The sequence below is a fragment of the Balaenoptera acutorostrata genome, chromosome 19 (assembly GCF_949987535.1).
Source record: "Balaenoptera acutorostrata chromosome 19, mBalAcu1.1, whole genome shotgun sequence".
NCBI lineage: Eukaryota > Metazoa > Chordata > Mammalia > Artiodactyla > Balaenopteridae > Balaenoptera > Balaenoptera acutorostrata.
Genome location: NC_080082.1, coordinates 26,940,085 through 27,012,173, shown reverse-complemented (window position 1 = coordinate 27,012,173; position 72,089 = coordinate 26,940,085). Strand labels below are relative to the sequence as shown.

The following is a 72,089-nucleotide window of genomic DNA, read 5'->3' as shown; positions in this document are numbered from 1 at the left end:
TAAATATGTTTAATCAGCTGTTGTCACAGATAGAAATTAATGTGCAGGAGATTTATCAGGGAGCCCTCTTGGGATGGGGATTGGGCAGAAGGAGAAGTTTAGCCTTGAAACAGCCTCATGGAAGCTTCAGCTGTCCCATGGGAAGCTCCGAAGCTTGGACAGTCCTTCAGAGTGGTCTCAAATTGAGGTGAGGGGACCAGATCTTTATACATCTGTGTTGTTCAGTAATTGGGTGAAGGGGCTGTCTTCCACTACGGCAATCAGTCTGCAAGGGGGGGTTGATAGCTGAGGGCTGCCTGTCAACAGCATGTCCAGTGTTGGGAAATTTATCCTTCACTTCTGAAGGAGAATTTGAGTGGCAGTGTCCACCATGGGTGTCAATCAACAAACACACACTCAGCATACTAGCTCAAGAAATAACGAACGTTCTTGTGGAAGCTACAGTAATACCGCCTCAGGGAGCTCATGCTTATGTTTCTTCTGGAGATGAAATTATTGAGAAAATGGTCTCAACTTATAAAATTGGTTATCTTCTTCATACTCTCTGTAACTCCTAGTAGGGGATGTTCTTAACTAGACACTCAAATTCACAAGACCTGAGCATGTAACACCTGGCACGAGTTTAATCAGATGGATATTGGTCCAGAAACATAGACAGCATCCCACGTGGGCTGTGTTAGGCATTTCTTTCAGAGAGAATAACCCTCATAGCAATCCACATAGCAATCCAGTCTTTGACTGTTCCTCTTCTGCATCTCCCCTTCTCTGCCCCCACCATGAGAGTTTAGGTGTGAGAAAACAAGATTCACATTCAACAGGCACAATAGCTGCCCTGGCATAGAAGCCTCATGCCCCATAGGGACCAATATCTCCTTAATAGGCTTAGGTATAGCTTTCAGGTCCTCAGAAAGGATATGCCCACTTGTGAGTCTCTGTATTCAAGGAATCATAAAGCTATGCTTCCATCAGGTATTTTTGGTTTATTCATGCTTTTCCAGGCCAGATTTATCTATCATGGGCCATCTTTACCATAAATAATGTTGCCTGGTAATACAAATGAGAGTCCACGTGTATCAAGCTTTCAGGAGAAAGAGCAAGAAAGTTAACTAAGATAAGATTTGTCTTCAGAGAAGGAGAAAAAGGTTTGATCACCCTTCTTCACGAGATCCCTGTCTGAATGAAGGTCCTATCTCATTTTCATCACACCACAGCATATAGTCATAACACCAGTTAACATGCATGTCAGGGTAGATAATCCTTCTAGCAAGTTGTTCTATACCTAGTTCACCTCTTCTCTTCATGGCTCAGAATATGAGAGCGATTTTGTTAATCTTTCTGATTTGGGGGATAGTACGGTGCCTCAAACATAATAGATACTTGCTGTGATGTGAATGTCTGTGTTTCTCGCAGATTCACATGGTGATTTTCCTAATCCCTGATGTGATGGCGTTACCAGGTGGGGCCTTAGGTCATGAGGGTGGAGCCCTCTTGAATGGGATTAATGTTTTTATAAAAGAGACCCCACAGAGATCCGTCACCCCTTCCACCATGTGAGGGCAAAATGAGAAGGTGCCAGCTATGAACCATGAAGAAAGCCCTCACCTTGATCTTGGTGAGAACTGTGAGAAATAAACGTTTGTTGTTTATAAACTACCTAGTTTATAGTATCTTGTTATTACCCCCTCAAAGGACCAAGATAATACTCAAAAGAAAAATGCATTTAGTTGACAAAAAAGAAAAAAATAAATTGAGAAAAATCAGAAGAAATGCTCTCATATTTCCATCTACTAAACATAACAGTTTTAAATATTTTAGTATATTTCATTCTAGTCTTTCTATAGGCACAGGCTTAACAATTGGTGTACTAACCCTCTACGGTAAGTTTCTTACCTTTTTCATAGACAGACATTTTTAAAAATAAGGGGATTATTACATTACTAGGAAGTCGATTCTACCTCAACCCATCAACCTAAACATAAATACTCTGTTTGGAGAAGTTCGGGTGATGAGACATTCAACATTTATTTTATGTATACCACCTGCCAGACCATGTGTTAGGCACATGAAGAGGGAAAGAAAAATAAAGCTTAGTTTTGCCCTCAAAGCACTTACATGCCCTTCATGGGGAAGGAAGCTTCACATTCATATTTTATTTCCTGTGAGGTGACTGTCTAATGTTGGCTTAAGCTTGTTCTGTTTAGTTGAGATTATGCTCTTAAAGGACAAGAAATAGAAGTTAGGCCCGTTGAAGAAGTTTCACCAAGGAGCCAGTTTCTCAAAAATAAACAGATAAATAATCCCTGCAGATTAGCCACCCTCTGTAAAATAATTTTAACACAATATCCAGCTGATCATTTGGAAGGCAAGCAAGTCAGCTGGTGGGGAGTGAATGTTAGCGACTTGGTAGTCATGGAAACTTTTCTTCCAGACCAGGAAAAAGGCAGTCGTGGGGAAACATGCGATGTGGAAAAATAGCCTGTTTCTCCATCATCTATTCTCTCTGTTGATCACAAGTCAACATCCTACTGGGGCTGGGAGTGGAGAGAAAGGCAGGCATCCTAGGCATACAGAGGAGAGAAGCAGTCCCCTTTGTGCAGAGAAACCCAAGGGACATGGTTCAAACAAGAAGTGTGCGGATAAAAGTTGGAAAGCCAAGGTCATAAATTTATTTTACTTTTATTCTCTAATTGCTTTTACTGATTTTCTTTTAAAAAATGATTCCACGCAAGTTGTTAAAAGGCTTTTTATCCTCAGTCGTCCTCAGCTGCTGGGGGAGGACTGTTGACATGAAAGTTTGACTAGCATTTGCAGTGCTGACCAAGACACATCACAGTCTTACTCAGAAATGAAGTCTGGGTCGCCTGTTTAGCCCCATTATGAAAAGCCAGAGTTAAGCTGTGATGGGTAAGACTGTCAGTCTTTAAACAGTCTTTCAACTGTACATAGGTGTAAAAATTACTTTTAAAACTTGGTCTAACCTTGGTTATGATATTGTTTATAAATTTTTATGATTCTTGCCAGTATCTCTCCACCTTTGCCCAAGTTAATGTGAATTTACATAATCATAATAAATAAAATAATTTTTAAAAAGGTAGAGTTATATACCCCTAGCTACATGTCCAGCTTTAAAATGCATTATAGCTATTTGTTCACATTTACAACTCTTTTTTCTAAATTGTGAGCTCTTCAATGCTTTGGATGGTGCCTTGTTCATCTTTGTAAACTTAGTATTAGCACAATACTCAGTTCTTAAGTGTTTGATTCATGGAGCAACTTCTACGTACTAGTCTCTGGGATATGTTGGTAAACAATGCTTGTCTAATGAATAATTAGAGGATGGATTTAATAATTTAATAATTCTGGATTTTCTTGGTTTTCTGTGTTTTGAAGAGCTAAACAATTATTTCATAGGGACAAAATCCATCACACAATTATTTTCCTGCTGGCAGCTGCAGAAAATAATTAAGATAGAACCTCTGTAGGGATAACTTGATAAATCATCATAGGCTGGTAAAGTCTTACTTTTGTTTCCTATTACTATTTAGAAGTCTTTTCTTAATAGGTTAAATAAGATCTACTCATTACATACCAAGAGTCTGTAGGAGTTTTTTTCAGTATACATTTCTATTTGTATACAAAGGCTAATCTACTCATTACACAAAGAATTTATTTTTCTTGCTCACAGTTATGTGACAATAATTCGAAATATCTTCATTGTCAGAGTTTGTTTTCTCTGACCACAATATTTCCCAGTTTTTCCCATGTTCTTCCTTGTATACTGAACATGCTTATAGTCTCAGACCATCATTTTTGCCTTTACATCATTTATCTGCCTTTTCATATAACCTAAACAGTTTCATCTCAATACTTTCTCATCCCTTTGTCCATAATTCCTGCTCTGCCAAAACCTTAGGCCTTGTAGCCTAAGGATTTATTCAGCTCTCTTCCCAAGTTGAAAAAATTTCTTCATTAATTCTCTTAATACTTTAAAATAGATCCTATACTTAATACTTTAAAATAGATCCTATGTACCAGAAATTGTGCACTGGAGATAGAGTTTAACATTATTTGAGCACTTCTTTCAAGATGCTCAGAGTCAAATGCAGAGATCCTTAATCTAAGTTAAATGGACTTCCTAAAGGATATACAAGATATTGCCCCGCCCTTTTTTTACTGGGCACAAAGTCCCTACATTTTGTAGAGTTCTCTAATGAATGGTATAGACAAGGAAATATACAAATTTTAGTGTGATAAGTGCTATTTATGATCAGGATAAGAATAAGAAGCAGTAAAGGATGCTTTGGTAGGATCAGAGAAGGCACGTTCTTAGACTTTAGCTTATTGAATTCACCAGAATTCACCTGCAAACTAGTCTCAGCTGGGACCTCAGTGACTCTCCGCAATCCTTCTATTATATTTTCCTGCTGACCCTTGGTCACGGTCCTACATTCCTGCTATCCTCTCTAATCATTGTTTCTTTTCACTTCTTACTTTACTCATCTTCGTGAAAGAGTTATGGCCGAGTCCAGATATTTTGTTGAAAAATTAAAGGGACCTGCACTGCAGAATCTGAAATGTTCTTATAATAGTTAACTGCTTAGAACTAACATTGCCTGCAAGGCATATTAGGTAAGGATATCTAATTCTAAAGGTGAAAAAGCCTCCAAAGCAAACAAGTAAACTTCTGGGAAAAAGGAGGAAACATCATTTACAGAAAAATATTTGTATGCTTCAATTTCTACTTTATTGAATTTCTACTTTATTATCTCTAGGGAGTCTACAACCTGCTAAAAATGGCTGTGAGTTGGAAAGTGGAGTCTGGGAATCTGGAGGCTAACAACAGTAAAACCTTATTTACTCTTCACACTTTTTAAAAGGTGCCTCGATTATGAACCTTGTCTGAAGTCATGCAGATAACCAATTATAAACTAAGGTTGAAACCCAGGTCTGCATGGTGTGGCTTATGTTCTTCTGTCTACCTCAAGCTACCTTCTTTTTATTCCCCCCAGCTTTACTGAGATATAATTGACAATTAAAATTTGTATATATTTACAGTGTAAAATTTGAAAATTTGCTATATGCATACACTGTGAAAGAACCATCAAAATCAAGCTAATTAACATATCCATCCCCTCACATAGTTACCATCTTCTTTTTTGTGTGTGTGGTAAGGACACTGAAGATCTACCCTTTTAGTAAGCTTCAAGTATACATTACATGTCCAGAACTTACTCATCTTGTAACTGAAAGTTTGTACCCTTTGACCAACATTTCCCGATTTTTCCACCCAGAGTCCCTGGTAACCATTATTCCATTCTCTGCTGCTATGAGTTTGACTTTTTGAGATTCCACATATAAGTGAAATTATATAATATTGTCATTCTGAATCTAGTTTATTTCACTTAGCATAATGTCCTCCAGGTTGAGCCATGTTGTCACAAATGACAGATTTCCCTCTCTTTTAAGGTTGAATAATATTCCATTGTATGTATATACCACATTTTCTTTATCCATTCATCCATTAATAGACATTTAGGTTGTTGCCATTTCTTGGTTATTGTGAAAAATGCTGCAATGAACATGAGGGTGCAGTTATCTTTTTAATATCCTGATTTCAATACCTTTGGATAAATACCCAGAAGTAGAATTGCTAGACCTCATATTAGTTCTGTTTTTAATTTTTTGAGGAACTTCCATACTGTTTGCCATAATGGCTCTACTAATTTACATTTTCATCTGCCATGTACACGAGTTCCCTTGTCTACATATCCTTACCAGCACTTAACTTTTTTTTTTTTTAATAATAGCCATTCCAACAGGTGTGAGATGATACCTCATTGTGGTTTTGATTTCATTCCCCTGATGATTAGTGATGTTGAATACCTTTTCATTTGTGTGTTGGCCATTTGTATGTCTTCCTTGGAAAAATGTCTGTTCAGTTCCTATGACCATTTTTTTTTTTTAATTTTATTTATTTATTTATTTATTTATTTATTTATTTTTATTTTTGGCTGTGTTGGGTCTTCGCTTCTGTGCGTGGGCTTTCTCTAGTTGCGGCAAGCAGGGGCCACTCTTCATCGCGGTGCACGGGCCTCTCACCGTCGGCGGCCTCTCTTGTTGCGGAGCACAGGCTCCAGACGCGCAGGCTCAGTAGTTGTGGCTGACGGGCCCAGTTGCTCCGCGGCATGTGGGATCTTCCCAGACCAGGGCTCGAACCCGTGTCCCCCGCATTAGCAGGCAGATTCTCAACCACTGCGCCACCCGGGAAGCCCCCTATGACCATTTTTAAATTGGATTGTTTATTCTTTTGCTATTGAGTGGCATGAATGGATAAAGATGTGGTATGTGTGTATGTGTGTGTGTATATATGTGTGTGTGTGTATATATATACCCATATATATATAATAATACCCATATATAGATGTTATTCAGCCATGAGAAATATATATATATATACCCATATATATATATACCCATACCCATATATATATGTATTTATGGGTATCATTCAACCATGAGAAAGAAGGACATCCTGCCATTAGCAATAACATGGATGGAACTTGAGAACTTAGTGCTAAGTGAAATAAGTCAGACAGGGCAAGGAAAATACTGAATGATATAACTTATATGTGGGATCTAAAAAAGCTGGACTTGTAGAAACAGAGATTAGAATGGTGGTTATTTAAACAATTATTTTGAATCCTTTACAGCAATTCATAGATCTCCATGTCTTTGGGTCGGATACTGGAAAACTATTATGTTCCTTTGATATCATCATGTTTCCTTGATTTTTTATGTTCCTTGTAGGTTTGTGTTGATGTCTGTATATCTGAAGGCACAATGACCTCTTCTTAACTTAATGGACTGGCTTTGGTGGGGAAAGCCCTTCACCTGTGGGTGGGTACAAGGATACCAGCTAGGTGGAGTGTTGCAGCTCTGTCTCTGGGGAAGTGTAGTGGTGGCTCTGGCCCTGGCAGGCGGTGGGGGGAGAATGCAGCAGGGTAGACTCCAGGTAGCTCTCAGCTGATGTCAGCATCAGCAAAGACTGGGTTCCTCAGTGGCAAGGCTGCAAGCGACCACCGAAGTGGTCAGGGCTGCTTGGATCCTCAGTGGTGAAGGCTGCTGGGATCTCTTGCCCTCTTTTTCTTCCATAGGAGGAAGAGTTATGCTGGGCTAGGGAATGGGGTGACATAGGTAAAATGCTTTCTATACTTTTTCCTATGCCATCCTCAGTTTTTGTCTTCCACTTGTTGCAGCTTCTTCATAGCACCCTGGAGCTCTCCCAGAGCTATTTTCATTGGTACATAGTTGTTTCATAATTGTTTTTGTGGGGGGACAAACATTAAGACCTTCTAGTCTGCCATCTTGCTGACATTACTCCTTATAAGCTGCCTTCTAAGACAACAGAGAAGCTATCCTTCCCCTAAATCAGAGCCAAAATCCAAGGCTTATTTGCAGGCTGTTAGTTTGGGAATGTGATTCTAGGGAGCAAGTGTGAAGGATTGGGGTGGTGGATCAGGGAAAGAAGGACCATTAATAGAAGGATGTGAAACCAGCTTGGCCAAGGATACAGGATGGCTGGTTCTTTGGGACCTTTTGAAAATCTTAATGAGTGTCTCAAAAATCAGAACTGTCTGAGGTAGCAGGGAGTGGAAAGATGCGTTTCAGGTATCTCCTGCATAAGTGTCAAGCACAGAATCAGAGTTTTCTGAGTACAGGTCTTTTACTTCCTTGGTTAGATTTATTCCTAGATATTTTATTCTTTTTGGTGCAATTGTATATGGGATTGTTTTCTTAATTTCTCTTTCTGATAGTTCATTATTAGCGTCTAGAAACACAACAGATTTCTGTATGTTAATTTTGTGTTCTGAAACTTTACTGAATTCATTTTTAGTTCTAATAGTTTTTTTTTTTTTTTGGTGGTATCTTTAGGATTTTCTATGTATACTATCATGTCATCTGCAACAATGGCAGTTTTTCTTCTTCCTTTCCAATTTGGATTACCTTTATCTATTTTTCTTGTCTGATTGCTATGACTAGGACTTCCAATACTATGTTGAATAAAAGTGGTAAGAGTGGGCATTGTTCATGTTTACTCCCCTCTACCCCATTTAATGTTTTTGACCATATTTTACAACTTTTCGTTTTGTGTATCCCTTAGCTACTTGTTGTGGATATAGATGATTTTACTACTTTTGTCTTTTAACCTTTCTGCTAGCTTTATAAGTGGTTGATCTACTACCTATACCATATATTTGTCTTTACCAATGAGATTTTTTGTTTCATAATTTTCATATTTCTATTTGTGGTCTTTTACACTTAGAGAAATCCCTTTAACATTTTTTGTAAAGCCAGTTTAATGGTACTGAACTCTCTTAGCTTTTGCTTGTCTTTAAAACTGTTTATCTCTCCTTCAAATCTGAATGATAGCCTTGCCCAGTAGAGTATTCTTGGTTGTAGGTTTTTTCATCACTTTGAATATATCACGCCACTCCCTCTGGTTTGCAAAGTTTCTGCTGAAAAGTCAGCTGATGGTCTTATGGGGGTTCCCTTATACATAACCAGTTGCTTTTCCCTTGCTGCTTTTAAGATTCTCTTTTTATCTTTAATTTTTTGCCATTTTAATTACAGTGTGTCTTGGTGTGGATCTCTTTGGGTTCATCTTGTTTGGGACTCTCTGTGCTTCATGGCCCTGGATGTCTGTTTCCTTTCCCAGGTTAGGGGAGTTTTCAACTTTTATCTCTTCAAGTAAGTTCTCTGCTATTTTCTCTCTCATCTCCTTCTGGGATGCCTATAATGTCAATTTTAGTATGCTTGATGTTGTTTCAGACGTCTCTTAAGCTATCATTATTAAGAAAATTTTTTTCTGTTCAGCTTGGATGATTTCCACAACTCTGTCTTTCAGTTCACTGATCATCTAATCTACTGTTCTCTGTATCATCTAATTTACTGTTAATTCCTTCTCGTGTATTTTTTATTTCAGTTATTGTATTCTTCAGCTCTGTTTGGTTCTTCTTTATAGCCTCTTACTCTTTGTTAAACTTCTCACTGTGTTCATCCATTCTTCTCCCGAGTTTGTTGAGCTTCTTTATAATCATTACTTTGAACTCTTTTAAAATCTTTTTTTTAATTAAAAAAATTTTAATTGAACTTTAGTTGCTTTACAATATTATATATGTTACAGGTGTACAACATAGTGATTCACAATTTTTAAAGATTATACTCTATTTATAGTTATTATAAAATATTGGCTATATTCCCCATGCTGTACAGTATATCCTCATAGCTTATTTTATACCTAATAGTTTGTACCTCTTAATCCCATATCCTTGTATTGCCCCTCCCTGCTTCCCTCTCCCCACTGGTGACCATTGTTCTCTATATCTGTGAGTCTGCTTCTTTTTTGTTATATTCACTAGTTTTTTAAAAATATTTTTTAGATTCCACATATAAGTGATATCATGCAGTATTTGTCTTTCTCTGTCTGACTTATTTCACTTAGCATAATGCTCTCTGAGTCCATCCATGTTGCTGCAAATGGCATAATTTCATTCTTTTTTATGGCCAAGTAGTATTCCATTTTGTGTGTGTGTGTGTGTGTGTGTGTGTGTGTGTGTACCACATTTTTTAAAAAATAAATTTATTTGTTTTATTTTTATTTATTTTTGGTTGCTTTGGGTCTTTGTTGCTGCACATGGGCTTTCTCTAGTTGCGGCAGGCTGGAGCTACTCTTTGTTGTGGTGTGTGGGCTTCTCATTGCAGTGGCTTCTCTTGTTGCAGAGCATGGCTCTAGGCACGTGTGCTTCAGTAGTTGTGATGCACAGACTTAGTTGCTCCGCGGCATGTGGGATCTTCGTGGACCAGGGCTAGAACCTGTGTCCCCTGCATTGGCAGGTGGATTCCCAACTACTGTGCCACCAGGGAAGCCCTATACCACATCTTCTTTATCCACTCATCTGTTGATGGATACTTAGGTTGCTTCCATACCTTGGCAATTGTAAATAATGAACATTGGGGTGCATGTAACTATTCAAATTAGCGGTTTTGTATTTTTCAGATATATACCCAGGAATGGAATTGCTGGGTCATATGGTAGTTCTGTTTTTAGTTTTTTGAGAAACCTCCATACTGTTTTCCACAGTGGCTGCACCAACAGTGTAAGAGGGTTCCCTTTTCTCCACATCCTTGCCAACATTTGTTATTTGAGTTCTTTTTGATGATAGCCATTCTGACAGATGTGAGGTGATATCTCATTGTGGTTTTGATTTGCATTTCCCTGATGATTAGTGATGTTCATATACCTTGAACTCTTTATTGGATAGATTGCTTATCTCCACTTCACTTAGTTTTTCTGCGGTCTTCTTCCTTTGGTTGGAACATGTTTGGAACATATTTCTCTGTTGCCTCATTTTGCCTTATTCTCTGATTTTATTTCTAGGTATTAGGTAGGTCAGTCCTGTTTCATGACCTTGGAGAAGTGGCCTTTGTAGGAGGTGTCCTATGGGGCCCAGCAGCACACTTCCCTCTGATCACTAGAGCTATATGGTCTCGGGGTACCCCCTGTGTGGGCTGTGTGAACCCTTCTGTTGTGGTGGGGCTGACTACTGTGGGTGTGTTGGTAGGTGGGACTGGCCTCTGGCCTGGTTGGCTGCCAGGCCCTGCCTCATGCAGCATCTGCTGGCTGGTTGCTGGCAAGGTCGAGTCCCAGGGGGTCCCAGGGGGTCCTGATGCTGGTGTTGGCCTGCTGGTGGGTGATTCTGGGTCCTAGGGCAGCTGGCTATGGGTCCCAGGGGGTTCTGATGCTGGTGTTGGCCTGCTGGTGGGTGGGGCTATGTCCCCACATGGTTGGCTGCTTGGCCTGGTGGGTTCCAGAACTAGTGCCAACTGGCTCGTGGGCAGGTAAGCCCCTGGAGCTAATAGGCTAGGGAGAGGACTCCAAAATTGCATGTGCCAGCACTTGTGTCCTCGTGGTAGATCAAGCTCCCCATAATGGCTGCCGCCAGTGTCTCTGTCATTAGGGGAAGTCCCAGTTGCCTCCTGCCTCTCTGGGAGGCTCTCCAAGATCTGCAAGTGAGTCTGTCTCAGGCTACATTCAAATTACTGTCTGTGCGGGATCTTGGAACATGTGAGATTTTGCACGCACCTTTTAAGAGCAGAGTCTATGTTTCCTGCAGCCCTCTGGCTCTCCCATATGCAAGCCCCACTGGCCTTCAAAGCCAACATTCTGGGGGCTTATCTTCCCAGTGCAGGACCCCTGGGCTCAGGAGCCTTATATGGGGCCCAGAACTCTCGCTTCTTGGGGAGAACCCCTGTAGTTGTGATTATACTCTTGTTTGTGGGATGCCTACCGGGGGTGTGGGTCTCGACTATACTGTGTCGCCACCCCTCCTACCTGTCTCATTGTGGTTCCTTCTTTATATCTTTAGTTGCGAAAAATCTTTTCTGCTAGTCTTCAGGTCAGTCTCATCTATAGTAATCTGTAAATAGTTGTAATTCTGGTGTGCCCATGGGAGGAGGTGAGCTCAGGGTCTTCCTGCTCCATCTTGGCCACACCTCTGTCTAGAAGTTCTTAGAGTCTGTGCAGGCACAGGGCTATATCCTCTAAGAAGCCCTGCAATTCAGAAAGCAGTGATACTCTGTGGTCTTTGTGACAGCTGCTTCTTTGGAGGTTCATTACTAAATCTTTGTCACTGGGATCTTTTCTTTGCCCCTGTGCATGTCCCGTGCTTTTCCCGTCTTATGGAACCTAACTGGCAAATGAAATCTTATGCAGAACCATAATATGTTGAACACCAAATAAAGTCCCCCTGCTTGAATTAGATAGTTTCTTAGAGAACTGAATGCTAGAAAATGGAGAAGAAAGGGTATGCGGACCCTCATCTGATCTCTTTTGGATGCCCCTGAGGTATTTAAAAAATCCACTAAGAATCAAATGAGCAGTTAGAAAATGATTGCCTTGGGGCATGAATTAAGGGTTCTGAACATTGGAGCTTTTACCACATTTAAAGCCAATTTCAAAATGTGAGCTGCATGAAGGCAATGACATTGTTGTATTCAATTGTGTATTTCTAGAACTTCTAAGCATGCTTGGCACATACTAGGTCTCAGTGTTTGTTGAATAAGTGAGTGACTGCTATGTTCAAGGTGCTGTGCTACTATTTGTTTTTCAGTAAGTTGGGAAAAGCTAGTTTTGGTTCAATACTGATTTTTTTAGTCCTTTGTCACTATCACCATTTGTGAGATGGATGGCCATGATTAGAACATAAGTCTGTTGGCCTCAAAATACAGCAGTACTAACTGACTTTGAAGAGTCAAATCCATGACATCAGTCTACTGAGAAATATCCTCTCATTGAGAGTTGGTCAAACATAGAGGTCAAAATGGCCTGGGGAGGAATGGGATCCATGAAACATGGAGTCTGGAAAAGAACAGACGTGCAGGAGGACAAATTCGTGAGATTTTATAGAGAAAAATTAAATGTATTTAGCATAGACATAATGCTGGGATTGTTTTGACTCCTGTATAAAGAAAAATAAATAAGTAAAACCCTATGGTAAGGGACTAGCAGTTCTAGAAAGTATATCTATTAGAAATCCTTGATTGGTCCTATGACACTGAAAGTATTCCTGTAGCCATCCAAAACAAATATTTTTCTTGCTTAAATGTTAAACTTTCACATTTACATTCACATTTAATATTTCCATATAGAAAATATGTTCTCTGTTGATCATGTTAGCAACAATAGAATTAGATATATTGACAATATTTGAATTACTACCAAACTTCTGGCTACAGAGAATGATTTATTCAATGAGGGTGGCAAATGGCAATTCCTGGCGGCAATCCTAGCAATGGTGGATTTACCGTAAATACCTTTGAATTTGCTTTTTATATCTGAAGAGGAAGATTACCTTTGTGTATTACAAAGGTGTAAAGATCAACTTGTCATTGGAAATCCTTGCCACTGAACAACTTATATTGTACTATATATTTTGGAAAAATTGTTTCTACAGTGGTATGTTTTAACAACAGAATTGTTCATGTAGGATCTATCAATAGTGTATCACAATCCTGATAAAGTCTTGTGTGGAATCAAACATTCTCTCATTTTACATTATACCTATGTTGTTTTTAAATTATAATTTATTTTTCAATAATGAAGTAATACTTGCTCGTTGTAAAGAAGTAAGGGAAAAGAATAATCCTAAACACCTAGGGACAATCACTGCTTTCATATTTCTAAATTTTAATTTGTCTTGAGTATACAAGTTAAACATGTTTAGAGAAGAAATTTAGAAAATTCAGACATGCAAATATGAGAAAATGAAATCACTCACAATTTCACCACTAAGAAATGACACTTTCAACATGTTGGCCAAAGTACTTATCTAGATTATATATTTGTATACCAGATATTTAAGATATGCATTTTATTTTGAACAAATGAAACCACACTATTGGATGACAATTTTTTATTGTGATTTATTACTTCATTTTCATATTTCTAGGCTAATAAAATTCTTTTATAATACCACTCTTACTGAATCTATAGAATTCTATCACACTACAATTTATTTTAACAATCTCTTATTATTGGCATTTTATATACAAACCTCTGAAATATTTCTTCACTAAAACTTTACACCTACTCTTCGTTATAATTTTTGGATAAATTCCTACAAGTAAAATTTTCATGCGGGAAAGTGGAATAATTTTCATTCTCACTGAGAGTGTATGAATTGTTATGTATACTGTATATCATCATGCTTGGGGATTATGTATAATTATATAAATATTTATTAATGTCCTGGACAAAAAGGGGAATCTCATTGTGTCAATGTCATTTGGTTGGAAGGAACAGATTTCACTTATGTTGCTTCATGTAATGAGGATTTTGTGAGGAAGCTTGTGTTAATTGGGCCTCATAGGAGCATAGAAAAGCCAAGCACCAAGGAGTCTGATGCTGAATGTGACAGAGGAAGGTTTTTCAAGATGAAGTACAACTCTAGCTATCAGATCTGGTCACCTTCTGCCCTTGGTAAGAGATTTTTTAAAAATATTTTAACTTTTTATTTTATCTAAATTTTTAAAAAACTCAGCTTTTATATATAGTAATGACATAGATAGTAGAAAAGACTAAGAGAGAGGAACTCAAACAGCTTAACAGCAGAAAAACAAATAACTCAATTGAAAAATGGGCTAAGGACCTGGATAGATATATATTAAAAAGAAGACATACAAATGGCAAATAGGTATATGAAAAGATGCTCACCATCACTAATCATCAGGGAAATTCAAATCAAAACCACAATAAGATATCACCTCACACTTGTTAGATACCTATTATTAAAAAGACAGAAGATAATGAGTGTTGGTGAGATGTGGAGAAAAGGAAACCCTTGTATACTGTTGGTGAGAATGTAAATTGATACAGCTATTATGAAAAATAGTATAGAGGTTCTTCAGAAAATTAAAAATAAAACTACCATATGATCCAGCAATTCCACTTCTGGGTTTTTATCCAAAGAAATAAAATCATTATCTTGAAGAGATATCTACACCCTCATGTTTACTGAAGCATTATTTGTAGCATTTGAGACATGGAAACAACCTGTGTACTTCAATAGAAGTGTGAATAAAAAAAATTACACACACACATACATAAATATACACATACACACTGGAATATTATTAAGCCACAAACAAGAATGAAATCCTGCCGTTTGTGAGAACATGGGTGAACCTGGAGGACATTATGCTAAGTGAAATAAGCCAGATACAGAAAGAAAAATAGTATATGATCTCACTTACATGTAGAATCTAAAATCAAACTCTTAGAAGCAGAGAGTAGAATGGTGGATACCAGGGGCTGAGCGTGGGGGAAATGGGTAGACATTGGTCAAAGGATATATAAGTTATAAGATGAATAAGTTCTGGATATCTAATGTACAGCATTGTGACTATAGTTAATAATGCTGTATTGTATACTTTAAATTTGCCAAGAGAGTTGATCTTAAGTAAGAGAATTTTTACTAAACTTCAGCACTCTTCCGTTTTGGTTTCTTACATAATATTTCTTATTGCTTTCTGCTCTTATTATCAACTTTATATACTCTCTATTTCTCATATTTAAACTTCCAGATAAATAATATCATTGGGTCAGAGCATCATGAATGTTCCTCTTGGGTCATGCTTTTGCTCCACACTGCTTCATAGGTCAACTGGATTTCCAAGCCCAATGGGCTATGACCTGAGAAGCAGGGCAGAGACACAGAGAATGGTGAACTGTGTAAGAACCCCATCCACAGAGGGGTATATTTCTGGCAGAAACTCGGAGCAAAATAGGCTTCCCTCCTCCTTTTTATTTTAAATTACATTTTACTGTATATAAACAGCAGTGAATAAATGTTATATAACCACTGGTCATTTATATTTCTTGTTTTGTAAATTTAGTGTTAATATATTGTATTCTAAGATTAAAATAAATGGAAATACAAACATTATTATTTAACAGGAAAATGTTTAGTTAATGAAGTTTTTATTTCCTGTTTGTTTGAATCAAGTACCTTTGAAGTTGGGAGAGTATTTTGGAAATCCTTAAATCACTTAAAATAATTTAGACCTGCTATTAATTTTACATCACGAGTGAGTAGTTAATGCACAGTTAGCAAGTTCATCACTGCTTTTTAATTAAACATGAGTTGATTGTGAAGAGAGAATTATTGAGCATTTGAGAGATATATCTAATGGCTCTATAATTAGATGAAAATTACATAAGCAAGGAATGCCCAATTTAATTCTTGCTATACATTAGCTGTATAAAAAAATATGCCAATACTTCATTCACGTTTATCAAAATAGCCTACAGCAAGATAATTAGGGATCACTTTTGCAAATGGTGGTGCTTAATAGACATATTAATTGATATCAATCTTCCTTCAAATAGCCCATTAAGTGGAAAACTATTACATAGAAAATAGTTTATCAATAAAAATCAAAAATGCGTTTCTTTTTTTTGCAAAGTTAATTGACTGCACTCATATATTTCATTTATTAAAGTTAAATAATACTTTGCTTTGTTGATCATTAAATAGCCGTAACTGTCAATGAATCTCAAATATTGATGGTAGTTGACAATCACTTTATAAAAATAATAATGATATACCGCATAATCAGAAACAATAAAATGTAAAATTATTATATTGAAATAAGAAAACAATGAGACTGGGACTTCGCTGGTGGCACAGTGGTTAAGAATTCGCCTGCCAATGCAGGGGACACAGGTTCGAGCCCTGGTCTGGGAAGATCCCACATGCCTCAGAGCAACTAAGCCCGTGCGCCACAACTACTGAGCCTGTGCTCTAGAGCCCGCAAGCCACAACTACTGAGCCCGTGTGCCACAACTACTGAAGCCTGTGCACCTAGAGCCCGTGCTCTGCAACAAGAGAAGCCACCGCAATGAGGAGACTGCGCACCACAATGAAGAGTAGCCCCCGCTCGCCACAACTAGAGAAAGCCCGCGCACAGCAAAGAAGACTCAATGCAGCCAAAAATAAATAAATAAATAAATAAATAAATTAATTAATTAATTAAAAAAATATATATAAAACTGCATCTCTAACTCCTGATCAATGGAGCAGTTCTCAGAGCTTCTGAGAATCTGTTTTCTGCATTATAGTCCTCAGTTTGGCTCAAATAAAAAATTCTCTTTAAAAAAAAAGAAAAGAATATGACTAAGTTTTATTTATTTGTGCTTAAGATTAGGTAAACTTCTAATAATAATTTTCAAAATAATCTCTTTTTGAGGAGATTGCAGTAAATTGGTGGAATATCATACCAGAACTTTTGTCTTATGAAAGTGCTGGGTGATTGAGGTCTGTCCTTAAAAAAGTGAACATTTCCAGTCAATCCACATTATATATCAGATACCAATTTGTGATAAAATTCACAAAGCTGAAAAATTAAGTAAATAATAATAGCAAATACTACAATAATAAATAAAATTTCAAGGTTTGGGAAAAATATAACTAACTTATAATTAGTCTTTGGATCTACTTGATTACTGTAAAATTTCAATCAAATAAAATCAAAACAAAAGCCGGGGAAAAGATTGCAATCTCAGAAGGAGGTCTTAGAATAAATGGATTCAATTAACATTACATAATTTTGTTTTTCTAATTGAAAGTCAAATCTATTAATTAATCATAAAATTAATTTGAGTTACATAAGCATTAATAAAATAGAAAATAAAATCAGCACCTATAATAACAGTAAATATATTGCCATTAGATTTTGGTTTTAGTTTAGTTATGTACTTGATGCGTGTGTGTGTGTGTGTGTTGTGCTGCATGGTGATGGTGATATAAACTATATTTCTATTGTAGGTCATAGCCTGTATTAGTAAGTATTCTTCAGAGAAACAGAACCAATAAGATCTATCTATCTATCTATCTATCTATCTATCATCTATCTATCTATCTATAGGTATAGATATATCTATTAATATATAAATCGGCTCATGTGGTTCTGGAGACTGAGCAGTTCTATGATCTGCAAGCTTGAGAACAAGAAAAGCTGGTGTAATTCAGTCTGAGTTCAAGGGCCTGATCACTGGTTTGGAGTTCAGGGCTGATGGTATAAGTTCTGATCTGAGTCTGAAAGCCCAAGAAGTACAGGACTGTAGATGCCTAAGCCAGCAGCCAGATGTCTTAGCTCAAGTAGAGAGAGAGAGAGAGAGAGAGAGAGAGCAATTTCACCTTTCCTCCACCCTTTTGTTCTATTTAGCTATTCAACAGATTGGATTATTTCCATTGGTAAGGTTCATCTTTCTTTACTCAGTTCACCAATTCAAATGCTAGTGTCTTCCAGAAACACCCTCACAGGCACACCCAGAAATAATGTTTTGTTAGCTATCTGGGCATCCATTAGCCTACTCAAGTTGACACATAAAATTAATCATCACATAGCCAAAGTTTGAAAAATACATAAATATATTATCTCTTGTATAATGATTAAAATTTTTATAGTTTGTGGTTATTCTTATAATATGTTGTGATATACAGGTGTGGATATAAATTTGAATCAAACCATCCAGGTTTGAAATATGGCTTCATTTAAAAGCTGGATGTTAAAGAGCAATTCTCCTGAACTCTTTGTTTCCCCATTTATAACATACATGTAGTAATAGTATTGAACTGACTGGGTTGTATGTGTGTGTTTGTGTGTATGTGTGTGTGTGTTGGTGGCATCAAGACTTATTATAAAGCTATAATAATCAAGACAGTGAGTTATTGGCATAAAGATAGACAAATAGAACATTGGAACAGAATAGAGAGTCTGAAAACAGACCTGTACACGTACAGGTATACATGATCATAAAACAATAATTGAAAATGACTAGATTTTATGGTATGTGTGTGCTTTCTGAGCCTAGAAATGTAGGCAGGGGTCTTGCATATCTTTTTGGAAAGTTTGAGTGTATTATCCTGAATGTAATATATAGTCATTGAAGAATAAAAAGGGAGAGTGACAGGATAAGATTGACTTTAGAAACATCAGAAAGAAGTGATATGGAAGATGGATTATAGAAGGGTAATGTTTGATTCTGGCAGTATAATTAGGAGGCAGTGAGATTGAGGAAAGAAGAGGGGGTAGATTTGAGATGTATTTAAGAGGATAGAACCAGTGGTCGTGTCTGGCTGATGTAATGGGTGAAGGATAATGGAATAAGAGGTATGAAGGACAGTTCATAGATTTCTGTCTTGGGATTCTGAGCACAGACCCATGCCATTCACTGGGATAGGGAACGGGAGAAGGAGTTAAGTTTTGTAGGGTACTTGATGATTCAATTTTGAATTTGTTGAGTTTGGGGTTATTTGAGGACTGCTAAAGGGAGTTGCCCAGTACTCAGAAGGATATTTGGGACCAGAGGTGAGTGGAGAGGACTGGTATTATGCTAAGAATTTGGAAGTGTTCAGCATTTGTGTGGAAATTGAAGCCATAGACTTGAAGCTTCACAGAAAGAGTCTATATAATAAAAAGAGAAAAGCATGGAAAAGGTCAAAGGTAAATCTAGAAAGTAACAGTATTTAAGGGATAAAGGGAGGAAGAGAAGTCAGAGTGAATCAGAATTTATTTTTTGTAGGTGCCTAGGGGCATAAAACTGTCGACGAAAAAGATCAATATTATTAGAGCCAAATTTGAGGATTGTAACCTGGGGAAAAGCATCTCAGAAAGCTCTGAGAACTGTTCCGTTGGTTAGAAATCAAGGCACAGTTATATGCTTTTTTTTTTTGAGACAGAGGGCTGTACATCAAATAACTTATTATTGACAGTTTACATAATCCAGATCTAAGCGTCATCGTGGTGGGTCGTGTGACCCCTCACAAGATGAAGAAGGAATGTTATCTTTTAAAGAGTCATCTTGTTGATGCTAGGCAGAGGTTGCTCTTTATGGTTGAGCAGGTATTCCTGCTGATGGAGGAGGTCTGGTCGGTGCATAATGTGGATACACAGTACACAGTGGGAAGAGAGGAGAGGCCAAAGGGCAGAGAATTTTTATGCTTAAATTTTTCGTGTCTTGCCATAAACATGAATTTTATTTCACAAAACTAATTTGGATTGTGTGTGTGTGTGTCTCAGTGACAGTAAGGGCACCGCATAGGGAACTTGTCTTGAAGCTGTGTTTCCATCAAAGCACATTGTTTTTACTCAGAGTGTATGTTAATGGGGGAGGGCTGTTGAAGATTAATGTTGTCACTTTTTCTTGACCACACTAAGACAGACTCATTAAGGAGACTAAGCAGGTAGAGTCAGAGATAAGAAGAGAGTGGACATTGGCATCAAATGTTGGAGAGCAGGAAAGTAAGATAAGGACTGTAGTTTGTCAGATTGCCAGCAGGAAACAGATTGCACTCTCAACTTGGGTAGTTTAGGAGAGCTTAATAAGAGATCGTTTACCAAGGTGTGGGAAAGATGCAGGGAAACTCCAAGCGACAGTGCCTTTCAGCAGGGCTGGTAAAGGGTGATGCCATGACTGCTTCTCAGCCTAACGGGGCAGGAGGAGGGAGCAACTCTCGGAACCTGGCATGAGAGAGCTTTGTGGGAGACTGCCGCTGAAGGAGCTCTAAGTTGTGATGGAGGGGCTTTGCAGGGAGGTGCTGGAGGGTAGTTACCCTGACCCTCTCTTGACTCCTCCCCGTGCTGCTCTTGCCTGTGCTCTCCATCGGCCAACCCCAATCAGAAGCAAGGCAGTCAATGAACATAGTCCATATAGGTCAGCCTCTGGGGTAGAGCAGGTTGGAGGAGAGATGGGAGTGGATCTAAAAGGGGCAAACGAAATACACACAGCACAGACTGAGAAATATCTATTGGAATTCATCACAAGAGGTTTTGACCCCTTATTGGGGTCAGGGCAGTATTGGGGCAGAAGGTAGATTGTGGAGAGTAGATCAAGGATGGAACAGAAGTGAAGAGGAGGGACTACTGTTAAGGGAGAGCGTTTAGGGAATGACTGGAAATAAATTTTGGGTAATGGGTGGCAGATGTGAGTTAAGATGGCAGACCCTTATTCATATATAAAGTCACAGACTCAAAACAGTACCTTGCAAGATCTCCCTGTAATTTTCCAAAACTGTGAGAACAATAAAGGCCAGATCAATAAAAGAGACATATCTTAGGACCAATCTGTAAGGAGATGTATGTATGTCCTCCTTACTGCATGTTCATTGAAACTTGTATATGCACGTGAGCTCTGTAACACGCTGTCTCCCCCACTGGAGATTCTGCTTTAAATGTCATTACAGATCTTCCTTGACTTACAGTGGGGTTATGTCCCGATAAACCCATCATTTAGCCAAAAATGCATTTAATACACCTAACCTACCAAACATCATAGCTTAGCCTAACCTACCTTAAACGTGCTCAGAACACTTACATTAGCCCGAAATTGGGCAAAATTGTCTAACACAAATCCTATCTTACAATAAAGTGTTGGTTAGCTTATATAATTTATTGAATACTGTTCTGCAAGTGAAAAACAGAATGGTTGTCTGGGTACATGATGGTTGTGTTATTTGTTGTTTACCCTCGTGATCACATGGCTGACAAAGTAGGGAGCTGCGGCTCGCTGCCACTGCCCAGCATCAGGAGAGTATTGTACTGCATATTGCTAGCCCGGGAAAAGGTCAAAATTCAAAATTCCAAGTATGGTTTCTACTGTATGTGTATTGCTTTCTCACCATTGTAAAGTTGCAAAATTTTAAGTGTAACCATCATCTGATAACCTCGGTGCCTAGTGAAGTGTTTGAAACATAGCAGATGCTCAGTGAAAATTATTGAATACAAAAATGTTCAAATGTCCAAAACCCTAAAAACATCCCAAAGGCATAATCTGATGCATGAACACAATCAGTTACATTTAGAATAGCTAAAAAAGCTATTTGGCTCTTCAGTATAGCCCCCTCCCTCTTCAGCATATGCTATACATCTCACTTTCATCACTCCTTTTGTTCCTCCCATAAGTAGTTTTCCTTAAAAGAGTTTTAACTCCTCCTGTCCAGAGAAAGTTTGATTCTTATTTGACAAGTCATATCAGCTTTGTACAAATGCTGGAACATCTCTCATGTGAATTTAAGTGTATTGCTAAACTCTTTCTCTCCATGAAGCTTCTTTGGAAGGCTTTTGTAGAAAGTAGTTTTTCTCCCATCTTAACTGGTTCCATTTTCAACCTGATATTACAGTGTCTGGTTTCTAAGACTGACTGAGAAATATTTCCTGTCTAATTGGCTGAAGGGGGTAGAAAGTTGCTTTAAGTACTCTATGACTATTTTAGATATGGTTCTCTTGTTTAAGAGGTATTTTGACATATTTAAAAATTCTTAGTAATATTTTTGGAAAGAGAAGTATAGAAAGAATCTTGCTTCTTCTAACCCTTTAATTTTTTGACAATTTCCATTTCTCTGTTCTAAGCTACACAATTTGAAACCAAATTCTACTTTTTATTTTGTTCACAAACCATAATATCACAAAGTATGATGAAAGCAAACTAGCCTGAACGACAAAATATTAAAACATAATGAAACTTGGAAATTCTAAGTTCTAGAACAAAAGATGAAATTAAAATCTCTATTATGAAAAGGAATCTGGCAAATTTCAGTCTGGCCCCTGGGGCCTTTATACGACAGGCAGAAGCGTAATATATAAAAGATAGTAAATCAAGTTGAACTTGGTGTTTCTCAGATTTTAGTGGTTTGTTTTTAACCCTTAAGACTAAACTCTCCAAGTGGCTGTTTAAATTACCATAGTAGGATTAATAGGCATAGTTGTGCAGGAAAAGCAGAATTTTCTGCTTCTGAAATGTGCATATTTCACAGGTTATGTACTTTCACATGCCAAGATACATTAACATTTTACTTGTTTAGGAATAGCTCCATTTTTAAGCTTCCAAAATAGATCAGCTGAAATGATACACATTTTGCACATAAATATTGGAAGGGTTGAGAGAGTCAACATGATTCTTGCCTTGTGGAGACTAGACACAGTGGATTTCCATGTTGTACATAGTCCTGAGTCTTTGTGGTTCCAAAACACACCCACTTTATACGATGTGTTATAAATACATTGCTCCTCAAAATAATCACTTAACATTTGATTGTTATTAAAATACTGAAAAATATCTACTTGACTGTTTGGATTATTTCATTTTGAACATATTATTTTTTTGGTGTATATAATGCTACTTAAGTAATTGTGTGTTTTTTCCCCAATTGTTTGAGTGCTGCAAATTCAATCTTCTGTAATTAAAAATAAATCTTTGAAATGAACACAGCTGTTATTTTCCCATATACTTTATTGAAAGTGATAAAAATGGATAAAATATAACCATGAATTGTGCCTCACTCCTATGAAATATCAAGCTCCCATTTCCTTAAGCTTGGGGAGGGTTTTTTTGTGTTTTTTTTGAAATAATATGATACTGAAAGAAGGGAAATAAAATTCTTAGAAAGATTTAAAAAGATTATTAATAGATGGGATTTGAATAAGACTGATCAAATGCTGGAATGGATGCTTTCTTTTCTTTCTTTTTCTTTTCTTTCTTTCTTTTTTTTTTTTTTGATTGCCTACATTGTCTGAAAACTGTTCAGCAGAACAAAGGGTTTTATGGATGAAAGACTAGTATGAAGAAACATGAATGTCAACTCAGGCTCTGAAAGACAGTCTGCTAATGAAATATTCTAAAAGTCATTTTCAAGGTGGTTGAAAGTTCTCACTGATGTGCACCAATGCTTTTGATAAAAAAATTATATATATCAAATAATTACACAAATGTTGGCTCTGGGGATAGAGAAAAAAGGTTAGCTTATATGCACCCAAATATTAATGAAAGATTTGTGTATCATACTTTCTTTCCATGAGTAAAAAATAATGAGACACCTGATAACATTACTTTGGTAGTAAATTTTTTACTTTTTACATATGAATAATGCCTTTTTCTGCTATCTAGGTAACGTTAACTAACTGTGATCTATGATTTACTACCTTAATGGTTAGCTCTTTATGTGCAAAGTGTAGATCATCTTTAAAAATTGAACTTTCCCAAAACATCCTTGAGTGAACTTTCCTGATAAATGCAAGAAGTAGTGACTTTTCCCCAAAGATCCACTGATCCACTATATTAATATACATACCTGCCAATGACACCTACTTATCCTCTATTCTATGGTATGCATTCTTTCTTTATATATATATATATCCTAAGTAGCTTTATATATATATATATATATATATATATATATATATATATATATATATATAAAATCTCAGTAATATTTTTAAAGTGTATATATGTGTATATATATATACCCCATATATTTATATATGTAAGTATACCTGTCATATATATATATTTATATATATATATATATGACATATACATTTGTGTGGGTTTATAATTTGATGGTGGTCCAGTGGTAAAGAATCTGCCTTGCAATGCAGGGGACGTGGGGTTGATCCCTGGTTAGGGAACTAAGATCCCACATGCTGCAGGACAGCTGAGCCCCGTGCCACAACTGCTGAGCTCATGCACGTCAACTAGAGCCCACGTGCCATAAACTACAGAGCCCACGCACCCTGGAACCTGCGCGCCACGACTAGAGAAGAGAAAACCCGCACGCCACAACTAGAGAGAAGCCGGTGCACCACGATGAAAATCCCACATGCCTCAACAAAGATCCCACGTGCCGCAACTAAGACCTGACTCAGCCAAAAATAAGTAAAATAAATAAATGTAATTTGATGGAACTTTGTATTCAGATGTTCTTGGAATCTGTCTGTATCAGTTTTCTATGACTTTGATTTTAATCATGCAAGGATGATGAGGACTCTCTTAAAGGAATGTCTATCATGGTGCCCCATACAGAGAGACCCTTACTTACGGTTACAGTGGTTCTATGACATGATCAAATTAATGGAGACATGGTTCATAGGTTTTTTTAAACACTCCATATCCGATTGACCGTGGGGCATCTACCTTCTGCCCCTGTCACAATCCGATGACTGGCTAAATCACAGTGGTCTAATAACAAAGTTAAGCTTTGTATGCCTGGGTCTGGGTTGGGCTTGATTACAAAAGGCAGCTAATCTGGGGGATGGACTCTATCTCCATTCCATTTTATACTTTCATGAATGAAATTTTAATTATATGCATTGATACAAACATAAACAAGAATTTTGCATGACATTTAATACGTTTGGGGACCAAACTGGTCCCAGTCTCTCAAACCCATCTGCCTTTGTATATTTGTTATTGCCAGTTTATAATGCACTTTTCCCTTACACTTTATTTTCAACTTGAAACTCCTTCTCAGCAGTCTAGATCAAAATGTCTATTTAGGTCTTCTGCCCATTTTTGGATTGGGTTGTTTGTTTTTTTGATATTGAGCTGCATGAGCTGCTTGTATATTTTGAAGATTAATCCTCTGTTGGTTGCTTCATTTGCAAATATTTTCTCCCATTCTGAGGGTTGTCTTTTCGTCTTGTTTATGGTTTCCTTTGCTGTGCAAAAGCTTTTAAGTTTCATTAGGTTTCATTAGGTTTCATTTGTTTATTTTTGTTTTTATTTCCATTTTTCTAGGAGGTGGGTGAAAAAGGATCTTGCTGTGATTTATGTCATAGAATGTTCTGCCTATGTTTTCCTCTAAGAGGTTTATAGTGTCTGACCTTACATTTAGGTCTTTAATCCATTTTGAGTTTATTTGTGTGTATGGTGTTAGGGAGTGTTCTAATTTCATTCTTTTCATTCATTCCACATATATATGGAATCTAAAAAAAAAATGGTTCTGAAGAACCTAGGGGCAGGACAGGAATAAAGACCCAGATGTAGAGAATGGACTTGAGGACACGGGGAGGGGGAAGGGGAGGGGGAAGGGTAAGCTGAGACGACGTGAGAGAGTGGCACTGACATATATACACTACCAAATGTAAAATAGATAGCTAGTGGGAAGCAGCCACATAGCACAGGGAGATCAGCTCAGTGCTTTGTGATCACCTAGAGGGGTGGGATAGGGAGGGTGGGAGGGAGATGCAAGAGGGAGGAGATATGGGGATATATGTATATGTATAGCTGATTCACTTTGTTATACAGCAAGAACTAACACACCATTGTAAAGCAATTATACTCCAATAAAGATGTTAAAAAAAAAAACCCACAATGCTGTATTCTCTTTGAAATGTCAACTGACATTGTTACAGTATTTTTTTACATATGTATATGAGACAATTTCATATCACATTGTAATTTTCAAGTATTTTTATACGTATTATAGTAGTCAGAGAGGTTCTAGAGCTTAGGGGCTAGTGCTTACTCAATAAAAAAAAAAATCCCCAAGATCAAAAGTAGGCACTCAGTGAATATTAGTTTTAAAAAATTGTTCAAAGGTAAATAAGAGTATGTAACTAGAATCTTTACAATTTATAAGAAAGGCTAAAAGAAAATGGAGACCAAGATGTGGTAACATTCAGAGATAGTTGAAAAAATGGAGTCACCTTGTAGAGAAATTGTGGTCCTTGTGCACTGTTTGTGGGAATATAAAATGGTGCAGCTGCCATGGAAAACAGTATAACAGTTCCCCCCAAATTAAGAATGTAATTACTATATGATTCAGCAATCCCACTTCCCACTGTTCCCATACCTAACAGTACTGAAAGCAGGGTCTCAAAGAGGTGTTTGCACAACTGTGTTCATAGCAGCGTTATACATAATTGCCAAAAAGTTGGCACAATACAGGTGTCCATCGATGGATGAATGGATAAACAAAATATGGTGTGTACATACAATGGAGTATTATTCAGCCTTAAAAAGGAGGGGAATTCTAATGCTTGCTACAACACGGATGAACCTTGAGGACATTCTGCTAAGTGAAATAAGACAGATGCAAAAAGGCAAGTGCTGTGTGATTCCATTTATATGAAGTACCTAGAGTAAAAAAATTCATAGAGAAAGGAGGTTAGTTGCCAGTGACTCAGGGGAAGGGGAAATGAGTTGTTTAATGGGTGTAGCATTTCAGTTTTGCAAGATGAAAAGAATTTTTGAGATTGGTTGTACCAAAATGTGAGTGTACTTAACACTACTGAACTGTATTAACCTCCAAATGGTTAAGACGGTAAATTTTATCTTATGTATATTTCACCGCATTTTAAAATAACTGATAAAGAGAAGTCATCCTCATTATATATATCACAATTATGTCAGACTAATTCATCACAAAGGTATTTTAATATCTATAACTTTGATTATAAATGTGGGGGCAGCGAGTTTATTTTTTATTTTTATTTTATTTTTAATTTTTTTAAACATCTTTATTGGAGTATAATTGCTTTACAGTGGTGTGTTAGTTTCTGCTTTATAACAGAGTGAATCAGCTATACATATACATATATCCCCATATCTCCTTCCTCTTGCATCTCCCTCCCACCCTCCCTATCCCACCCCTCTAGGTGGACACAAAGCACCGAGCTGATCTCCCTGTGCTATGCGGCTGCTTCCCACTAGCTATCTATTTTACATTTGGTAGTGTATATATGTCCATGCCACTCTCATGGTGGCCTCGTAGAATGAGTTTGGGAGTGTTCCTCCCTCTGCTATATTTTGGAAGAGTTTGATAAGGATAGGTGTTAGCTCTTCTCTAAATGTTTGATAGAATATTTTTAATTTTTTAAGTAAGTTGATATACCATGTTGTGCTAATTTCTGCTGTACAGTGAAGTGACTCAGTTATACACATATATACATTCTTTTTTTATATTCTTTTCCATTATCCTTTATCCCAGGAGATTAGATATAGTTTCCTGTGCTATACAGTAGGACCTTGTTGTTTATCCATTCTGAATGTAATAGTTTGCATCTACTAACCCCGAACTCCCAGTCCATCCCTCTCCCTCTCCCCCTCCCCCTTGGCAACCACAAATCTGTTCTCTACGCCTGTGACTCTGTTTCTGTTTTGTAGATAGGTTCATTTTTGCCATATTTTACATTCCGCATATAAGTGATATCACATGTTATTTGTCTTTCTGACTTGCTTCACTTAGCATGATAGTTTCTAGTTGCATCCATGTTGCTGCAAATGGCATTATTTCCTTATTTTTTTATGGCTGAGTCTTATTCCATTGTATATATATATACACCACATCTTCTTTATCCCCATTCATCTGTCGATGGACACGTAGGTTGTTTCCATGTTTTGGCTATTGGGAATAGTGCTGCTATAAACATAGGGTTGCATGTATCTTTTTGAATTAGAGTTTTGTCCGGGTATATGCCCAGGAGTGGGATTGCTGGATCATATGGTAGTTCTACTTTTAGTTTTCTGAGGAACCTCCATACTGTTTTCTGTAGTAGCTACACCAACATACATTCCCACCAACAGTGTAGGAGGGTTCTTGGGGCAGCTAGTTTAAATAGAGATTATCTGGTTGTTGCAGAGATATCCACATGCAAAAGAAAATTTACTGTTTTATAATTTTAATACCAATCCATTAAGATGTATTTATTGCATATTCACAGTATTTCATAGCCTTTAATCATTGGGAGAAAGGATAAAAATGAATATCAAAAAGGTGACTACCTGACTGTATTCTAAGGGTTTTTATATAGCGAAGTCATAGCTCATAACACATTAAGGGAATTGACACAGCTGCTTTGTAAAGTCAGACATTCTGGAATTGTTCTAGAATAAAACTTAGCTGAAAATTAACTCAAGAACTTCAGAGCACTGACACCAGTAAGAAAGGAGAATGAGCTTTCCAGCAACATACTTGGTCAGTTGCATCTACTATAATTGTTCTTAAATGCTCACCTAGCAGTTGCCTTAGCAATATATTTCTCCAGGGGGAAAATGGCCAAACAGGAAAACCTGTGTCTCCTCAGCTATTTCTCAGCAGTGATGTTAAGTCTTTTAAATCAGATCTGTCGAGTTTCACGTTCCTACCTCTGAAGCTGTTGGGGATGTCCTAGAGAAAGGCAAGTTGAAAGGCAGCTATCAAAAGTGGGTTCAGGGGGGTCGCCACACATGTGCAGCCTGAGCCGGAGTGATTGGATGGTGCTGCCATGGCAGGAGCAGCGCAGAGTGGGGCGGCCGCTGGAGATGCCTGACCTGTTCTGTTCTGAGGCCAGCAGTGCGATGGAGCGGGGCCAGTGACCATTTACACCTGAGGTGGACTGCGGAACAGCACGTACCAGAGGTAGAAGTCCAAGTCAAACATAGAAGGATAGCCTCACTGAGCAACCAGGAGTGTCACCTGTACCCGAGGCGATCTCAGCAGCAGCAGCCAGTCCCTGTGGTGGATTTCCATGCGGAACTGAGACAGGCATTCTTAGCTGAGATACCAAGAGGTGGTTAAAGCAGTATTGGAACACCCAGGTAGCTGATTTCAAGAGAAAACAAACAAAATAAAAACAGGCTCTACTGTTTGAAGTTTCTGCCCCAGCTTGCATTGTTTGGTGGAGAACCTTCGACATACCTTAATCTGTAGCCTTCCCTTAGGTCTTAAGGATCCCGAAACTTTCCTGTGGACGTTGGATTTGGTGGAGCAGCAATCATGACTGTGGGAAAGAGCAGCAAGATGCTGCAGCACATTGACTATAGGATGAGATGTGTCCTGCACGATGATTGGATCTTCACTGGCACCTTTAAGGCTTTTGACAAGCATATGAACTTGATGCTCTGTGATTGTGATGAGTTCAGGAAGATCAAGCCAAAGAATTCGAAGCAGCCAGAGAGTGAAGAAAAGCAGGCTTTGGATCTGGTGTTGCTGTGCCAGGAGAACTTGGTTTCCATGACTGTGGAGGGACCACCCCCCAAAGATACTGGCATTGCTCGGATATCACTTGCTGAAGCTGGAGGAGGCCCTGCGGTTGGCAGAGCAGCTGGCAGAGGTGTTCCAATTCCCCAGGCTCCTGCTAGATTAGCAGGCCCTGCCCGAGAGGTTGGGGGTGGCATCCCAACAGGTAATGACCCTACAGGGAAGAGGCATTGTAGCAGCTGCTACAGGTGCTGCTACTGCCAGCACTGCAGCCCCAACTCAGTATCCACCAGGACAGGGGTCTGCCCCCACTCCTGCACCTGGTATGGGACCACCCATGGGCCCACCAATTAGGCTTCCCCTACTTGAGGGACTCCAATAGGCATGCCCGCTCCAGGAATGAGACCGCCTCCACCAGGAATAAGAGGTCCACCTCCACCATGAATGTGGCCACCAAGACCCTAGGATACTATTGATCCTTCCTAGTCACTTTTTTCCTGCAGTGCATCTTGTGGAATGTGTGTAGTGTTTGTGAGCTTTTGTCCCCTCTGCTGCATTAATATTAGCTGATAAATGCATAGAGCAATAAAGAAAAGTGGGTTCAAAAGGAGGTAGGTGAGCTTCATCCAGAAATTTCAGAGATTGATTGGGGATTGAGACAACTATCAAGAGGAAAGGTGTGGACCCAAATAGAGAACCAATATTGGCAAAATTAAGGGGAAGTAGGTCAGAGGAGACAAATAGTACTAGATAACAACTCATAAGTAACATTTATGAACCATAGACTACATCCCAGGCACTCTTCTAATCACTTTACTTGTATTAACTCAATGAATCCTTTCAACAACTTTATGTGATGGATACTTACATTATTCCCCAATGTCTTACCTCGTATCATCCCAAAAGGAGACCTGGGGACAAGGATTTGGATTCAATCCCAGGGCAATGATATCAGGTACTCTGTCTTCTATGAGAGAGTGGAGAAGTCAGTCAAGGAAGGGAGGAAAACCAAATAAGTTCTGTTAATTAGTGGTGTCTGCCGTGGGCAACCAGGGCTCCAAATGCCACTGGAAATGCTGCATAGAATATGCCTCAGCATTGTTCCACTGAAGGACAGGGAAGCGTTAGATTTTATCCGCCAGCTCCTACCCTTCGTTAGTTGAGGATTGCTTCTGAGGCATTAATTCCTAGGCACTGTCATGTTATCATATTCCAAAACATCATCAGGAAGAGAAGCAGTCCTTGGTACATAAGGAGCTGCAGATGGTGTCAGAGCAATGACAGCATCTGCTTCACTAAGTTTGCATATGAGGAACATGGGACACAAAATTAACATCATTCAGTTTGGATTTTTTTCTAGAAATAATGACCATTGACTGAAGCTAGGTTTCTATATTCTGCCTGTGTTTACATGGGTAACTCAGTACAGCTAAAGCTGATGAAACAGACAAGAATAGAAAGACATCTTACACGTGAAATCCATAGCTAACAGTGAGACACAGTTCACTGGTTCATTCATTTATTCAATCATTTGTACTTTCATCCAAAAATTTATTAAGTGCCAGTGTTGAGTTTAGTAGTGTTTTATGCACTGGGGATGGGGTGGCGAGAGGGATATAAGGAGAACAATTATGACAAGATTTCTGTTGTCATGCAGCTGACATGTTACTGGAGAGACAAAATAAATAATTTCAAATGATAATGAATACGTTGAATAAAATAGACATCTACGTGACTAATTACAATGCTGATAGTTACTCAGAGCACCAGCAACTTGGCCATAATTGCCAAAGAAAAAGGGAACATCCACTTCTTACCAGAATTAAACTCCTAAATATGATACTGAGGACCGTGTAGTTAGCAAGTGGATGGCGGTACAGCAAAGGAGAGGTGGATAAAGAAATTGGAAACACATTGCCAGCAGAGCTTGGTGCATACCTGCCCTGATTAGAATGATGAATTATGATGTTTCGAAACGAAAATGGTTGTGTATATTATCCTATATTTAACTTTGCATAAAAGATTAAAAGCATATCATCACATATTCTGTATCATTTTAGTAGGCTGAGTGTGTGCTCAAATATGTGATAACTCTAGACTCTAGATCAGGGATTAAGAACTTCTTCGGGGCATGCTTTTTTTTTTTTTTTTTTTTTTGCCACTGCTCGACTTGCGGGATCTTAGTTCCCCGACCGGCCCTCGGTAGTGAAAGTGTGGAGTCCTAACCACTGGACCAGCAGGGAATTCCCAGGGCATGCTTCTTTCTATGGAATGTAGTTCGAGTTACATGCTGTAGGTCACCCTTGGAGACTAGTCTGTCGTGGGATATCTGTAATCAAAGTCTGCTCATGCATTCTCTCATTCCTTTAGTTTTATCTTTATTCTCACATTTACTGAGTGCCCGTATCGGGCAGGTGCGGTTTGGGGCACTGAATTGAGCAGGAGAGACGTGGTAACTGGAGCTCACATTCTAGTGGGGGAACCTGACAACAAGTAAACAAGAAACTGATCAACAAAAATGTTAACAACCCTTTCGATTCGGCGCCAACAGGGTCCTGCAGCCCAGTGTCGTTGGAGCCAAATAGAATGATATACTGAGTTCGGTTCAGAAGCAAAGGAAAGTTTTATTCTTTGATCAAAAAAGGGAGAGGTGCGAGCTCGCACTCTCCCCGGCAGGCCGTGGGCAGGACTGCTAGAGTTCTCCTAGCGGGGAGCGGGGCCGAGTTCTCGCGGGTCTGGCGCAGGCGTGTTGCTCACGCTCCAGGTCACGGTGTCACGCACAGCGTCTCCGCACACGGGCCCGCCGCCACCATCTTGAATCGCAGTGTTGTGCGTCGCGCGTCTGCACGGGGCCGTGGAGCCGAGGTGTCGGGCGCAGCTGTGTTGCACTAGGAACTCTGGTCCAAAGGGCTGGGTACAGGGCCTCTGCGTGTGGCAGCCTATGGGCAGGTGCAACTAGAATAAGCACAAAAGAAAAAAAAAAAGGTTAGACATTATTACGCAGCTTCTATTTTTATTTCCTGGGAATTGTTAATGGGCTTTACCGGTGGCAAATCCCTCCTCTGTCTTTTGTTCTGCTCTTCATTCTCAAGGGGCGCGGAAGGGTGCAGGTTCATTTTCTGTAAGTATTGCCTACTGATTTCGGGCGTCGTCATAACCGGGGGTAGAGGAGCAGAACTCCCTAGCTACCTTTAGCTATGTATGTCACCAGGCTTTGGCCCTAACTGTTCGTATCCCTGAGTGAGTCAATTTAACCTTTTGGAGACAGAGGATGTTACCGAATTAGACGTGAGGCCCCCCTCTTGAGGTCCTAGGTGAACCGAAGACCCCCTGGCTCGGTCAGGGTGTTCTTTCCCCCTCAGGTTCGTGCTGCCAATAATGAAACTGAGTTTGGCGCAAGCAAGACCGGCTTTTATTCAATGGCCAGGGAATGGAGAAGGGTAACTCATGCTCTAAAGGCACCTTCTTCCTGAAAGGAGGAAAGTGGGGGACTTTTAAGGGGTGAGAGGCAAGTGCGTCATCAGAAACTGGGGAAAAGGACGGCGATTTCCAGGAACAGCCAGGGCATGCGCAGTCCCTCAGGCCCTCTTGCACACGCAAAGCCCTCTTGCACATGCACAAACTGTGTCTAGCAGAGTACAAATGCCCCTTTGGGTGGAGATCTTAGTGTGGTAATGAAGTAAAGGTAACTTTCAGACACCTCCAGATTTCATCTGCGCAGGTGCGTTCCTGTGGTCAATTCAGAGCCGGTTTGGGGCGGTTGACCACTGTATATCTCTCAAAACATATACCTCTCAAAGTACAGCTGCAAAACATCTCTGCCGAACACCAGGTACTTTTGAAACAAACACAGAAATGAATCTGGGCAAGTGGTGTTCAGCTCTCAGGAGTTGGTATGGAAACAGAGATAAATGAGGGGAAGAAAAGCGGTGACCTTTAGTTCACTTTGCCTGCTATCTTGGATCTAGCCAGTTTGGTCTGGTTTTGTTGTGCGCCTTTAGTGGCATCCTGTTGGTAGAACACAGCTAGCTTCTATGGTTAAAAGCAGTTTCTGCACCCAGGGGCTGGGCCGCATGGCATGGGTGACAAGGACACCAGTCACTTCAAGGTACATGGCCGACATATTAGCAAGAGCAGCATGTCTCAACTATCTGACTGATTATACTTTTCATGCCAGGAGTTACCATAACCACAACTAACCAATTATATAGGGCTTCCCTCCCATAGTAAGTTTCTTGATGAGCCTCCCTGATGGCTTGACAAGCTGCAGTTGGGGAAAGAAGTATGGCTCATGTTCATTAACTAGCCACCCATGGCCTCCTAGATCTCTAATGAAGCCCCGTTTTTGCACTTTGTCTATTTCTTCCTTTATGCAGATTGGGGAATAATTGGATGGATCTGGCCTTCGAGGTATGAGGGGTAGTTGCCAAGTTCCTCTTCTCTGGCCACCCTTTTGGCAATCGCATCTGCCTTGTTGTTTCCCTCTGCATCCCCCTTTTGGCGACCCCTACGATGAGTCACTACCACCTTTTTTGGAAGCTGTACTACTATTTTTTTAATTTTTAATTTTGCATAACAAGTTTATTTTTAAAAGGCATATAGACAATAAACAAAGTAAACATCCCATCAAGATCTTAACTTCTGCCAAGTATTATCTGCCCTAGAATTGCTCCAATAAGTCCCAGTCTCTAGACATCTTAAATTCAATAATCGTCATCTTCATCAGAGTCCATTTCTTTTTTTCTGTTGAATTTAACTGTTGTTTTCTTTTCTGTTTGTTGGCTTACCTTTTCGAGGATTTCTGTTAAACCTTGTTCTGATACCTTCCCATTTAGTTGTCCATACCGTGCCATCTGTATAAGGTAATTCTCTACTGCTTTAGTTTTCTCAGGCTTTACAAGTGCTAAGTTACTTAATCGGGCCCGGGCTGACTGATCCAGAGCTTGGGCTAAGATACTGTTTCTCATTTCTGCTTCCCTTTGCTTTGCTTCCTGTTGTGCTGCATCGCCAGGGTCCCCGTGCTTCGCCTGCAGCTCGGCCAGCCTGTGCTTCCTCAGCGCCTCAAGCTCCTCCTCCGCCATGGTGTGGCCGTCTGGAGCGAGCAGCCGCGGCCACGCTCCGGTCCACTCAGAGAGACCTCTGGGAAGCTGTACTACTTCGAAGAGCTTCAGTATGCTTAAGCCATGTTCCAGCTGTTTATTCTCCGCAGTAAGCATACCTCTTTCCTTCCAAATAGCCCCACGTGCATGGAGGATGGCATATGCGTACTGGGAATCTGTGTAAACATTTAAGATCCTTCCAGTCCTGAGCGCTAAGGCTCGTGTGAGAGTTATCAGCTCTGCCTTTTGAACAGAAGTCCCTGGAGGGTAGGCTTCTTGCTTCTGTGACTTGGGTCTAGGAGGTTACAGTGTATCCTGCCAGACTTTTCCCCCTCTCATAAAACTGCTCCTGTCTGTGAACCATTCCTTTTTGGCATTTGGAAGAGGCTCACTTCCTAGCTTGGGGCAACTGGAATAGATGGCGTCTGTGGTTTCTATACAGTCATGCTCCAGGGACCCCATTTCTGTGGGTATCAGGGTGGCAGGATTTAGTGCGTGACAGGTTATTATGATAGCCACTGGATTGTCTAAAAGCATAGTCTGAACTTGAATTGACCTTCCAGGGGATAGCCGTTCTGTTCCCTTAGAACTTACTAAAACCTGAATCTGGTGTGGAGTCCATATAGTGAGTGGCTGACCAAACATTAACTTTTCAGCCTCTTTTATCAGGGCTGCAGTAGCTTCCTCAGCCCGAAGGCAAGGAGGCCATCCCTTTGTGGCTTGACCTAATTGTTTAGAGAAATAAGCAACCGCCCGAGTAAGGGTCCCAGGTTTTGACCTAATACCCCAAGGAGATCCTCCTTCTCTCATGAATGTAAAGGTCAAAGGGTTTAACTAAATCTGGGGGGGGGGCTAGGGCAGGGGCCTGAAGTAATTGCTTTTTCAATTCTTGAAAGGCCCCTTCGCATTCTGAATTCCATTCAAAACGATCATCATCCTTTCCTTTGAACTTTTCATATAGAGTCCTAGCTAATGCACCATAATTAGGGATCCAGATGTGGCAAAACCTCGCCATTCCCGGGAAACCCTTAAATTGTCTTCTAGTTTTAGGAGGAGGTGAGGCTGCAAATGGCTTCTTTCCTTTCCTGGGGTAGGCTTCTCTGACCTTCTGTGAGAACGAAGCCTGAGTGGGTCACCCTAGTTTGTGCTATTTGAGCCTTTTTCTTGGACACCTCATATCCTTTATTGGCTAGGTGGTTCAGGATGGTTCAGAGCCTTCCTTAATCAGGCTGGCGATCAGAATGTTGTCTACATAGTGGAGGAAGGTTCCCTCCTCCAGATGTCGATCTTTCAGGTCTTTAGCTAAAGTTTCTCCAAAGATGGTAGGGAAATTTTTGAACCTTTGGGGCAGGACTGTCCAGCAGTATTGTTTTTTTTATGTGTTTGGGTCCTGCCACTGAAAAGCAAAACTTTCTTGTGAGTCTGGGGCTAATGGAATACAGAAGAAGTCATCTTTTAAATCGAATACAGAATACCAGGACTTGGGGAAAATAGAGTGGCCAGCAGGGTGTAGGGGTTAGGGAGGACTGGAGGTATATCCTTGGGGGCTTCATTGACTGCCCTGAGGTCCTGCACCATCTGGCATTCCCCATTGGGTTTCTTTACAGGGAGAATGGGTGGTATTACAGGCTCATTAGCATGGTCTAATTAGGTCCTGGTCAATTAGGCCCTGTATAACAGGGGCAATGCCCAGATGGCCTCCTGATGGAGAGGGTACTGTTTTCTGTTGGGCCGTGTGTGTCCTGGTTTTTGATGAACTATCATGGGACTGGCTCCTACAGCTTGTCCCACCCATCCCTAGGCTCATACCTTGGGATTTACTCCATGGAGGTCGACTTGCTCTATGGGGAGGTTTGTCCTCAGCTGTTAACATTATCATCTTGTGCCCCCTGTCTAGGGGATGCCAATCTCTAGTTTGTCTCCCATTAGGTGGATAGTAGCCCCCAATTTATGTAAGATATTTCTTTCTAGCAGGGTTATAGGACATTCAGGGACATATAGGAAGGGATAGGTGAGTGTGTATTCATCCAATTTACATTCTAATGGCTCTATGAATGCCTTTTCTTGGGCCTTCCCTGATACCCCCATAATTTTACAACTCTTATGACTGAGTTTGCCTGATCTGGTGTTCGGAACTGAGTAAGTGGCACCAGTGTTGATTAAGAATTCAACAGGCTTTTCCCCTGTGTCCACTGTCAGCTGGGACTCCTCGGGGGGCTCAGTTGAAGTGCCAGCTTAGGAGGCCCCCGGACCCCATCATTCTTCATTGGCTTAGACCATCTGCCTTTGAGGGTGGTGGCTGGGATCTGCCATTTCCTTCCCCCTTCCGGGGCAGCGAGGGCATTCCTTCCAGTGTCCCTCTTGTTTACAGATGGCACACTGATTGGGTCCTTGTTTCCTCGGTTTGCTGTCCCTCGGTGGGGGTTCGGAGTCACTCACTGGAGTTAAGAGTCTCCGTGGGCAGTTAGTCCAAATTCCCGTGCCGCCCGGTTGACATTGGAGGGCAACGGCCAGTGGGTGGGCTTGCCTCCGTGCCGTTTTATCCTCTGACTTTTTCTCCTCTGTATCACTGTTATTAAACACCCAGTAGGCAACCTTGACCAGGTGAGAGGTAGGAATATCTGGTTCTATTTCTAGTTTCTGAAGTTTAAGCCTAAGGTCAGGGACACTTTGGGAAATGAAATATGACCTCAGGATTGCATTCCCTTCCAATGACTCAGAGTCAGTGGTCATATAGATGCAGAGACATTCCCTGAGGCGCTCTAGGAATGCTGAAGGGTTTTCCATTGGCTCCTGATTGATTTCCCTTATTCCAATTTGTTTCTTTGCTGCTGCCTGGATTCCCTTTAGGATCATATTTTTACAACCGGTCAGCCTCTGTCTTCCATCCGCTTCTCCATGGTCTCAGTGGTCCCAGTTGGGTTCATTATCTGGGACCACTTGCTTCCCTGGTCTGAAAATAGCATGACCTGCATGATTTCTGTTCTCTATGTCTGCTTCCTCTCAGGCTTTTGAAATGACTGTGGCCTTTTCTTCCCCCATTAAGAGTACATTGAGGAGGCTCTGGATGTCAGCCTAGGTGGCGTCATGGGTTTGAAACGTTCCCCTAATCAGATTCCGGAACCCCTCTGGATCTTCTTTCAACCCCTTACTATGACCTTTCCAGCTACACAGATCCAAAGTGGTAAATGGGATGTGAACCTGGATGGGGTGAGAGCCGTCCTTCACCAGCAAGCACCTGCCTCAAAGGGAGTACTTTTCCTGGTGGGGTGTTGGACCCTGGCTGGTAATTAGTCCCTCATTGTGTAGTTGCTGGGCTGGGTTCTGGAGGGAGGGGGCTGGCATGGAGGGGACCCTTCAGGCCTGTGGCCCCAATTGGGACATATGAAGGAAGAGGGCAGGGAGGGAGCAGTAGGAGGAGGGTTAGGGAAGAGATCAAGGAGGTCCTCAGGGGAGGGTCAAAGACTTATCAGGGGCGGAGAGCCCACATGCCCTTTGAAGGCCTTTGTTCTGATATAAGGCCATACAAAAAAAACTGGACATAGGGAGTTTCACCCCATTTCTTTTGTCTCTGGCATAGCAGGTCCAATTGTAAAATAGTGTAATTTAGAGACCCATGGACGGGACAGCTTTCCCCATCTCCCAGCTGGTATTGGGGCAGGCTGTATTATATAGGAAGCTTAAATGTTTTTGAGTCAGGAGGTCATACCTGAAAAACTGCCAGTTCTGCAGGAGGCACCCTACTGGGCTATCCTTCGGTGTGGTAGGTATTTGGTTCCCCGTACCTTAGATGTTCTGACTTGAATTTGTTTCCAACTACTGAGAGGGCAGTTAGAGTGATTTGTTGGCACAGAATTGTCACAAGATTTGACCCAAATAAGATTTCTAGTTTGGGAAATTTGGAACCAGCACCAAACTGTTAATGGATTCTTAAAAAGGCCCAAATAGGGGGCATCCAAATGGCATGGACTCTGATATAACTGGGGGTCCCCCTTGAATTTGTAATGGCCCATGCTTGAGATAGTCCTTCCTCAGTCAGGATATCCCACAGGAGGTTAGACAGGACAACCTCTGGGCCAGAGGAGCTTAGCCACATTAGTTCCTGACCAACTTGGTCCCTTAGGGGGTGGCATAGCTCTCTGAGGTGGGGGTCTTCTCTTTCCTCCTTTTGGCTGAAAAGGAGGAGTTTGCAGACTTCCCACTGGGTGAGAGTTAAAGGCCTGAGGGATCCCTGTAGGTTATTCACCAGATTGTTGGGGCAGCTGGGATTCTGTGCTGAGACCGGGAGGAGAGCCTGTGGAACCTTGGTTGATAAAGAATCACTCAAGTTTCGCCTTGCCAGCCGAGGGAGAAGAGGTCGAGTGGTGGGTGTTTCTTGTTCTTGCCAGCAGCTCAAGAGCTTCCCAATAATGGGGTTCCTGGTCTTGCGAGTGGCTCGCAGTGCTCCCTAGTCCGCTTCAGAGAAACTAACACTGACTGGAAGAGAGATCAAGTCACCGGTTGCGTACCTACCTTGGGACCCTTTCTCACTGGGGCGTCTGCAGTGCCTTTTCCTGAACTCAGATTGCGCGACCTTGTTCCGTTTTGTCAGGCGGTCCTCAATACCTGGACATCTTCCTGGTCTCGCCTCTTGGTCACTTACCTTTACCAAACTGAAAGTGACTAGGGAGGATGATAGTGTCGACCCCTGAGCTTGGCAAGGACGGCAAAAAGTCCAGGTGTGGCCGCTACTGCCTTGTACTGGGGTTAAGGGGACAGCACTACTGGTGAGGCCACAGGCAAGACTGCCTGGGCTTCCTCTCATCCCCACCGTCCCCGGGCATCTGGTACCTCAGGAAGGCCAGCCAGAGGCAGCAGGCAGACATACGTGAATTTCAGTCTCTGATCACCAACGATGCCCCAGTGTGATCCCCTCAAGGGGGCGCCGTCCAGATTACTCTAGGGGCTACCCTATGTGTACACCACAACTGGGTATCAGGCTGCTGGGCAGAGTTGCTCTGAATTCGGCCTTAGGCTTCCTGCTGTTCTATCCCATCAGAGTGAACTCAAAGACCAGAGTCAGTCATCCTCACACGAACCTCCCAAAGCCTCAGCTGTCCTCCCACTGGAGCTAGGGTGAGCCCAGAGCCTAGTGGATAGGTGCAGGGGAAAAGGCCACAGTGCCTCCCACCTGGGTCACCTAAATTTGTTACTGACCCTTTCTCCTGCCTGGTGTTATTGGAGCCAATACTAAGACTAAGTTTGGTTCAGAAGCAAAGGAAAGCTTTATTTTTTGATCAAAGAAGGGAGAGGTGCAAGCTTGTGCTTTTGAGTACACACTCTTCTGGGCAGGCCATTGGTGGCAGGGCTGCTTTACAGGGTTCTCTTCAGCGGGGAGGGGGTGGAGTTCTTATGGGTGGGGTGCAGCTGTGCTGCTCGTGGCTCCAGATTGCAGTGCATCTCTGCATATGACCCACTGTTGCCATGTTGAATTGAGGTGTCGTCACAGCACTTCTGCTGAGCTGAGGTGATGGGCATAGCCGTTTTGCACAGGGAGCTCTGGTCTGAAGTGCCGGCTGCTAGGCCTCTACATGGGGCACCCTATGAGCACAAAGGAAAAAAAATGGTTTGACTTTATTTTATTACCCAGCTTCTATTTTTATCTCCCGGGAATTGTTAATGGGCTTTGCCGGTGACAGAATCATCACACTAGTTGTAAGAATTATGGAGGAAATGAAGTAGGTTATGTGAAGGATAAATAACCAAGTACTGGGGAGGGGTGACATTTGATGTAAGGTGGTCAGTGTCTCTGAGAAGGGGGCGTTGATGGTGGGGCCTTAAGGACCAGGGACCAGTCACATTGAAAAGCCAGGAGTGGATTGCTCAGAGCATGAACACAGAAGATAACCATTCCAAGGTCCTGAGACTGGAAAGGGCTTGGCTTATCTTAGTTTTAATAAGTCAGTGAGTGAAGGGTGAGGAGTGTCAGAGAAAATGGAAGAGGTTGGCAGGAGTTAGACCAGGCCCTCCTTCTGTTCACTTGGCCAGTTTAGTGTTTATGTGAGACAGTAAATTTAACTTTGGTCTTTTACCCGCCAACCGGATGCAAAACAGACAACAACAGCAAAACCGTCTCTCTCTAAAACTAGGGGGAGAAGTATCACATTCCTGGAACTGTGTGCTCTGGTGTCTCCTCCCATCCACATGAACCATGTCAATATATCATCTCTAGCTCCTAATTCAATGCCTGGCCTATATTAGCATTCAACAATATGTACACAAATGATTTGTAATTGCTGGGAGGTATTTTATGTTTCCTGTTCTATCAGGCATGCTTAGAACTGTGGGATGAGCACATAGGATTAAAATGATTTTAAGATAAGAGACTTTTAAGACACTACACAGTTGATCCTTCAACAGCCTGAGTTTGAACTGCGTGGGTCCACTTATCCATGGATTTTTTTCAATAGTAAATACTACAGTACTAAACAATCCCTGGCTGGTTGAATTTGCAGATGCAGAACCTGAGATACAGAGGTACCACGTATACTGATGGCCAGCTATAAATTATAAGGGATTTTTGACTGTGTGAAGAGGGTTGGTGCCCCAAGCCTCTGTTGTTCAAGGGTCAAATGTGCAGTCTTTAAGGGACCAGTGAGCCACTAGAAATCACAGAGAGCCTCCTGGGGCGGACGGTTGTTGATACATTTTGACAACTTATTGATTATTTAAAATTAATTAATTATTATTCTTTGGCTATTAGCTAGTCCTTATCTCACTTATAATATCACAGAAGTTTTTTTTTTATTGGCGTATAGTTGATTTACAGTGTTGTGTTAGTTTCAGGTATACAGCAAAGTGAATCAGTTATACATGTACATGTATCCACTCTTTTTTAGTTTCTTTTCCCATATAGGCCGTTACAGAGGAGGATGTTTTTGTTGATTCGTTCATCTAAGGTACCTATAGAGCATCTCCCTCATGGTAGGCATTTATGCTGGATGCTGAGGTGACAAAGGCAAACGCTACATGGTCACCATTCTCACCACTTAAGGAGTGAATTGAATATAAAAAAGGAAATGTTGGGCTTCCCTGGTGGCACAGTGGTTGGGAGTCTGCCTGCCAATGCAGGGGACATGGGTTCGAGCCCTGGTCTGGGAAGATCCCACATGCCGCGGAGCACCTAGGCCCGTGAGCCACAACTACTGAGCCTGCGCGTCTGGAGCCTGTGCTCCCAAAAAGAGAGGCCGCGATAGTGAGAGGCCCGCGCACCGCGATGAAGAGTGGCCCCCGCTCGCCGCAACTAGAGAAAGCCCTTGCAGAGGAACGAAGACCCAACACAGCCAAAAATAAAATAAATTTATTAAAAAAAAAAAAAAAGTAAAAATAAAAAAGGAAATGTTACACAACATCAGTCATGCAGTTACAGAATCTCTAGAATGTGCAGTGCTGTCATATACAGTGGTGCAGTGAGGGTCTAGTCTGGTAGGGAACATATGCAAAATAGCTGTCATGCAAATCATGGCATGCTGACATTTATCACCAACAACTGTTAAATAATGTCAAATGATAGGCTTGGTTGTATGTATAAATGACAGAAACATACATAGATTCTTGGGAGTGTACTAATTTTTAGAGATTCTTAATACTTCACTGAGTAATGAGATATAACATAGACGGTTTTTAAAAGAACTATTTCAATAAAATAATTTCCTTTCATAAGATATTGAGAAAATTCTGATTAAAAAATTAACATATTTTTGACCTTACAAATATACTCCTAGGAATATTTTCTGAAGATATGTGTAAAGATTCAGACACAAAAGTTTTCTGGGTTTTTTTTATGCTTTTCTCCTTTCTATTATTTCAACATGCCAAGCATACTCCCTTTTCTACCTCTTGTTTTACTGAATCTGGAAGGGTTGTCACCCAGGTTTCCACTGGGCCAATGCCATACCCTCATTCAGATCCCTGTTCGAAGGTCTTCCTATCATAGAGACCATCTACTACTTCTTGTCACTCTTTGTCTTCTTAACCTGCTTTATTATGATTATTATAGTTTTATTGTAGGACTTAATCACCAGCTGTTATATTTATTTGTGTGCATTGTTTTTCTTGTCTGTCTTTATCCCTCAGTCCCAGAAATGAAAGCTCTGTGAGAACAGAGGCTTTGTATTCCCAATCTGGGACAAGGTAGATACGAGCAATGAACACATATTCCATAAATAATCCTTTAACAAATAAATAACATAAACAAAACAAGCTAAATGTCCATCAGTAGGTTATTCACCTGTGCATTAGGTAGCCATATAATGAAACTCTATGCAGCCTTTAAAATGGCATTTTTAGAAATAAATATATGTATATATATTTTTTAATGTGGTAAAATGTTCATAATAGAGTGTAAGAAAAGGTATAGTTTGCAAACCAGGCTTTTCACTGTCCAGTATGATTCTCTCTCTTCCTCTCTCTCTCTCTCTCTCTCTCTCTGCATATACATAACATCTTTGTGTGTTTTTATGTGCCTATGAAAAAAGAAACAAAATGTTAATGTTAATTATTTCTGAGTGGAGAGAAATCAGTTTAATTTGTTCTTCTTTGAATTTTCTATGCATTTTTAAACTTTGTTCTTTCTGTTTCTATTTTTTAACAAGTTTTTGGGTGTGTGTGTGTGTGTGTACAAAAAATCTAAAGTAATAAAGGCATTTTTAATCCTCAAATAGATTAAGCACTTGTGTTGAGCATTGCAGATTTTGGGGGTTTTGCTAGTTTGTCTCTCCGGAGTGACCCATATTGACTAAATTTCAAAGTTGTCATTGGATTGTTACCTGTTGCCTCTGATATCTTTATATAGGCAGCCAGTGACATAATGCTTAATTCAAGAATTTGGTAGAGTTTCTATGTGCAAAGGTATACAGTAATATTACTGTAATATATGATATTTTAGCATCCTAAATGCACACTTTTAAAATTGACCCCTAGTATATGTTTTTAAACAAACGATAGTTTAATGTAAATAGCAAACTTTGTCTTCTGTTTTTAATGTGGCTTTTGACTTTTGGTTGCTTACTTTCCTCTTTTCTCTGGCAAATTTAATGTTACTACTGTTACAAAAAGAACCTATTTATCTCTTCAGTCTTTTGATAAGCCTGAGATCTTTAGATACAGTATTTACAAGAAAGTTATGGTGCTACTGCTATGAGAGTCTAAAAGGGTAATTTTATGATAATAATGCTCCACATAAATGACAATCCTTAGGCAGTCTCTTAGTATTTCCCCCAATATGGATCAGCCCATGAATTTCTGAGAAAGATTAAAAATACATTTTAAACTTCTTTAAACTTTTTAAATCTTAAATGCTTAACTCTTTTAAATGTGTGACACCATCCATCACAATTTTATATTTAGACATATAATAATGTATAATCTCAGCTCTCTGTCCACTTGTAAAAATGGGAATAGACTTGGAGAAATAAGCAATTTCCCAACAGAAAATTGGAAATTCTGCCAACCAGTTCCAGGTGACCTGCCATCAATCAGTGTTAAATTCTCTGGGGTTATTGTTGAAGGGTATTGCTATTAGTGAAGGGCTTCACTGGTGACTAATAGTATATAACAAATACATTGAGGAAATAGAAACCCCCCGAATGTGTAATTGTCTGGCAACTTTCAGCGGAGACCTTTACTAGCAATTGAGAAAGTGAGATTTTTATAACCTCCTTGTAGTTCTCTTATTAAAATATCTGTTTTTAGAGAAATAGGTGAAACGATTATGCCATGCAATTAAATTTAATTAACTGACAAAATATTTCTTTATGACTAAACTGTTTAATGTAGGCATTTGGAATGTGTGGTATCATTTAGATTATGTGCGAATGTGACAATTATTCTGACTCTTAAGTTAAATAAGAAGTCTCAGTTTGCAATAAAATCTCCTTGTTTGGTATTATTAAGCAGTTATGATTAATGTCTGAAATGTAATGTTCCATGGTTATAATTTCCTTGTTTGCTTGAATGAGTACATTAGGAATTCATTAAAAATACAAACCTTTTAGATACCTGCAAACTACAAATTCAGTGAGGACTTTCTGGAGGTTAGGAAACATTTTTGAATAAGAAACCATGACTGGCGTGAACCAACAGCTGGCAGATAATTATGATGGATTTCTAGTCCTGTAGTGCAGGGATAGACAAATGAATTTGTTCATTGATGTCAAAAATCAAATCCATTCTGATGTAAAAATCTAATTGCAAGACATACCTTCCATTCCTCCAACTCTTAACTATAAAGGCTGAAGCAGGTAAGGCCTCAAACTTACAAAAGTGGCTAATACTGATGGATAAGCCATAGATATGTGAAGGCAGCTAAGAATCTGATGTTCTCAAAAAGCATTTTGTCTTAAAGTAGTGAAAATAGTAAAATCAATTGATTACTTGATCAATCAATCCAGCGTTCCTGGAGTACCTGCCTCACCAAATGGTTGTGAAAAGTAGATGAAATGAAGTATGGAAAAAAACCCAATCTTGTGTTTGTTCTGTCTGGAAAGTGTCATTTAAGATGTTGACCCAGAGTTAGTTGTGTAGTGGTCAGTCAATTGACCTTTGTCTGCTTAGGATAAAGGCATGCAGTGAAGAACCTCTCCATCCTCTGGGGAGATTGTTGCCAATCAAAGAAGGCTGAGCTCTGGTGTCACATCCTCTTTTTATAAGGACACAGATCCCATCCTGAGGGCCCCATCCTTATGACTTCATCTAAATCTAATTCTCTCTCAAAGGCCCTACCTTTTAAAATCATCATAATGGGAGTTAGGTCTTCAACCTATGAACAGTCAGTCTATAACAAGGGGTATGAGGGCATATCCTTAAAGCCTATAAATCATGACAGGTATACAAAGAGGAGCCAAGATGTCTCTTACTACCGTTTTATAGCTTGAGAGAGTTACATGGCAATAAAAAGAAGTATCAGTACAAAAATTGATGCGAATGGGACCTGTTATCACAGACAGCCGCTACACTGAAGAGAAAGGACAAGGAATCAGATTTGCCTTATAGCCTTAACTCATCATTTGTTCTTGGACACATGTATCCAGTGCTCTACAGCTCAGTTTCCTTATCTGAAAAACGGAAATCATAAAAGTAAATTGTGTAATATATATAAAAGTGGTGTCAACCAATGGGCAAATGGAAGGAATTATTGTCTGTATTAGTTTCCTATTGCTTCCTCAACAAATTACTACAAACTTATTAGCTTAAAACAATACAAATTTATTATCTTATATTCTGGAGGTCAGAAGTCCAAAATGAGTCTTCAAGGCTAAAGTTAAGATGTAGGAAGGGCTATGTTTCTTTTGGAGGCTCTAGGAGAGAATCCATTCGTTGCCCTTTGTAACTTAGAGAGGCTGCCCGTATTCCCTGGCTTCTAACCCCACATCACTCCAACCTCTGCCTCTTCTCACATTGCCTTCTCTTAACACTCCTGTCTCCCCACTCCCTTTTTTTTATTATGTAAAAAACACACAACATAAAATTTACCATCTTAACTATTTTTAAGTGTACAGTAGTGTTAACTATATGTACATTTGTTTTGCAACAGAACTCTAGAACTTTTTCCTCTTGGAACACTGAAACTCTATACCCATTGAATAACAACACCTCTTTTCCCCCTCCCTCCTGCCTCAGTCTTATAATGATCCTGATGCTGAAAGTTTGGCCTCTGTGCACTGGTGCTGACTCAAATCTTGGAGACATTGGGTGAAGTAGAAAAGAATAGCTTTATTGTTTTGCCAGGCAAACGGGGACACAGTGGGCTCCAGCCCCCAAAAACTATGTGTCCCAACCCAGGAGGATTTGATGAGGGGTTTTATAGCAACGGTTCAAGGGTGGGGTTGCTGATAAAATTAGGGTGTGTGCAAGGCCTCCAGTCCTCTAATCTGGTCTCGGGTAATCTTCTTGATGAGTTTCTCTGGTTCCTTTAATGTAGCCTCAGGTGATCTTTCTCTGGTATGAAGAATGTTGCTCTCTTAAAGAATTTAAAGACAGTTGTTATGTGTATCCCTTGAGGTGGACTATTGTTTCCTGGCTGCCCATCCCTTGTCTTTGCATCCCTTCCCTTCCTGGATTAGCAACTGTTTGAATCTGTCCTTTGGAACTCAGGGAAGGTCATGGATGCTGGAGTCAAGTAACGGGGAACAGAAAGGCTTCCGTGCCCAGGAGCCCCACAGGGCCCTGCTTGGTTTAAGTCCTTGTGATTATATTGGGCCCACCTAGATAATCTAGGATGATATTCTCACCTCAAGATCCTTAATTATGTCTACAAAGTTCTTTTACATTCACAGGTTTCAGAGATTAGGATGTGGACATCTTTGAGGAGCCATTATTCTCTCTACCACATTATCTGATGAGCTAGTTCAGGTAGTTAATATAAAGAACTTAGAAAATGAATCGGAAATACTGTAATCAGAAAAGCTCAGCAGAGTGAGATGTCAACTAATTTTGTATAACTTTATTTTCTTTTCTACAATTAACCTGCATTCTGGGAAAATGCAATTAGGTACATTAATGGATGATAGAGTCATGTGGATTAATTAAGAATATGATTTAGGGTTTCTTTTGAAAGAAACCCATTTGAAACAGATGGCTTGTCTTGTTTTTTTAAAAGTTCTCTAAAAGTAGTGCCTGAAGACGAACTACTGAATGTATGTTCTGTAGGCTAGGACACATCATGTTGATGTGAGATGCAGGTATAAACCAAGAAATAACAAGGCTAGTCTTCTTTCCAATGCTAGTTATAACTTTATTTTCCCCCTCTTTTTAATATTAACAAGCCATATGCTCAGATTTATGACTAAGAGACCAGCCTTATACAAGTCTGCAGGAGAGAGGGCTTCTGTGAATTTGTTTGTAAAGATTAGGGAAATGAGGTCCATCTTGATTCCTTGAATTTTAAAGCTAGAAGGGGCAACTTTGCAATTTGAGGTGCTTCTAGTTTTGTTTTCCTGAATGCCTGAGGGACAAGACAGCCTACCAGATACACAATATAATCTGAGAATCTAAGAGAAATATTGCAGGATCCCCCTCAATGAGAACAGAGACTCTGAAGCAGTTGCCTCTTTCAGGGTATAGTCATAACCACACGGAGTACATGTTCCTTGAGGGCATAGACCTCTTGGCTGAACATGATACTCCTGAGTTTATCAGGAGGCACAGTTTCATGAGTTATATTTAAGAAGAGAGGATGAGTGATCTACACTGAGACTTCAGAATGTCCCTCAAAGGGAACCCAGCATGAAAAGGAGAAAGAAAACCAGAGAATGGGGCTTCCCAGTATTTTGGTTCTGCTTCATTTTTGGACTGAGTGGAGAGGAGACAGCCTTATATTCTGGACCCTCCAAAATAACAGAGGAGAGAATTAAGCATAGTGGGAGCTAGAATGATCCCGCATTGCTGGATTCTCCAGAAGTTTGCTGATTGATTGGTCTTCATATGGGTAGCACATGAAGCTCTTCAGTTGCTGGACCCACATCTGAGCCCAGCAGATGAGAGACCACCATGGGAAACCTTAGTTCTCTGTTCTGAACTGCCCCTCGCATGCCGCCTGTGAGTGCTATACTCATGCTAAGCCTTCTGAGTACAACTCTAAGAACCCCTTTGATCACCACTCATCCGCTAAATAGGTCTCCAACCAGGGCCACCTAGAATACACTTTCTCCTTCCATTATCTTATAAATTCATAATTACCCTTAAAAGGTTGGTGCATGTTTGATTTCCTTCAGGAAGGTTTTCCCAAAGCCTACTGTGATGTAAGTCATGACCTCCATCTTCACTTCTAAAATGCTTCTTTTGGCATTTTGTGCTTTTTTGTATCATAACCAATTAATAGAAGTGTTTGTTTACTGTTTTTTAAACCTGTAAGACTGTGAGGATAAGAAGTGTGACTTATACCTTTCCATATTATGCCCAGTACATGACATAGGGTCCTGCACATGATAATGAATATGTAAATGAAGGAATGAGTAAATGAACACACAAGAGCTATTCCAGCCCAAGGCTGTTCTGCTGAAAGATAACTGCATGACTTTTTTTTTTTTTTTTTAACATCTTCATTGGAGTATAATTGCTTTATAATGGAGTGTTAGTTTCTGCTTTATAACAAAGTGAATCAGCTGTACATATACATACATCCCCATATCTCCTCCATCTTGTGTGTCCCTCCCACACTCCCTATCCCACCCATCTAGGTGGACACAAAGCAGAGCTGATCTCCCTGTGCTATGTGGCTGCTTCCCACTAGCTATCTGTTTAACATTTGGTAGTGTATATATGTCCATGCCACTCTCTCACTTTGTCCAAGCTTACCCTTCCCCCTCCCCATGTCCTCAAGTCCATTCTCTACGTCTCTGTCTTTATTCCTGTCCTGCCCCTAGGTTCATCAGTACCATTTTTTTTTTTTAGATTCCATATATATGTGTTAGCATATGGTATTTGTTTTTCTCTTTCTGACTTATTTCACTCTGTATGACAGACTCTAGGTCCATCCACTTCGCTACAAATAACTCAATTTCGTTTCTTTTTATGGCCGAGTAATATTCCATTGTATATATGTGCCACATCTTCTTTATCCATCTATCTTTCGATGGATGCTTAGGTTGCTTCCATGTCCTGCCTATTGTAAACAGAGCTGCAGTGAACATTGTGGTACATGACTCTTTTAGAATTATGGTTTCCTCAGGGTAGATGCCCAGTAGTGGGATTGCTGGGTCGTATGGTAGTTCTATTTTTAGTTTTTTGAGGGACATCCATACTGTTCTCCATAGTGGCTGTATCAATTTACATTCCCACCAACAGTGCAAGAGGGTTCCCCTTTCTGCACACCCTCTCCAGCATTTATTGTTTGTAGATATTTTGATGATGGCCATTCTGACTGGTGTGAGATGATATCTCATTGTAGTTTTGATTTAAATTTTTATTTATTTATTTATTTATTTATGGCTGTGTTGGGTCTTCGTTTCTGTTCGAGGGCTCTCTCCAGTTGTGGCAAGCGGGGGCCACTCTTCATCGCGGTGTGCGGGCCTCTCACCATCGCGGCCTCTCTTGTTGCGGAGCACAGGCTCCACATGCGCAAGCTCAGTAATTGTGGCTCACGGGCCCAGCTGCTCCGCGGCATGTGGGATCTTCCCAGACCAGGGCTCGAACCCGTGTCCCCTGCATTGGCAGGCAGACTCTCAACCACTGCGCCACCAGGGAAGCCCTGTAGTTTTGATTTGCATTTCACTAATGATTAATGATGTTGAGCATTCTTTCATCTGTCTGTTGGCAATCTGTATATCTTCTTTGGAGAAATGTCTATTTAGGTCTTCTGCCCATTTTTGGATTGGATTGTTTGTTTTTTTGTTATTGAGCTGCATGAGCTGCTTGTAAATCTTGGAGATTAATCCTTTGTCAGTTGCTTCATTTGCAAATATTTTCTCCCATTCTGAGGGTTGTCTTTTGGTCTTGTTTATGGTTTCCTTTGCTGTGCAAAAGCTTTTAAGTTTCATTAGGTCCCATTTGTTTATTTGTGCTTTTATTTCCATTTCTCTAGGAGTTGGGTCAAAAAGGATCTTGCTGTGATTTATATCATAGAGTGTTCTGCCTATGCTTTCCTCTAAGAGTTTGATAGTGTCTGGCCTTACATTTAGGTTTTGAATCCATTTTGAGTTTATTTTTCTGTATGGTGTTAGGGAGTGTTCTAATTTCATATTTTTACATGTACCTGTCCAGTTTTCCCAACAGCACTTATTGAAGATGCTGTCTTTTCTCCACTGTATATGCTTGCCTCCTTTATCAAAAATAAGGTGACCATATGCGCGTGGGTTTATCTCTGGGCTTTCTATCCTGTTGCATTGATCTATGTTTCTGTTTCTGTGGCAGTACCAAACTGTCTTGATTACTGTAGCTTTGTAATATAGTCTGAAGTCAGGGAGCCTGATTCCTCCAGCTCCATTTTTCGTTCTCAAGATTGCTTTGGCTCTTCGGGGTCTTTTGTGTTTCCATACAAATTGTGAAATTTTTTGTTCTAGTTCTTTGAAAAATGCCAGTGGTAGTTTGATAGGGATTGCATTGAATCTGTAGATTGCTGTGGGTAGTAGAGTCATTTTCACAATGTTGATTCTTCCAATCCAAGAACATGGTATATCTCTCCATCTATTTGTATAATCTTTAATTTCTTTCATCAGTGTCTTATAGTTTTCTGCATACAGGTCTTTTGTCTCTTTAGGTAGGTTTATTCCTAGGTATTTTATTCTTTTTTTTGCAGTAGTAAATGGGAGTGTTTCCTTAATTTTTCTTTCAGATTTTTCATCATTAGTGTATAGGAATGCAGGAGATTTCTGTGCATTAATTTTGTATCTTGCTACTTTATCACATTCATTGATTAGCTCTAGTAGTTTTCTGGTAGCATCTTTAGGATTCTCTATGTATAGTATCATGTCATCTGCAAAGAGTGACAGTTTTACTTCTTCTTTTCCGATTTGGATTCCTTTTATTTCTTTTTCTTCTCTGACTGCTGTGGCTAAAACTTCCAAAACTATGTTGAATGATAGTGGTGAGAGTGGGCAACCTTGTCTTGTTCCTGATCTGAGAGGAAATGGTTTCAGTTTTTCACCATTGAGAACGATGTTGGCTGTGGATTTGTCATATATGGCCTTTATTATGTTGAGGTAAGTTCCCTCTGTGCCTACTTTCTGGAGGTTTTTTTTTTATCATAAATCGGTGTTGAATTTTGTCAAAAGCTTTTTCTGCATCTATTGAGATAATTATATGGTTTTTCTCCTTCAATTTGTTGATATGGTTTATCACATTGATAGATTTACGTATACTGAAGAATCCTTGCATTCCTGGGATAAACCCCACTTGATCATGGTGTATGATCCATTTAATGTGCTGTTGGATTCTGTTTGCTAGGCTTTAGTTGAGGATTTTTGCATCTATGTTCATCAGTGATATTGGCCTGTAGTTTTCTTTCTTTGTGACATCTTTGTCTGGTTTTGGTATCAGGATGATGGTGGCCTCATTGAATGAGTTGGGGAGTGTTCCTCCCTCTATATAATTTGGAGGAGTTTGAGAAGGGTAGGTTTTAGCTCTTCTCTAAATGTTTGATATAGAGTTCACCCGTGAAGCCATCTGGTCCTGGGCTTTGTTGGAAGATTTTTAGTCACAGTCTCAATTTCAGTGCTTGTGATTGGTCTGGTTATATTTTCTATTTCTTCCTGGTTCATTCTCAGAAGGTTGTGCTTTTCTTTTTTTTTTTTAATGTTATTTTATTTATTTTTTATAGAGCAGGTTCTTATTAGCCATCCACTCTATACACATCAATGTATACATGTCAATATCAATCTCCTGATTCATCCCACGACCACCACCCCTCCCGCCGCTTTCCCCCCTTTGTGTCCATACCAAGGTGTTTGTTTTCTTCATCTGTGTCTCAATTTCTGCCCTGCAAGCTGGTTCAACTGCACCATTTTTCTAGGTTCCATATATATGCGTTAATATACGATATTTGTTTTTCTCTTTCTGACTTACTTCACTCTGTATGACAGTCTCTAGATCCATCCACGTCTCAACAAATGACTCAATTTCGTTCCTTTTTATGGCTGAGTAATATTCCATTGTATATATGTATCACATCTTCTTTATCCATTCGTCTGTCGGTGGGCATTTAGGTTGCTTCCATGACCTGGCTATTGTAAACAGTGCTGCATTGAGCATTGGTGTTCATGTGTCTTTTTGAATTATGGTTTTCTCTGGGTATATGCCCAATAGTGGATTGCTGGGTCATATGGTAATTCTATTTTTAGTTTTTTAAGGAACCTCCATACTGTTCTCCATAGTGACTGTATCAATTTACATTCCCACCAACAGTGCAAAAGGGTTCCTTTTTCTGCACACCCTCTGCAGCATTTGTTGTTTGTAGATTTTCTGATGATGCCCATTCTAACTGGTGTGAGGTGCTATCTCACTGTAGTTTTGATTTGCATTTCTCTAATAATCAGTGATGTTGAGCAGCTTTTCATGTGCTTCTTGGCCATCTGTATGTCTTCTTTAGAGAAATGTCTATTTAGGTCTTCTGCCCATTTTTTGATTGGGTTGTTTGCTGTTAGCTCCTCTCTAAATGTTTGGTAGAATTCTCCTGTGAATCCATCTGGTCCTGGGCTTTTGTTTGTTGGAAGATTTTTAATCACAGTTTCAGTTTCAGTGCTTGTGATTGGTCTGTTCATATTTTCTATTTTTTTCCTGGTTCAGTCTTGGAAGGTTGTGCTTTTCTAAGAATTTGTCCATTTCTTCCAAGTTGTCCATTTTATTGGCATATAGTTGCTTGTAGTAATCTCTAATGATCCTTTGTACTTCTGCAGCGTCAGTTGTTACTTCTCCTTTTTCATTTCTAATTCTATTAATTTGAGTCTTCTCCCTTTTTTTTCTTGATGAGTCTGGCTAATGGTTTATCAATTTTGTTTATCTTCTCAAAGAACCAGCTTTTAGTTTTATTGGTCTTTGCTATTGTTTCCTTCATTTCTTTTTCACTTATTTCTGATCTGATCATTATGATTTCTTTCCTTCTGCTAACTTTCGGGTTTTTTTGTTCTTTCTCTGAATGCTTTAGGTGTAAGGTTAGGTTGTTTATTTGAGATGTTTCTTATTTCTTGAGGTAGGATTGTATTGCTATAAACTTCCCTCTTAGTACTGCTTTTGTTGCATCCCATAGGTTTTGGGTCGTTGTGTTTTCATTGTCATTTGTTTCTAGGTATTTTTTGATTTCTTGTTTGATTTCTTCAGTGATCTCCTGGTTATTTAGTAGTGTATTATTTAGCCTCCATGTGTTTATATTTTTTACAGTTTTTTTCCTGTAATTGATATCTAGTCTCATAGCAACTCCAAAGCCAGAGCCTCAGCTCCCAGTCCCCACCCGCCCCGGCAGGTGAGCAGACAAGCCTCTCTGGCTGGTGAGTGCTGGTCGGCACCAATCCTCTGTGTGGGAATCTCTCTGCTTTGCCCTCTGCACCCGTTGCTGCACTCTCCTCTGTGGCTCCAAAGCTCCCCCCCGCCCACCCCCCGTCTCCACCAGTGAAGGGGCTTCTTAGTGTGTGGAAACCTTTCCTCCTTCACAGCTCCTTCCCACTGGTGCAGGTCCCGTCCCTATTCTTTTGTCTCTGTTTTTTCTTTTGCCCTACCCAGGTACGTGGCAAGTTTCTTGCCTTTTGGGAGGTCTGAGGTCTTCTGCCAGTGTTCAGTAGGTGCTCTGCAGGAGTTGTTCCACATGTAGATATAGTTTTGATGTATTTTTGGGGAGGAAGGTGATCTCCACGTCTTAACTCCTCTGCCATCTTCTGCATGACTTTCTTTAGAATCATGCCTGTTACTGTAAGATGAGTCTTTATGAAAACAAACTCTTCATTCCTTAAATTTGATTAAGTCATTATTTTACCTAATTTAGGGAAAGCACAGGTAAACATGTTGGCAGTTACAAACTAAACTTAATAAAACAGACTATTCTTTACCTTCTGATTTTGGAGAGAAGGAGCCAAGTGATATGTTTATTTTGAAATGTGAGACTACATATTAATAATATCAGTGTCTTGTGCTAGGCCTTTATGTGTTAGGTGCTGTGCTAGGTGCACTGGAGCAGAATTTAATTCTTAGAACCATCTGCTTCCATTATAGAAGGGGAGACAGGGTTAGAGAAGTGAAGGGGCTTGCTGTCTGCCCCAGAGCCAGTACATGCCTCAGCTGGGGATCTAAACTTGGCTGCTTCTATTCTGAAAGCTATGCTTTTAACCATTCTGCAACCCTGCCAGATTTGGTCATCTGAAAATCTAAAATGCTTTAGTCATACATTTTGTTTATGATGTGCACTTAAGTCAGAATCTCTGTAGCAACAGTAGGAAAAAAAAAGCAAAAAACCTCTGTAACAGGTAGCCAATAGAGGCAGGATCATCTGGAAGTAAAGCAAGATTCATATCATGTAGTTCTGTAAAAAGTAAAGTTGTGTTAATTTAAGAAAATGACCAGTTGAGTGTGAGAGAAGGGACTGTATTAGATTTCCCATAGCCTAGGATTTGCCTGGTTTCAATGCCATTTCTTACCACTCCCCAGGTTCACCATATTGCAATTGTGTTAATTTGCTTCCTGATCTTTGAATTTATCAGATATTTCTCTCTCTGGGCTCTCGTACCTATCTCTGCCCCCACTTTCTGGAACTCTCTTCTTTAAATGTTTGGATTACTTTTAATGTTTGGATTACTGTCATCCTTTGTGCCTGGAGTATAGTAGACAACCAATAAATACTTTCTGAATAAAGGAAAGAAACAGAGGCACATGAGTTACTGGTGTATTTAACATAATTTTTATACTGATTTGCATCAAGGTCTCCCTCCCCTACTGTTCTTTGGGATATTATTGATGTTAAGCATGTGCCTTTTTTTCCATTACATCTCCAGAAGATGGAGAGGGAAAATGAAGACATCATAATTATTTGGCTTATAACTTTATATAAGCTTCATGTGTACAGCATTATGTTTTGACTTCTGTATACCCTATAGCATGCTCACCACCAAAAGTTTAGCTTCCATTTCTGATGTACCAGGTTCTTACATATAATTGCCCCTTAAATCCTCAGAACATCTCTTCATAGCAGTTTACAGACATGAAATTTGAGGTCAGAGAAGTTAATGGTGTAGTCAAAAGTATTAAAACATAGAACCAGCATTGTAACCCAGGTCTATCTGATTCCAGAGGCTGTCTTATTTCCATTGTACCAGAGTGACCTGTATTGATGAAATACTCAGAAACATTTCTTATGGAAGGGAAGAGGTGAAGGAATAGGGACTAACTTTAGGAGTGGTTAAGAAGGAGGTTTGCATAAGGTGGAGGTCATGAGTTTCTTTCCTTTAGTACATCCCATTTCTAGTCCTGGGATAATTGTATTAGCTCTGGCTATTGTGGACAAAATCTATTTTGATAGACTCTTGAGAGAACAAGAGGTTGAATGGTATTTTAGTAGTAAATAAGTTACCCTAGACAAAGCAAAAGTATACTTTTCTCTTCCAGTAAAATAAGAGAAACAGGAATAAGGATATAGAAGTAGGAACATACTACGTCTAGTAAATGAAAAAGGAAAATAAGAAACTGATTGTAGAGGACACTGAATGCAAAATTGTTCTGCTCTCAAATGCCATTTTGGGCTAGCACATGTAGAGAAACACCTCTGTCATTGTATTGAGCACTGAACCCTATTATATCAAGTGTGTTATCTTTGACCCTCATAGCTGGTGGTAGTGTGGGAGGGACGAGAATCATGGGCTTTGGAGACAAGCAGACACAAATTGATTTCCTAGGCAGGTCTTCTAGTTACTAGCTGATTGATGCTTAGGCCTTTAAACTGCCTTAGCCTCAGTTTTGATGCCGAAAACTCAGCCTCTGTGTACCAGTGCCAAATCAAATCTCAGAGTTTTGGGTGAAGTAGAAAAGAATAGCTTTATTGCTTTGCCAGGCAAACGGGGACACAGTGGGCTCGTGCCTCTCAAAACTGTGTGTCCCAAGCCAGGGGGATTTGATGAAGAGTTTTATAACAATAGTTCAAGGGTGGGGTTGCTGATAAGGGTCAAGGTGTGTGTAGGGCCTGCACTCCTTTAATCTGGCCTCAGGTGGCCTGATGAGTTTCTGTGGTTCCTTTAATTTGGCCTCAGGTGGTCTCTTGAAGAGCTTCTCTGGATCCTTTAATCTGGAATGAAGAATGCTAACATCCTCCATTCTTGGGGGGTTTTAGTTTTGCAAAGAGCTCAAAGATATTGTTATGTGTATCCCTTGAGGAGGAACCAGGACCCTGCCCCAAGGCTGCACTACTGTTTCTTGACTGCTCCTCCCTTGTCTCTGCATCCCCTCCCTTCCCTGATTAGCAACTGTTCGAATCTGCCCTTTGGGACTCAGGGAAGGTTCATGGAGGCTGGAGTCTATTCCCTACAAACAAGAAATGGGGGACAGAAAGGCTTCCATGCCCAGGAGCCCCACAGGGTCCTGCTTGGTTTCAGTTTCTTCAATAAGAAATGAAGAATATCTAACTCTAGTGTTTTGTGGACTAACTTCAGTAATGCTGTAAAACGCTTTGCACAGAAAAAGGTGCTTTATAAAATGAGCTATAGTTATAGTTAATAATAATATTATTAATGTTAACAATAATAATTTGTAATGATTAAAGGTATTTCTAATATCTTTGTAATGATAAAGATATTAGAAATAATAATGGTGCATTATTTTGTACATAACATGTAATCATTAAATAGAATTACTTGTAATTTGCTTTTTATGAAGTGGTAAAGTGCATAACAAAGATGCTTTACTTGAATTGTATATCACTTATGTACTTTGTCTTAAAATGAGACGTTATTCCTTTAATAGATATTTAGTAGAGTTATGGATTATGCTGTCGTTCTTCATTTGTTTGAATAATTACTTTCTGACTGGGTCTTACAGAAACCTGATTAAAAATCACCAATAATACTGTTTCTTTACTGCTCTTCATGTTCTTTAGTAAGGTGTGAAAAATAATTATATCTATTAACAAAAACTGACTACTTAAGCAGCTGAGCATCAGTATCTTTACCTTTACTTGGCCTGGATTTCCAAGATAATCAATGGCCATTTTTTAACAGTGAATAATTGAGCTCCCCTTTTGGAACCTGAAAATGGAAAAGTAGGAAAAAAAAAAGACTTAAAAAATTCACAGCATCACGCATACAGGTTCTGCATACTAATCTAAAACTCTGCCTGAGGGCACGGCAATCCCCTCCCAATCTGAATTCAGTTCCCACCCCATGGCTCTCAGGAGAGCAGGAGTTCAGAATCAAACAAGCATCTATGCTAATAATACTTTTAAGGCATTTAAGGAAGCCATTTATCAGAATCAGGATGTTTCTAAAGTGGTGTTGTCAGCTGAGACATTTAGATTTGTTCTAATGACAAAGAAGAATGAGGTTAAATTAATCAAGCAATCGCCAACTTTTGCTTTGGTAAAGAAATTAAATATTCAATCTGGAAATCAGATTAAGGGTCCATGTAGAGCTGGGTCTATGTGGCCACTGAAAAAGCATTTCAGAAAGGAATATTGATGTATGGTCCCATAGAATGCTGAATCCCCTTAGAGGTTTCCCTCTTTTGTGGTAAAAGCATAAAAATTAGAGCAGGGTAGTGACTTTTTCTGAAAATGATTTTTGCTTTATTTAAAAGGCACACATTCTGAGATTATATCATTCTATATGTATCTATCCATCTACCTATCATCTATCATCTATCTACTATCAGTGAAAAAAATTAATCAGTGGCTGATCCAAGAAAGATACAGAAAATTTTATTTGAGCCAACCTGAGGATTATAACCTGGGAGACAGTCTTTCAGAAAGCTCTGAGGACTGTTCCACCCATTAGAGGTCAAAGCACAGTTATATGAGTTTTTGAGACAAAGGGTTATATGTCAGATGACATATTGATACTTTACACAATCCAGATCTTCATGTACAAAGCAAGTAGTGGGTCAACCTGATTCCTTACAAGGTTAAGAAGGAAGGTTATCTTCTAAGGAGTTCTGGTTAATGCAGATTCACAATACACAGTAAAGGGGAGGGAGGAGACCCAAACAGGCAGAGAAAAATTTTATGTTTAAATTTGTCTTGTCTTGCTATAAAATATGGATTTTATTTCATCAGTACCTATCTATCTTCTTCATCATCATCATCATCATCATCTACCTATTTATCTCAAAATGCAGAGGCAAGTCTAGATCATTCTCATTTAACTTTGCAATTTAACTGGTCCTTGAAACTCTAATTCTATATACCAGTGATGTAGAGTCAAGACCTCAAAGATTACCTTGCAGCTCCAGGCCTACTGTTTTTTTTTTTTTTTTTTTAAACATAACTGGCTATATCCCACATAAATTTTATTTATTTATTTATTTGGCTGTGTTGGGTCTTTGTTTCTGTGCGAGGGCTTTCTCTAGTTGCGGTGAGCGGGGGCCACTCTTCATCGCGGTGCGTGGGCCTCTCAGTGTCACGGCCTCTCTCGTTGGGGAGCACAGGCTCCAGATGCGCAGGCTCAGTAGTTGTGGCTCACGGGCCCAGTTGCTCCGCGGCATGTGGGATCTTCCCAGACCAGGGCTCAAACCCGTGTCCCCTGCCTTGGCAGGCAGATTCTCAACCACTGCGCCACCAGGGAAGCCCCAGGCCTACTGTTAATTGGCTAGATAACCTTCTTAGTCATTTTCTCTAACTAAAACTCAGTTTCTCACCAGAGATTTATTACAGTGATTTGGATAGTCTGGCCCAGTGCTACACAAAGGTCTGAGGACCAGCAACATCAACATCACTTGGGAGCTTATTAAAAATGCAAGATCTCAGGCTCCACCCCAGACCTACTGAGTTAGATATTCTGATGGAGGGGCCCACACACATGTAGTTTAGCAAGTTCTCCAGGTGATTCTGATACACTCTAAAGATTGGCTATTAGTACTAATCTGTCCCACAGAGATGATGCTCTTGATTTAGAACCAGAGTATTTCATTGTAAATTTTACTCTTGTTAGAGGAATTGGGTATCCCACTGAGCTATCAACACTCTCTCACTTGGTAACCATAATATCTGGGGGAGTAAGTGGCTCTTTGTGGGTCAACTTCTTGTGGACCTTGGTGCCTTTCAGTTTGGAGGCTCTGGGAGATGAAACATTCCCACTTGGTAAGAAGGCACTCATTGTTTTGCCTCAAAGAATTAGTAGTTTTTTGTTTTTTTTTAAAATTAAAGTATAGTTGATTTACAATGTTATATTAGTTTCAGGAGTATAATACAGTGATTTAATATTTTTATAAATTATACTCCATTTAAAGTTACTATAAAAATATTATATTTAAATATTTAAAATATTTAAAATATTTAAAAATATTATATTTAAAAATATTATATTTTAAAAAGGTTATATTTCCTGTTCTGTACATTACATCCTTCTATCTTATTTATTTTATACCTAGTAGTTTGTACCTCTTAATCCCTTTTCCCTATCTTGCCCCTTCCCCACCCTTCTCCCCATTGGTAACCACTGATTTGTTCTCTGTATCTATGAGTCTGTTTTTCTTTTGTTTTATTCATTTGTTTTATTTTTTAGATTCCACATAGAAGTGATAATATATAGTATTTGTATTTCTCTGACTGACTTACTTCACTAAGCATAATATCCTCTAGGTCCATCTATGTTACTGCAAATGGCAAAATTTCATTTTTTTTATGGCTGAGTAATATTCCATTATATTCCAACATTCCATTATATATATACCACACCTTCTTTTTTAAAAAATTTTATCAGAGTATAGTTGATTTACAATGTTGTGTTAGTTTCAGGTATACACCATAGTGATTTAGTTATACATATACATATATTCATTCTTTTTCAGATTCATTTCCCATGTAGGTTATTAGAGAATATTGAGTAGAGTTCCCTGTGCTATATAGTAGGTCCTTGTTGGTTATCTATTTTATATATGGTAGTGTGTGTATGTTAATCCTGAGCTCCTAGTTTATCCCTCCCCCCAATGTTTCCCCTTTTATACCACATCTTTATCCATTCATCTGTCGATGGACACTTAGATTGTTTCCATATCTGGGCTATTGTAAATAATGTTACTATGAACATTGGGGTGCATATATCTTTTCAAATTAGTATTTTTGTTTTCTTTGGATATCTACCCAGGAGTGGAATTCTGGATAATATGTAGTTCTGTTTTTAATATTTTGAGGAACCTTCATACTGTTTTCCGTAGTGGTTGTAGCAATTTACATCCCACCAACAGTGAACTAGTGTCCCTGTGTAGTCTGCGTGTACCCAGTGGCTTTGGTGGGAGAGCTGGATCTGAAGTGAGCATGGACTGTGTCTTCCCCCAGGGAGTGCTGCAGCCACCGTCTTGGTGGGAGATAGGGCTGGAGACGGACGGGCCACAGCCAGAGCCAGGTGCAAGCTGGGGCTTCTCCTATGTTCAGTGGCTGCCACCACCCTATTGGGGTGGGGTTGGGGGCTAAGGGGCTGGAGCAGGAGCCTTGAGGGAGTTGGGTTTCTTCTGGGTATGTGGCAGAGCCTGCGGGCTTGGGGCTGCACTTCTGTGCTGGTTTCACTTTTTCCCCAGTGTGTGTGCCTTGGTTAGAGGCTGGGTCAGGGCTGGAGGGGTTGGTGCCGCATCACTGAGCTGGCCATGCCCCTTCCCAAGTGTGTATAGGGACAGGTTCTCCAGCAAAGGTGGTCTCTGCCCTGGAGCTAGCTTCAGGTTGTGTGCAGGGACATGTGAGCTGGCAGTGCTTGTCTCTGTCCTGGTCAGAGTCAGGGCTGGGATTCGGGCTGTCTTGGTTCCCTCCAATTTTGCGCACTCTTGTTGGCAACGGAAATCTCCACCTTCGTGGGGAGCAGTGCTGGAGCAAGAGGGGCTGGGGCAGGAGCCTGGGATGTGTCCTGGGGTGGTTCTGGCAAGCTGGCCAGAGCCCCAGGCAGTTTTCAGTCTGCTGCCACCACACTGTGACTGTAAGTCAGTGCGTGTGCTCTTCAGGAGCACAGTCTTGGCATCTTACAGCCCTTTGGTAAGCCCCACGGTTTTCAAACCAGATAAGGGGTCTTATCTTCCTGGTGTCAGACTCCAAGGCTGGGGTGCCTAATATGTGGCTCAAATCCCTCACTACCCAGGGAAGAGCTCCTATCCTGTGATATCCTCCTGCGCTTCTCTGTCTCCCAACCAGTTTCTTTCTCCTTGCTTCCTAGCAGAATCTGTGTGTATCTTTCTTTACAGCCTTGGTTGTAGAAGAGCTGTTTTGCCAGTTCCCAGGTCTATTTCAGTGAGAATCTCTCTATGGGTAGTTTTAGTTTTGGTGTGTTCACGAGGGGAGGTGAGCCCAGTATCCTCCTACTCCACCATCTTGATCTCCAAAACCTTCCATAGTTCTTCTTGCTGAGAAGCAAATACTTTGTGAAAGAAAGGAGGTGGTAATATAGTAAAATGGGAGAGAATGCTGGTCCTGGATTTATTTTCTATTGGCTCCCAACTCTTACATAAGATCAACAGCCTTATTAACAGCCTTATTAACCTCTTAGGGCCTTGTAAATGATGATCATTAAAGGGTTTTGTTAAGATTAAATGAGGTAATGCATGCAGAAAGCTTATCCCTGGTCCTAGCACATAGTGAGCACTAAATACGTATTACTTATTTTTGGAGATTAATATGAACTTTCTTGTAATGGGATGGAGACCAGAAGAAGGAAAAATGTTTTGTGAACTTCATTCTCAGGAATAAAACAACAAAAGTGCGTTGGGACATATATCCACCCTATGACCCAGCAATTTTAGTTCTGGTCATTCACCAATGAGAAATACAAAATATGTCCAAAATGGGCAAGGATTTTCCTCACAGCTTTATTCATAAAAGCCTAAAACTTGAAACAACTCAAATGTCTACCAACAGGTGAATGGACATACAAATTGTGATATTTTCATACAATAAGATATTAATCAGTAATAAAAAGGATTGAACTCCTGATGTGTGCAACAACATGGATATATCTCAAAACATTATGTTGAGCAAAAGAAATCAGACACAAAAGTTGCTTATTGTATAGTCTGTAAATGAATTTCTGGAACTGACAAAACTAAGCTAATGTAATAGAAATTGGAGCAGTAGTTGCCTTAGGGGGAGGGTTGACTGGAGAGGTGCACTGGGAACTTTGGGGTGCTGGGAAATATTCTATATCTTGATTGGAATGGTACTTACGAAAGTGTATACATTGTCAAAACACATCAAAATATACTCTTAAAATATGAGCATTTAATTTTACGTAAATTAAAATTCAATAAAAAATAACTCCCAAGAAAATGCACCAGGTCTCCTCCTTACTATCTCAGAAGTTCGTGTGAGATCACAATCTATAAGAACTTTGTATAAGATTTCATAACCTTTAGGAATTCTTTTTTTTTTTTTATTTTTTTAAATTTTATTTATTTATTTATTTATTTTTGACTGTGTTGGGTCTTCGTTTCTGTGCGAGGGTTTTCTCTAGTTGCGGCAAGTGGGGGCCACTCTTCATCGCGGTGCACGGACCTTTCACTTTCACGGCCTCTCTTGTTGCGGAGCAGAGGCTCCAGACGCGCAGGCTCAGTAATTGTGGCTCACGGGCCTAGTTGCTCCGCGGCATGTGGGATCTTCCCAAACCAGGGCTTGAACCCGTGTCCCCTGCATTGGCAGGCAGACTCTCAACCACTGCGCCACCAGGGAAGCCCCCCTTTAGGAATTCTTCATCGTTTCTTCCTATGTGTAATTCTCTGTGGTGAATAGCAATTCAACTCTGAAGTGAGAAATGATCAATGACATCGTTGGGAGCAAAAAGAAACTGGAGTTACAGGGCTGTATCCAAACCCAGTTTACGAGAAAATTGCGCATTAGCTACAATTTATTATCTTCTAACTCCCACAGCGAAATTTTGTTTTGTTTTCAAATTCTCTTAGAAATATTTGGTTAAAATTACGAGTGATTTGCCTTGGATCTATTCCCATTACTACCCACTCTCTATTGCCACTAAGCCTAACATATTGAGTACTTTCATTCGGCAACAGTCAGCAAGCATTAATTGAATGCCCACTGCCTGCTCAGGAGGGTCTTTAAAGAGGTAAAAAAATAGGTGTTAACATGACATTTTAGAGCTGGGCAATCCATGTGGTTAAATAGCCTTTTATACCTGCGGAAATTGCAACACAGAGAGGGCAATTGGCTTAATCAAGGTCGCTTTTGCACTCCTGGGCTTAAATCTCCTGAATGCCAATCAAAGAATCTCTTCATGGAATCCCATTGGTATAGTTCTTGCTTTTAGAGGATTTATGATCTATTTGCAGTACTCCTGCAAGCACAAGCCAGAGATTAATTAGAGCATAAACAAGGAGACAGGAGAACGGGGAAGAGAGATGTAACGTTTGAGCATCAACTAGGCAACAGATAATTTTCTGTGTTTTAATTCTCTGAACTATCCAAGAAATGCATGTTTTTATTCCCGTATCATCGTTGAGAAATCTGAGGCTCAGAAGGTTCCCATGACTAACATAAAGTCATAATGGTAGAAAGTGGCAGAACCCAGGTATGTCAGGCTCAAAGTCTTTACATTAATGAAGCTGGAGCACTATAACGCAATCTTTTAAGGAAGGGATTTCAGCGAGAAAAATACTCAACAGACCAATTGAATGAATTGCCTTGTTTTCAGTAAGGAAAACAAAATTTCAAAGCCAGTTTGGGGTATCCAATGTAGAATGGGAATTTGCATGTTCCACAATGACAGAGAAGAGGAAGTCAGGTTGGGAAGATGGGATGTAAGAGAGGAGCATTCACCTGGCTTTTTTTTTTTTTTTTTTTGCATTCACTATTAGCGACACAGAGCTTCTAATCAAGCATTTAATACTTTCTTTTTGCCACTCAGTAAAAGGCTTTTTATTTCAGTTCGCCTCCTAGGTGTTCTATGTCAGGCAATTACTCTACCTGAAGGTTTTCAAAGTCTAAGAAATTAAATGGGCGGTTCTTAAAGCAACACTCTCTTGAAAGCATAATTGCAGTTAAGTAATAACAACCTGAGCGCACATAATCGGGTTTTCTTCTCTCAGCACCTGGGTGGTGAGTTCCTGGTGTATCAGAAAGAAAAGCAGAACCCTAGGCCCAGAGCAGAACCCTAGGCCCTTGTGACCCAGGAATGAGAGCATGCTGCCTAACTATTATCATATTAGGTTTGCAGAAAATTATTCCCTCCCGCCCTTTTTTGTTTGGTTATTTTCTTAGTTTATTGAATTTTTATAGCTGGTAGTTAGATTATGTGAAGCTCCAGTGTGTCAGAAGGACTGAGATAGGGCCCTGGAGTGTTTAACAGGGAATTCTGGGGCTGACTATGGTGTGATTGGCATTAATGCTACTGGAACCCAGGATTCCCAAGGGCATTCAGACTCACCGACCTGACCAACCACAAGATAGACAGCACAGCTTTCATCATGCCAGAATCTGTTCATGCTGTCTGAGTTATTTTATAATGTTGTGGTAGGCAGAATTCTAAAGGTGTCTCCCAAGATTCCTGTCCTCTGGTTATTAATCAAACATGAATCTAGGTACTGCTGTGAAGGATTTTTTGCAGGTGCAGTTAAGATTACTAATCAGCTGACTTTAAAATAGGGAGATTATCATGGGGGTGTCAGGGTGGGTCCAGTGTAATCACATGAGCCCATAAAAGCCAGAAGAAGAGGAAGGCAGAAGAGCCAGTCAGAGAGATGCTGCAGATGAATAGGAGACAGAAGAGACGGGCAGTGTGAGAAGGATTTGTCTTACCACTGCTGGTTCTAACATGTAGGGGGCTATGTGCAAGGACTAGAGAAAGGCCTCTGGAAACTAAGGGTAGTTCCCCGCTGACCGCCACCAAGAAAACAAGAAAACTGTATGGAACTAAATTCAGCCAATAACTGAATGAACCTAGACCCAAGTCTCCCCTAGAGTCCCCAGAAAGGAACACAGCCCTGCTGACACCTTGATTCCAGTCTTCCAAGACTTTAAGCAGAGCTGAGCCCATCAGGTTTCTGATCTACAGAACCATTATATAATAAATAGGTGGTGTTTTAAGCTACTACATTTGTGGTAATTTGTTTTGCAGCAGCAGAAAATTAATACAAATCTCTTGTGATGGGAACTTCCTGTGACATTTTCAACCTCACTTTTTCAGGTTTTAAGATGAGGCACTCTTTTTGGATCACTTTTCAGAGATTCCAATTAAGAGCCGCAATTATTTTGTTTGAGTGTGGAGGGAGTAATAAAATGCACATTGAGCCAAAGTTTTATTTGGATGGACTGACCGTGACTGAGGTTCTTCTCTCCACGTTATTTTCCACTTAACGGACTCTGAAAGGTTAGTTCTCAAAGTCGGGACAGTGGGTACTTCAGGAAGTCTCTAGAGATTTGTTATTTGATGGATCCAGTGCAATAGTAAAAAGACTTTGTGTTAGTTTCCTAGGGCTTCTGTAACAAATTACCACAAACTGGGTGGTTACAACAACAGAAATTTATTGTCTCAAAAATTTATGTCTTATTCTAGTTTTGGAAGCTAGAAGTTTGAAGTCAAGGTGTTAATAGGGACATTGCTCTCTCTGAAGGGTTTAGGGGTGCTTCCTTCCTTGTCTCTTTCTAGCTCCTGGGGGTTGCCGGCAACCTTGTCACTCCTTGGTTTATAGACCTATCATTCCATCTCTGTCCCCGTTGTCACATGGTGTTCTGCATGTCTTCACATGGCATTCTCCTTTCTCTATGTTTGTGTCCAAATTTCCTTCTTCTTGTAAGGACATCATCATTGGATTAAGGGTTACCCTACTACAGTATGACCTCACTTTAACTTGACAAAGTGAAGTCCCTATTTCCAAATAAGGTCACATTCTGAGGTTCTGGATGGGCATGAATTTTGGGGGGACCCTATTCAACCCAGTACAGATGTGATGTTTGGTTCTTACTGTAGGTTTGGAAAGATAAGGCACCTAAGGAAACTTTAAAATATTATCCAAATTCATGGTGGTTTCCTCAGTTAAACACCTAATGTATGGTTTTTGTCTATGTGGTACTAAGCCAAAATGGATGAGATTTAACTCTCAAACCTTACTGAAATATTTCATAATATTTTAAGGCAATAGAACAAAAATTTTGGTTTTATTATGTTACCAAAGGAGGTAGTGACTAGTTTAGAGTTATAGAATGTTGGATTTGGAAGTTACTACTTACCTCCCTGCAATGACAAGAACTGTTCCCAGGCAGATATTCTCTGCTGTATAAAGACAAACAGAACAGGGCGTGTGCACGCACACACACACACACAACATATGTTGGTCTGACCAGTCTGCGTGGGAGGGTGTGATTGGAGAGAATTCATAATACCAAAGGGTTAATAAATGAGCAAAGTTTTTTATGCCAATAAGATGTATTTAATATTTGGGCAATAGCCCTAAATTCAGTTCACAGACAAGTTCTATTGTGGAAAATCAGGTGCACCTTAACAAATCACATGTGTCCATCCACATGCTGAATTTGCTTGGATTTTATTTTTTCCACTCTCCCATTAAGATGCAAGGTTCAAATATTTGGATATTTGGAACTGAAACTTTCCTCAGCCTTGGCTATTCAATACTTTGTATTTGCCTATGTGTTCCATGACAGACTAATCCATAGTAGATTAACATATTTTCATCAGCTTTGGTATTACATCCAAAGTGCAGTGTGTTTGTGTGTGTGTGTATATACTTTACTGAATGCTTCAAATTACCCTTTGGTAATGATGACAGGTGGTATTTAAAAAAATTGAATAGGCTCCCTCTTCATCCCTCTTTGTCCTCTCTGAAGGTTTCTGTGGCCTGGAGAAGTGCATATTGCCCTGAAAGAACAGCTAGTGCCTGTTGCCTTGTTTCACCAACTTCTCCCTTTTCTTCACCATCTTCAGTGTTGGTCTTTCTCCCTTTCCATTCTGACTTTGCCTAATCTCCTCATGGGATGCACTAATCAGATCCCTCTGGGCTTCAGAATCTCTGCTTCATTTCCTTATTACTGATCTTATCTCTTGAGCCTTCTGTAGAGCTCTGCAGACAGATGTCAGGAGCCCCTCCTTACCTCTGAACCTGTGTATCTCTTATCTAGTCTCCCTACTTCTAGTCCTACCTTTCTCCAATCTATTTCCCAAACAGCAACCAAAGAAACCCAAGAAGTTAGTCTGAGGCTCCAACTCCCATTGCATTCAATATCCAAACTCATTAATATGGCTTGGGAGGTTCTTCGTGATGTGTCTCCTGCTTACTCCTCTGATGTCATCCTTTGTGCCCCTTGTCTGTGACCCCTTCCTATACTGTAGACATAGTGGATTACTCCATTTAGCTTCCCAGTTGTTGTTGTTATTATTATTTTTTGGCTGTGCCGTGTGGCTTGCAGGATCTTAGTTCCCTGACCAGGGTTTGAACCCGCGCCCTTGGCAGTGAAAGCATGAAGTCTTAACCACTGGACCGCCAGAGATTCCCCCCAGTTGTTTAATGTTCCCTCTTCCTTCTAGGCCTTTGTACATTCTGCCTCCCACCCCCCAGTCTGGTACATTCTTTTCTTTCCTCTCTGTGTTCATCAAATAGTTGCTATTTGTCCACATTGACCTAAATATCTTCTTCTCTAGGTAACACGCTCTGATCTCTCAGGATTTTATTAGGGAATCTTTTTTTGTACTTACATTACCCTAAGTTTTCCCTAGTTAGTGCATATAATTGAGCATCATAATGTCTGTTAGTTTATCCTATTCTCCCTGAGGTTAATTGTAAGCCTGGATGTGTTTTGTCACCAACATGGCATATAAAAACCATTCAAGAAATATTTACCATTCAAAGTAAGCTGGAAAGAGAAAAAAAAGAGAGAGAGAAAAAGAAACATTTACTATTCAAGAAACGAATGTAGGGGAACTTCCCTGGTGGTACAGTGGGTAAGACTCTGTGCTCCCAATGCAGGGGGCCCGGGTTCGATCCCTGGTTGGGGAAATAGATCCTGCATGCATGCCGCAACTAAGAAACCCACATGTTGCATCTAAGAGTCCGCATGCCGCAACTAAGAAGTCCGCGTGCTGCAACTAAAGATCCCCATGCCGCAATGAAGATCCTGCTTGCTGCAACTAAGACCCAGTGAAGCCAAAATAAATAAGTAAATATTGAAAAAAAGAAACAAATGTAGGAATGTATGAGTAATACCTTTTCTATTCTATAAGCATTGGAATTTTTTCCAGAGTGCCTTTTCATAGGTACCTACAACATATGCATGGTTGAAGCTTATGAGCAAATCCTAGACATGTCCTATATCACATAAGATAGATGTTTCGAGAAGTGAGGTACTAGTGTTAGTGAGTAAGAACGATGGGTGCTGGCACAAGCTTGACTGGGAAAAATAGGCCTGCTATTGTAAGGTCAGTTCAGAATTCAGAATATGGATGTTAACAGACCATCAGACCATGATCATCATGAATGTACAGCCTCTCATTTGCAGGGGTCTCCACATAGGAGAGATGTGCAAATGATTAATAGTTAAGGTTTCCACAAGCCAGATGTAAACTCACAAATTGTGCTCTTACTGATGAGCAGAGTCATTTTGGATGCAATTGAATCAGGATGCTTGCTGGGCTTGTCTAATGCCTGCACGATTAACATATAATCATTTTGCAATTTGGGCTGCCAGTGCTCTGTTTGGACATAATAGACGAACAGGCAGAAGACTTTGCTGTGTTTCTCTGGATGATGGAAATATCTAGAATAGGACTATTCAGTCTTTCATGTGCATGGGACCACCTGGGGAATCTTGTTAAAATGCAGATTCTGAGTGGGGCCCAAGAATCTGTATTTCTAGCAAGCTGCCAATTAATTCCAAGAAACCCACCTTAATTAATTAATTAAAAATTGCCAAATTTATTTATTTAATTGAAGTATAGGTGATTTATAATATTATGTTAGTTGCAGGTGTACAGCATAGTGATTTAGTGTTTTTGCAGATTATACTCCATTATAGGCTATTACTAGATAATGGGTATAATTCCCTGTGTTGTATAGTATATCCTTGTTGCTTATCTGTTATATATATAGTAGCTTGTATCTGTTAATCCCATACCCCTAATTTGTCCTTCCCCCCTTCCCTCTCCCCTTTGGTAACCACAAGTTTGTTTTCTATATCTGTGAGTCTGTTTCTATTTTGCATATACATTCATTTGTATTATTTTTTAGATTCCACGTATAAGTGATGTCATACTGTATTTGTCTTTCTCTGTCTGGCTTATTTCACTAAGCGTAATATTCTTTAGGTCCGTCCACATTGCTGCAAATGGCATAATTTCATTCTTTTTTATGGCTGAGTAATATTCCATTGTGTGTGTGTGTGCATGTGTGTGTGTGCACACATCCATGTCTTGGCTATTATAAATAGTGCTGCTTTGAAAATTGGGGTGCATGTGTCTTTTTGAATTAGTGTTTTCATTTTTTCCAGATGTATACCCAGGTGTGGAATTGCTGGATCATATGGTAGCTCTACTGTTAGTCTTTTGAGGAACCTCTGTACTGTTTTCCATAGTGGCTGCACCAATTTACATTCCCAACCAACAATGTACAAGCAAGAACCCCACTTTTTATTTTATTTAAAAAAATTTTTAAGAACCCCACTTTAAATAAGAGGTGAGGTTTTTAATTTTTCTTTGTTTTTTTTCTGTCAGTCGCCTTTAAAATGAATATTATGAGGGGTTAAGCTAGAGAGACACAGATGGGAGGTTCAGAGAATGGATCTTTGGCTTTGGTGGCTGGGACAGACAAAGAGGTGAGGGAATTCAGAAGCCACTATGTAATGTCATCTAAAACAGAGCCATTGACAAATTTGTTGCCCCTGCCTCTGTTTCCATCTTGACTTCTGAAAAATGTAGAATATTAAGAAAACAAAGGTTGTATATACTTTTTCCTCCCTTTTACCTATCATCTCCAAATAGTAAAAAGAGAAAATTCCACATCTATCAAGAGTGATTCCTCTAAACCTCTCTTCGGTATATAGGCTCTTTTTTTTTTTTTTAAATAAATACATTTATTTATTTATTTATTTTTGGCTGCATTGGGTCTTCGTTGCTACATGTGGGCTTCCTCTAGTTGTGGTGAGTGGGGGCTACTCTTTGTTGCGGCATGTGGGCTTCTCATTGCGGTGGCTTACCTTGTTGCGGAGCACGGGCTCTAGGTGCACGTATTTCAGTAGTTGTGGCACGTGGGCTCAGTAGTTGTGGCTCACGGGCTCTAGAGCACAGGCTCAGTAGTTGTGGCGCACGGGCTTAGTTGCTCCGAGGCATGTGGGATCTTCCTGGACCAGGGCTCGAACCCGTGTCCCCTGCATTGGCAAGTGGATTCTTAACCACTGCGCCACTAGTGAAGTCCCAGTATACAGGCTTTTAAAATTTAGTTTTGCTCATGATAATTCCATGGCTTAGCTCTGGAGAACACATTGACATAGTTCCTTCAGGATCATTCTCCAAATGAGAAGCAGGAACGTAACTCAAAAAAAGAAAAAGGAACATCTTTTCTCCACTTCCTTTTGTTCTTCCAAGTTTGTACTGAAAGAAAAAAATCGTCAACAATAATAACAAAAGCCTATGCTTCCCTGGCAAACACTTGATTCAGATTTAGGGTCTAGATTGGCAAAAATTGCAATGGTCGGACTTAATAACACTTCCTCCAAGAGTGTGTTAATTGACAGAGGCTCTTTTTACTTGAATATTTAACTCCTATTGTATTTATTTATGTATCTATGTATTTATTTATTTATTTATTTTGGCTGCACTGGGTCTCAGTTGTGGCACGTGAGATCTTCGTTGCAACATGCGGGATCTTTTAGTTGCAGCATGTGGGCTTCTTAGTTGTGGCATGCATGCGAGATCTAGTTCCCCGACCAGGGGTTGAACCCAGGCCCTCCGCATTGGGAGCACGGAGTCTTGCCCACTGGACCACCAGGGAAGTCCCCCTATTGTCTTATTTGACATTAAAAACAAGTAGTTTAGCTATGGATACCCAGAAGGAGGCCAAAACATTCCTGACCTTCAGTTTTCTCCATGGTCATCGGCAAGCATGACTAAGATCTCTTCTAACAGGTAGACCTGGATGGGTCATGTTCTGCTCCATCACTTTCCTGCATGTTTCCTCAGTTGGTTTCTCAAACCTTTGCTTTTATGTACTTTAAAAGAAATAAAACCAAGTCTTCACCTAACATTTGATTCAGTCAGCTTCAGCACCTCATCTGTATATGAAAATGAATATATTGTATTGATGTATGTGATGCCCTGTATAGTTAATCGATGAATATAATCAGATTTTACCTTCTTGTATTGTTAAAGTTTTCAGTGTTTGTCTCATAGTAAAGTGGATCTGTTAGCTCTAACAGTCTGATTAGGAAGATTATATTCAAAACTCTGACCATCACAGTAAGACCTTCCTTTTACAAAATACCCCATATGTGCCAGGGATTATGCTAAGTACCTTACATTTGTTATATAATTTAATAGTATAACAACAAAAACTGGATGAGATGGGTGTATTTATATCTCATTACCGTCCAACCAACTAATACACAAATCTTTTAGAAATAACGAGAAAAATAAAACCAAAGCAGCATTCAGAAAAAGTAAGCAAACTACTCAAGACCATACAACTAGCAATGTTAAAAAAAATCAGATCTAGGTTGGTTTGTTGCTGGTAATAATGCTTTAACCAGTAGACTCTACTTTCTACTACGTCTCTGTCTATGCTATGTTTTTTTCTGAAGGTGCATTTGTAAGGTATGGTCTTCATGATGTAATATCACTTTTAAAATGTAACATGGAAATAGCATAAAATTGAGGAAACTATAGTTCTATCTCTGGTACTGCAAGAAGATACATACTTTGGAAAGCAGTGAGCCATTTTACTTCTTGGGATTTCCTTTTGCTTATCTGTCATATAGAAATTGAACTAGATATTTAAACAACTTATTTACACCACTGTCATTCTAGTAATTTATAGATTATATGGTGGTTGAGGGTCTTGGATTTTGGCTGTGCACTTCTTTCTCTGGCTGAAGTGCCTCTTTTACATCTCCTAC

At 39.9% G+C, this 72,089-nt stretch overlaps 2 protein-coding genes and 1 pseudogene across 2 annotated transcripts; 2 read left to right on the top strand and 1 right to left on the bottom strand.

Moving 5' to 3' along the window:
- Positions 1 to 26,573: 26,573 nt before the first annotated feature.
- LOC103009611 (SNRPN upstream reading frame protein-like) lies at positions 26,574 to 28,895 on the top strand. Its single transcript, XM_057534553.1, has 2 exons — positions 26,574 to 26,608; positions 28,610 to 28,895. The coding sequence occupies exons 1-2, from the start codon at positions 26,574 to 26,576 to the stop codon at positions 28,893 to 28,895; spliced, it is 321 nt and encodes a 106-aa protein (XP_057390536.1).
- A 123-nt stretch (positions 28,896 to 29,018) lies between these two features.
- LOC103009510 (small nuclear ribonucleoprotein-associated protein N-like) lies at positions 29,019 to 29,762 on the top strand (annotated as a pseudogene).
- A 4,117-nt stretch (positions 29,763 to 33,879) lies between these two features.
- Positions 33,880 to 34,411, bottom strand: LOC103009219 (programmed cell death protein 5-like). Its single transcript, XM_057534662.1, has one exon. It carries the CDS (start codon positions 34,376 to 34,378, stop codon positions 34,001 to 34,003), a length of 378 nt encoding a protein of 125 aa, XP_057390645.1. The 5' UTR covers positions 34,379 to 34,411; the 3' UTR covers positions 33,880 to 34,000.
- Between the last annotated feature and the right edge of the window lie 37,678 nt (positions 34,412 to 72,089).

Excerpts from the sequence above, each read along its gene's own strand:
- LOC103009219 (XM_057534662.1), bottom strand. The coding sequence starts at position 34,378 with ATGGCGGAGGAGGAGCTTGAGGCGCTGAGGAAGCACAGGCTGGCCGAG.
- LOC103009611 (XM_057534553.1), top strand. The coding sequence starts at position 26,574 with ATGAAAAGAATTTTTGAGATTGGTTGTACCAAAAT. Across the intron at positions 26,609-28,609 it reads GAGATTGGTTGTACCAAAAT|GAGCAGCGCAGAGTGGGGCG; the intron begins GTGAGTGTACTT and ends CTGCCATGGCAG.